The 72,089-nt window shown below is 38.4% G+C and overlaps 1 protein-coding gene and 2 pseudogenes across 1 annotated transcript; 2 read left to right on the forward strand and 1 right to left on the reverse strand.

The window, feature by feature from the left end:
- Positions 1 to 13,083: 13,083 nt before the first annotated feature.
- On the forward strand, positions 13,084 to 19,643 carry DPPA4 (developmental pluripotency associated 4). Its single transcript, XM_019711636.2, is given in 6 exon segments — positions 13,084 to 13,270; positions 14,942 to 15,102; positions 15,192 to 15,242; positions 15,484 to 15,745; positions 17,059 to 17,254; positions 19,099 to 19,643. Coding segments are annotated over 6 exon segments (888 nt in total). The 3' UTR covers positions 19,130 to 19,643.
- Positions 19,644 to 23,789: 4,146 nt separating this feature from the next.
- LOC109434569 (large ribosomal subunit protein eL21) lies at positions 23,790 to 24,256 on the reverse strand (annotated as a pseudogene).
- Positions 24,257 to 35,991: 11,735 nt separating this feature from the next.
- LOC109434572 (developmental pluripotency-associated protein 2) lies at positions 35,992 to 45,458 on the forward strand (annotated as a pseudogene).
- The last annotated feature ends 26,631 nt before the right edge of the window (positions 45,459 to 72,089 follow it).

Genomic DNA, 72,089 nt, shown 5'->3' on the forward strand with positions numbered 1-72,089 from the left:
CTGAGACCGAAACGTGTGAGTTTGAATCTTAAGCTCACTTTTCATTAACTGAATGGTGCTAAATAACCTTCTGATCATCAGTTTTTCTCACCTGTAAAGTGGGAATAATGACAATGATAACTAATGAGATAATATAAATATAATGATTGGCACACATGTGCTCAAGAAATGTTAATTGTTATAATTATCTGCATTTGCCTAGAGTTTTCCTATTACCTAATGTTCCTCTAGAACACAACTAGAGGAAATCAGTCAAAAAATGGGTAGGTTTTGCTGGATGAGTGGGAAGCAAGTATTAGCAATCACTGTAAGTATTCTCAGACTATTCTCTAAGGAAAGTGCCTTCATGTGGACTATTCTGGGCTGTTGGGGTAATGTCTATATCACTGAGTAAAGGTCGAAGGAGTCCAAGAACATCAGGGGAGGATGGAAACACTGAACACAAACTGTACAAGTCTCGTCACTTTATAAGGATGTCTCTACCTCTCACCCTTAATAAAATTTTGGATACTTGTTCCATTCAGAGACTTTGCCTGATAAGTTGGAAAGTTGTTTTCCTTTCTTCTCATTGGCCTGAATCCACACTCTGAACAAAAAGGAAAGCTCTTTTACCCTATTGTACCATCATTAATATTGTACATAAATTGAATCTCTTTTTAGTGTAGTTTGATTGTCAAGTGGTTAAAATACTCTTAGGTAAAGAAATACTTTATTTTAAAATACAGTCTCAACACAAAAGACAGTGGCTAATTCTTTTTAATATTTTTCTCCCTAATTATAAAAATAATGTATGCAAGTTGCAAGAATTTCAAATATTACAGAAATGTCTGCCATAGAAAATAACAATGCCCAATAATTCTTTCCCCCATTCTCAACATTATCACTGTACAAAAATGATGTCATTGCATATACATTGCTATGAAATTTGCTTTTTTACTTAAAAATACTTAAGTTTTCTTTCCTACGTGAGAGTATGTTGCTCTACCTCATGATTTTTAGCAGCTGGAAAGCATTGTGTTTTATGACTGCATCACAAATTCACCTAATCAGTTATCTATGGTTGGATATTTGGGCTATTTTAAGTTTTTCAGTATTTCATATTTTCTAAGAAATTTCGTATTTTGGAACATTTTTATATAGTCTAGGTTGTATTTTCTTTCAGTGAAACTTTGATTCACTTAAAATTTATTATATTTTACGTCTTAGTGATGCATTAAAAATGCACTAATATTCTTTAAAATATTGTGTACTTAAGACTCTTCATTCAATTGAACTAATCTTATTCAATAATTCTGAATGAATGCATGTGAAGAACACAGATGAGAGGAAGCAGAAGGACTGCAGGCCGCTGCCACAGGTGGACCTCTACTGTCACAGAATTCTAGGGCCTCATACTCCAGCTTACAAGCCTGGAAATCTAAGTTCTTCACCTTTAAATGAATAATCTTGGTACACAATCTCACAGGAAACAGGTGTTAAAAAGAATGATGCCAATTTACAAGGACAAATGTATTTGTCAAGAGAATCATATAACCGCTTTCATTCTCTCTCCAGTCAATGTTCATAGTTAGACAACTTCTAGTTGGAATGTCATTTGGTAAGGAAACAGCCTGAAGAGTTAGTTGAAGGTTCTCCATGGCTTCTGTCATCCGGCCCTAACAGTCAACAGCACCTATCTTTCCCTTGCTGCACAGACTGGACCATGTTAGACAGTTGGACAGCAAAACACTCAGGAATCAGGAAATTGCATAGTTGTAATATTCAACTAATTTTCAATGTGTTCATTATAAAAAGTCAAATAATATAGAAATACATAAAGTTAATATTGAACACTTAGTCCTTACCTTTCTCTTTTTCCCATGTGTTTCTCTCCTTTGTTCCCATGTTTATATTCCTTTCTGAAATTCTTTCACTTTGTGCTGCTTTTCTTTTCCTATTTTGTCTTTGTTTCTCTTGCTGTCCTCCCCGCGCCCCCTCCCCCTTTCACCAACAACCAATTCTTCTTCTAGCTGGGTGTCCTACAATTTAACTCAATTCTGACATTATCTTCTTAAAGATAGCATCATATCCCAGAGGCTAAGGGCTCAGTTCTACAAGACTGCCCATCCCCACCCCCACTTCAGACCAGTAGTAAATCCAAGTTGTCACTTGTTGCTTCTCACCCATCAGCTATCCATTGGAGGTTCCAACAATTTCCTCAGGTTCAGTTAATGTCCTACATTGGCTCCCAGAACTCAGAGAAACATTTTACTTACTAGATCACTGGTTTACTGTAAAATAATGTAACACAGGAACAGCAAGGTGGAGATGATGCACAGAGCAAGGTATGGGGAAAGGATATGGAGCTTCTATGCGCTCTCCAGGTATGCCAGTCACCCAACACCATCCATGTGTTCACCAACTGAAGTCTTCAAAACCCCATCCTTTTGGGTTTTTATGGAGACTTCATTACATAGGCATAATTGATTAAATCATTGTCCATTGGGGATTGATTCAACCTCCAGCCCCTCCCCCTCCCTAGGGGTGGGAAGGAACTGAAAGTTCCAAAGCTCTAATCACATGGCTGGTTCACAGGCAATCAGCCCCCATTCTTAAGTACTTTCCTAAAGTCATCTCATTAACATAACAAAAGACTCCTTTACTGCTCCCATCACTTAGAAAATTCCAAGGGTTCCAGGAGTTTTGTGCCAGAAATGAGGATGAAGACCAAACATATATTTATTATTATAAATCATAATATCACAATGTGGAAGGCCCAAGACACTTGCATTGTTTTGAGATTCCATGTATATTAAAAAATGAACAAATGACAGCATAAATTTACAGAAAATGTGTAATTGTAGACAATATTTGCTTCTAACAAATTTGCGTGATGGACATATTTTTCATTTAATCCTTGTAGTGATCACCGGCTACATGGATAACCTCATTTGGAGATCATTTGAGGTGTCTAAATGTGACGCTATTTGAGCCTGTGAAGCCCGGATCTGTTGGTTCCCTTTATAGTAGGACCTAGTCTTGATTATCATGAAAAATTTAATTACCTTGGGGAAAAAAATATTGTTTACCTTTTGCTTATATTAGTTTTTCTGTGAGTGATTAACTTTCAAAAAAATGTTATTTTTCTATCTATTTAGAGATTTAGAGGCTCACTGTTTAACTTCTATTATGTCAGGACCCATAAGTTCATGTGCCTATAGATAGGTATTATATGAACATTTAAAGCCACCAAAAAGAATACAAGAAAAAGTGTGTACAGAGGATTAGTAGCAACGTATTTCTGGGGCTTTCTAGATCTATCATTGATATACAGAATATTTACAGTAGTGTATTTCAAGACTCTAATTGGAATAATTCCTATACTCTTCAGCAAATTCTGTATATCTTTTGCTTCAGTGGAGTAGACAGGCCAGTTCTCTGACACATTCTTGAAATGGGGATTGAGTTGATTCTGGGGGAGCAGAAAATTCTGTCTCCATTTTCATCTCTGTATGTTTCCACCGCAACTTTAGAACAGCTTAGAAGATGTCCATCCATCCCTTATCATTACGTTTTTCTCCAACGATAGCAAATGCCTCAAAGCCACAAATCGGGAGGTCCATCGATGCCTTTGCAACTAGAGGTTGACGTTAGAAGGGTAGAAAAAAAGAAAGAGAAAAGTGTGTTCAAAATCAAAGCACATTGAATTCTAGAGACGCTTTCACTCAGTATTATATTTGAGAAAGAAAACACTCAAGGGAATTGCAGAGTTGTAATTTTCCACTATAACACACCATCACCTACATTTTGCCTTCCTTTGAGATACTCAGATAAAAGGTATGAATGCAAAAGTGTATGAATGCAAAGTGTTATTACCTATCTTCTCTTTGAGGCTGTGGTTATTTAGTAATTATTCTTTTACTGTTCTATGCATGGTTATGCTTCTAGCTCAGGAGGAACGCAATTCTTATTATAAAAGCCACCCTATTTTGGAGCCAGGTAAAACTTAAAGCCACAAGTAAGTGGATTATATTCAATAGGAGTTAAGGCTTCTGAGCAAAAATGCAGACATGCTGCAGAATTTAAGCCTGCTTTTATCAATTCTCACTGCTAAATTCCTTGGGATGGTCATCTGTGTTAAAGACCCTCATGGTTTCTATTTTGTCATTTCGACCACAGAGCTGAAAGGACTCCAGGGGGCGCCATTCAGACCATGCGCAGACCTAGAGGTGGACACACAGCCTCACATACTAGCAAGCCTAGTGTGCAAAATGGTAGGAAGAAGAAGCCTGAATGAAGATAAGAACCTCCTTAAGGAGGCTATTACAGTGGTGCAGGTGAGAGCACATGAAATCCTGAATGCATACAGTAGCTGTGCTGAGGAAGGTGAGGAATCAGTGCTGGGAAGCATTTAGGAGGTGGACTCAGTAGGACTTGTTGGCTAAGGAGAAGTGAGGACTCTGCACTCACACTGGGAACTGAGGAATGTTCTCAGTCAACACATCCTGTGTAAATCTTTGTGTTCTCTTTCCTTTACTTCAAAGTAGGTCATTGTACATAGGTGAGTTCTTATGATCCACAAAGACTACTACAGGGCTAGGTATTTCCCATTTTCAAATAAAATTCGTTCATTAAGGTCTGCAGATTCTCCCACGCCTCTCTCCCCCAGCAACATACCAGCAAACGATTTGGGAAATCAATACTAATTAATCTGCAAGCACTATCAGTTAGCTTGGCAAAGAACAAACTTTAGGAAACATCAATATCCTCTATGGCAGTGATGAATCTCCTGGAGTATTGATAGATATACTTTATCTTGGCTTCAAAAAGCATTTACATATGTCCTCAGTAACATATTTGAAATAAACTAGGGACACAGAGCTACCATGGTAATTGTGTAGGTTGTGGTCTCCACCTGCATGCTCCAGCAAAAGGAGATGTATGGAGACTGAAATAAAACCCCTGCACCACTTGCCAAGCCCTGTGGCCTTCCTCAAAGCTGCATCAGGGAGGAAGAAGAGGCCGCAACTTTTTTCTAATTGGTCCATTTAAGGGGATTTTTTTTGCCATTTGTCAGCCCCAATATATTTTGCTACGTATAGAATCTTTTGAAATCTTTTTTGAATGCATACTAAATTTTAAATGTGTGAAGGAGACCAAAAGTTTTGCCTTTGGGGATATTGATTTTAAGCTAGTAATTAAGAAACAAAAGACTCAAAAAGAAACTTTGACCCTCCCCCTTTCCTGCCCAAGAAATTCAGAAAGACAAACCTGCTTCAGGAAGGAAATCTTTGGATGTTGCCTTAGCCTACGTTGAATTAAGCAAGGTAAACAGAAGGGTTTCTGGCAGGGGCCTGCTAGCTAGATACGCCCTGTGTCCCAGTGTTTCTGAGTTGCCTAGCAAGAGTTTGCCTGCCCTGTATGTTCTACTCTTCCTCATCTATCTCTAACTCACCCATTCTCATTTTTGAAATCTAAGACCCTGTTCCCTTCCTTTTCTCCTTTGTCTAAAATGTCTTATATACCCACAGTTGTTGCTTTTGGAATTTTCATGCTTATGTGAATTCTCCACGTGCATGTATTAAACATTTGGTTTTCTCCTGTTAATCTGTCTCTGGTAATTTGATTATTAGGCTAGTTAGAAGAACTTAGAAGTTGGGAGGAAAAATATTATAATTGTTTTAGTCCCCACATGTGCCAGTGATGGCCCTAGGATCCACAATTACTTTGGCACTTTGCACATACAGGAGGATCAGAAGCTGGAAACTTAATAATCAAGTAATGATTCCTTGGTGCACAGTTAATGGGGAGTAGGGTGGGAGTAGTAGGGGGAAGCAAAAAGGACAGCATATTAAGTGAGATTTTCAAGGAATATTATTGTTTTATACAACCATTTCAGTACTTATATATCATCATCGGGTCAGATGCATGGGGCCTGAGGCTTATACAACTTTGGAGGTCCCACTTTAAGAAAAAGAATATAAAATTATGAATGCAAATTTTCTTGGGTCCTCACAGGAATGAATGAGTGCAAGCAAAGTACCTGAAGCCTTAAACTTCAATAGCTTCATGGTAACTCTGCCCCATTAGCATGTCCTGATCTTTACAATAGATGCCTAAGGAAACTAAATACGTAATTCAATGACATAATGTTTGCTCATATTTTGGAACCCTTCCTACTGTGACATAATTAAGGGCCAGAACCACCTTTTTAATCACTCTTGCCTGACACATCATGGAAGGAAGGAAGGAAGGAAGGAAGGAAGGAAGGAAGGAAGGAAGGAAGGAAGGAAGGAAGGAAGGAAGGAAGGAAGGAAGGAAGAGAAGGAAGGGAGGGAGGGAAGGTGGGAGATAGTTTATAAAGAAACAGTTTTGTTATTTTCCTTTCATGCTATCGTATCAGGTCTACCAACCTCGAACTTTTCTCTTTTTACACCAAACTTATTAACTAACCTGATGACCCACCATACATTCCAGATTTACTTCTAAATGACTAACCTGTTTCTTAAAATAACCTCATAAGAGCAATCATATCGCATTACAGGAGATACCTAAATGGTGTATTGTTGTAAATTAGGTGTGTTGAGTTCCAGTAGTTAAAATAGCAATATCTTGGATGTAGAGGAAGAGGTGATCTCATAAACTGTTATAAATTGGTAAAATCACTCTGGATATAAATTTAACTATATAAAAATTTTAAATAAGCCTAGCTTTTGACATAGCACTTGTAGGAATACACAGCACAGAAAGATTCAGAAAGTGCTGCATCCAGCCTCCACAGTCATGGCTCCTACCAAATCTCTACATTCTATCAAATATGAAATGGAGGTTATGTATGATACAATCCTTCTATAAATGAAGATTAATTCCTTTCAAAGATTCATTGCCTTTCAGGTAAACAACTAAAGGCCTCATTAACACAGCTCATTTTATCCAATCAAAAATTTTTTTGGAAGAGCAAATACACCCAAGAACAAAGAAAAAAGAAAACCAGGCAGGAATACTCTACATCTCTGAAATCTGACTTTCTCTCCAACACTGTAATAATAGAAACATCTAACCTTGATCCAACATGTACTGTGCCTCAGACACTTCATTTGGGACATGTGACAGCCCACTTCACTCACCCACAACCCTCTGAGTAAGAGCTAGTATTTTGTTTTTAATCTTTTTTTATTAGTTTCAGGTGTACCAAACAACATAATGATTAGACGTTTACACCCCTCGCAAAATGATAACCCCACCAAATCTACTACCCCTCTGACATCATATGTAACAATTACAATACCATTGACTCTATTCCCTGTGCTGTGCTTTCTATCCCGCGACTACATATATATATATATATATATATATATATATATATATATATATATATATGTATGTATATATATACATATATGTATATATGTGTGTGTATATATATATATATATATATATAATTGTAGTTGACATTCAATATTATTTTATATTATTTCAGGTGTCTCTGATAAGTCCAGTACCCATCTGGCACCCTACGTAGTCTTTACAACATTATTGATTATATTCCTCATACTGTAGTCCACATCCTTGGGACTATTTTGTGACTACCAATTTGTACTTCCTAATCCCTTCATCTTCTCCCCCGTATCCCCAAGCTCCCTCCCGTCTGGCAACCATCAGTTTGTTCTCTGTATCTGAGTCTATTTCTGTTTTGTTTGATCGTTTGTTCAGTTCTTTAGATTCCCATAAGGGCTAGTATTTTTATCAGTCCCATTTTACTGGTGAGGAAAGGGAGAGACCTAAAGATGTAAGATAACTTGCTCAAGTTGCCACAGCGAGGAAAGGGAATGTTGGGGTTTGAATACAGTCTGGCTTTGAGCCTGTCTTTTAAGGACAACTCTACATTACCACTCCAGTTGCCTGTACCTCAGGCCTGAAAGTGCTGCGGGAGCTCCTAACTCACCTTCCTCTGTCTACTCTGATCTATCTCAACTTTCTCCTTGTTGCAGTTGAGAGATCTTTACAAAATGCTCATCAGAGTCTGCCCAACCTCTCCCTCACCTTGAATTTTTCAATAGCTTCCCATTGCTCTTTAGCTAAATATCAAAAGGCCAACCTCTCCAGACTCAGTGTGGGGACAGAGCCAGGAGTGCAGTTTCCAGGCTCTCGCCCTCACGTGCAAAGGTGCTGGCTCAGGTAGTAAATGGCCATCAACTGTGATCAGATGGCCATCAGCTGTGGCTAGTTGGCCGTCAGCTGTAACCAGTGAGCCATTGGCCACTAATATAACTGCTGTAGCTACGCTGGTAGCAAATGGGGGCTAGCAAGAAGATGGTGGCTGAGCTAAAACCGCAGATTGCAGTTAGCACGGCAGATTGCAGCTAGCATGGCAGATTGCAGCTAGCAAGTGAGTTTGGTTGGCAGAGAGAAGTGGACGGCAGTTTGCAGATAGTGTGGCTCCTGCTTCCTATGTCTCCAACCCAGCCGCCAGCGAGAATATAATGGTATGACTCCCCCATCTATAGCTCCGTGGGTGTTCCTTTTTGGCCTCACCATGTCCTGCATTCTTATGTGGGGAGTGGGACCAAGACCCCACATGACACCCGGCATGACACTCAGTTTACATTTTCCTTCTCCCCCTTCAGAGCCACACAGCCCTTCTTTCAGTTCCTGAATTGAGCTAGACTGTTCAGGAGTGCTGCCTTTCTGGCCAGATCTTCCCCTTTCTCTGTTCAGTTAGGTCAGATCACCTGGTCCTTCAGATCTGATACTTTCCTGACTTTTTGATGAGATCAAAGCCCCTACTGCAGGACGCCATACTTAGGGAGCTTTCCTGTTTTTCAAGTGTCATAACTGAAGAGTTTATATTTGTTTTAATAATACATATAAATATAATCCATTAAAAATCACGTAAAAGAGCATTTGCTTATGTTATTGGTGATTAATATTATTTGTTTAATGTTTTTTCTAAGAGACGTGTAAGCCCGTGAGGTCAAGGTTCTTGCCTGCTTTTTGTCCACTCCTCTATTTTCGGCCCCGAGCAAATAGATGCCCAATACAATTTTGTTCCATAAATTAATGAGAATCAATTATGAGTATTTATTGAACTCAGGATAGATAGAACTTTCTTTAAGCATTGAAGACATTTTAAAAAGTATTAAACAGTTTTTCTTTCAACTATAAAACATTTGTAAGAAATTTTACACATAAATTTGTATTTAGAAATTTGTATTTCAAAAAACACAATGAAATGGAGACAGTGGAGATGTAATGGCTCTGTGCGATGTCGGAGGTATAGTGGATGGGGGGAGGGGGGTTCACACAGTGTGAGGGATATAAATGATAAACGTCTAAGTATTACTTTTTCTTGTGCACCTGAAACTAATGAAAACACACACACACACACACACACACACACACACACACAATGAACTTAGTTATTACTATTTTACATTTGAGAAACCAAAGTACAAATACATTATACTTTGCCCAAGATTGCTTATACATTACCACAATTCAACAAGTCGACAAAAAGATACTTGGCTTTTTGCTTTATTCAAAAACTCAGTACTATTATTTCCCATTATGCTCAGGGATTTTAAATTTAATTGTACTAATCTTTGTATATAGGACATTAGCTAATCCAATTTCTTTTAATGGTTGGTACAATCCTTTTAGAATTGTGTTTCCCAAAATGGTGGTGAGTCTAAGAATTCCTAAATCATAATCTTTACTGATTATACTAGGAAAAGAAAGATGACCCTATCAAACACTTCCTAGTATATATAAACCTTAAATGGTAAGTTTTCACAGGCTGTTGTCTATGAGTCAGAGTAAAAATCTGATCCATCAAAGCCCAATACAACCTCTCAGATGATCTAGAATCTAAATACATACTTGACTTCCTCTTTGGTGCTTTGGGGCTTGCTCAGTGCACACCTACACTTCCTGCTCTTCTCCAACATCCCATTTACTTATTGCTAGCCTGTGAGCAGATTATCCCCTCCATCTGGGTAAGGATCATCTTCATTGTTTTAGGGCAAGCAATGAGATGTAGGAAAACAAAACAAAACAAAGGAACAAAACAGGCTTTGTAACCTGACAAAGGAAAGTTTAAATTCCAGCTGTTACGGGCTTTTAACACAGGAGATTCCTTCACTTCATATCTCTAATACTTGACAGTTTGGCAATGGGGAGCAATCTAAGGAGGCATTTCTCAGACAATTTTTTTTTTTTTTTTTTAAAGATTTTATTGGGGAAGGGGAACAGGACTTTATTGGGGAACAATGGTCAAATTGTTGTCCTTTCAATCTTAGTTGTGGGGGATTCTGTTCAGCTTTCAAGTTGTTGTTCTTTCAGTCTTAGTTGTGGAGAGCGCAGCTCAGCTCCAGGTCCAGTTGCCGTTTTCTAGTTGCAGGGGGCACAGCCCACCATCCCTTGCGGGAGTCGAACCGGCAACCTTGTGGTTGAGAGGACAGGCTCCAACCGCCTGAGCCACCGGGCCAGCCCTCTCAGACAATTTTTAAGGAGAGAACCTTGACCTCCTTTGGGAGTCAGTAGGTTAGGGGCTTGAGCGGTATAATCAGGCCTACCTAGACTTGATTTCTTGTTCTCTCACTGTGCCATCGAACAAGATACCGATATACTTTTACATCATTTATAAAATGGAGAACAACAAAATAATGGCTGTGAATTTTTAAATCTGGAATTTGGTACATAACAAATACTCAGTGGACCTTAAAAATTATTATTAGCCAGTGGCAGGCAGGAAGGTTCTCGGTATTAGCATTAGTACAGATGGAAAGCTAGAGTTTTTATTGGTTGAGGAACTTGCCTAATTAATGAAATGTATGTGGTACATGAAAACGGTTTTGCTTTCTTCAAGCCACCAGTTCAGACCCAGAATTCTACTGTTTCCACAAGTTCCAGCATTAAATCCCTTCATACATCTTGTTTAGAAGTCTCTGGAAAGTTTTCTTTTTCCTTTGGAATTTTTCTGAAGTTTTTAACTTCTCGAGTTCTCCTGAGCCACACCTTAGATAATGATTAAAACGCTCACTAAATAATGGCCAGGAATGGTATTAATTCATTCATACAAGAACTTACTCATGAATAAGAAAAGTACACACATTTAGCATTCACAAAATTGTCAGGGAGGGAACAGAGAGGAGGAGAAAAAGAAAAGTGCCTCTGGGTGGCAGGAAGTGGGAGGAGACTTTTTAAAAAAAGCAATCTTGGGCCAGGAGCCATTTCAGAAGTAAGAAGATTTTCTTTTTATCAACCTCGACTTCTTTTTTGAGTATGGAGAATGCGAAAGGCAACAAAGTACGTACATTTTAGTGGGTTTGTTCTCTGTTTTTGAGTCTCGTTATGCTCTTCTCTCTCTCTCTCTGTCTCTTTCTCGCTACGAGCACTTTTCCTTTTGAGGAGAAAAGAATGTGCCTTAGAATTTCCTTCTTTTCACTTTAAGGAAAAAGTAAAGTCCTGTATATGATTGCAGCCTGGTATATTTGAGTAAGGAAATAATAAGAAATGGAGTTTCCTGTTTTGGTTTTGAAGAGATGATTTATCCTGTCAGAAGCATCTAGTATCAGCTAGAAGGAAATGGTAACAGGAGAAAAGGCGAGGTGAGGGAAAGACTTTAGGAAGAGGTAGATGAACTGAGGCTGAGAAAGAGTGAGATGCTTTAATTTCCCTTCAACAAATGCAGGTCCTAACCAAAGGTGCTGGGTTTGAGCTAGTCTTTTTCTCCCAGGGATGGGGAAATATTTTTTTTTTCCAAGTCCAAGAAATAATTAGAAGCCAGATAAACTGATGAGGACTCCAGACAGAAACTGGAGGTGAAGAGGCTTTGAGGCATGATACAGAAGAATTGGACTACTGTGCTAGGGAACCCTGGTGCTCTCCGGGTCTCTAGTAGAACCAGTTCATTTTTGCCCTCTCAATTTTAAGACTTTTGTGGGATCCCAAAGTGAGTATTTTGTGAAAGGATTATGCATATGTAAGATTTGAATATGAATGTTAAACTGCTATAGAGATGTAAAAATGCCATACAAGTGTTAATTTGTCTAGTACTCCCCCATTGATGGGTGCTGGAAAGGATTTAGATTTGGGAGCAAGTTGACCTTGGATTTAATTTTTATCTGAAGTGCCTATCTGTGCCTTTAGTTCTGTAGCCTCTCGGCCTCAACACCTGAAAAACAAAGTAATAAATTGTCCCAAGAGTGCTGTGAGGATTAAATGAAGGAAAATTAGGAAAGTGTCAAACAGTACCTGATACAAGATACAGGCTGAACAAATGTTAGTTTCTCTGTATCACGCAACTTTTATTCCCGCTGTCATTGTTCCTTTGAATTCAATAAACCAATAAGTATTGAGTGCCTGCAATGAAAGGGAAAGAAATTCTACCCTGTTAGAGCTTACAGTCAAATGGAGTAACAGGCATTGATCAAATCACACAAGCAAATAGGAAGTTGCAACTGACAAATGGTAGAAATGAGGAAATTGGCAGTAGATTTGATTTGGCCTATAAAGACTAGAAAGGATTGTCAGATGAACCAACACTTGAAGTGAGATTCTAGAAGAGAAATAAGATTTTAAAATGTAAATAGAAGTGGGTGGGGGTGGAGCTGAGGGAAATCCCTTCAGGCCAAAGTAACTCGGTTGGAAAGGAATGCTGTGACTAGAACTTGGGGCTATGGAGAGCAAGCAGCTTGAGAAGAAGCTGGTAGGTTATGTTAAAAAAGACATTTGATTATTTTCATATTTTACTGCTAAGAACAATAAACCATTGAATTAATGTATAGCATCCCTCTGGGAAACATTTATTTGAAAGAGGTCAAAAATAAAGGAATGAAAACAAAAATCTTCCTGGTGAGAGATAAAGATATAGATAGTGGGTGATATAAGGCCTTCCTCCATATTTTCTGTCTTTTCTCATACATTCAAGTTGGCCTTCTCCCATTTCCCCACCACTGCTTCGCTCTCTTATAAATACCTGGGCATTAAAGTGATACCTGGAGAATACACACTGCCAGTGGAATTTAGTGGCTGCCTTGATGTCTTGGGTGTGGGTTATCTTAAGGCAGGCAGTATTAATGTGGTAGGTCAGACACCAGAGGAATGACTGACTGCCTCCTCTGTTCCTAGCAGAACTCCTCAAAGAAGTCAAAGGAGAAAAAAAAGACTTGCAAATTCCAACCTCTCTCAGTAGAAGCTGAAGAGAAACAGCAGGCTGTTGGTGAACCAAGTACAAAAAAAAACTCAGGGAAGGAAACAGAACGAAAAAGGTCCATGAAAGAGGACGAAGGTAAGAGGTCCACAATTCCTCAAATCCATTTCCTTGGGTTGAAGAATCCTGAGGAATTTTTCTGGAGTAGAAAAGGTAGAAAAGAAATTTTTGTTCTCTGTTCTACAAATCCTATACTTTCAAGACCTTGCTTAAATTTCACCTCTCTAATGCCTTCTTTTGGTCACCTATGTTAAATCTTACCACTTCCTGTCTCCAAACTCTCCCAATATATTTGGTTCTGATTTTCATTTTTCTTTCACTCTGACAAGGAGAAAATTCAGAGATATTCTAAATTAAAATTACAGCAGCCCAAGAGTGAGTGAAAGGGAACTGTTAGTCTGTTAATGGCCCTGGACCAACTAAGAAAAGATGCCTCACATCCCTTTATTGTCTGTTGGACCTTCAGATTAATTTCCACAGGTTATTTTAGCCAGGTACCATCAAACTCCAGAAGCGTTGGCTGCTTCTTTACACGTTGGGTTTGTGGACTCTGCACATATCCCAGGGCCAGCCCCACCTCACTCTCTCCCACCCTTTTGCCTATAGCTAAGGTAAATTCTTTCAGATGGCTTACTTCTTTCTTTCCCCTCCCTGCTGCTTGATGTATAAAAACACTTGAAAACTCCGAGACCATGGAAATGTATGTATTTTCCACCTAGCCAATCTGTTTGGTGGTTTGGACTATATGCCCCAAGACCCGTCTTTTTGGCTAGCATTTTTGGCTCTATAAAACCTCTCTTTTAAAATAGACTTTCAGCTGTAGAAATTAAAATTTTTAACAACTCACTGCTTGGAGTTAAGTATCTTGATGTGCCATGATTTGAGGACAGACTGATGTAAGATTGAAGTCCCACTCTTGAAACTCCACTCCCTATTCTAAAAAGTGAGGAGAACACCTACTGTGTTGAGTCATGGTGGGTTGGAGGGTCAGTTGTAATGAACAATAATTAGGTAACATGCCTATACGATACCTGACTAGTAATGTGGACTCAGTAAACCCTAGTGATTATTAGTGTTAACATACCTGTGTCTATTCTGGAGCTGTGTTCTGTAAGTCTTTTCCTGAATGGTGCTGTGGGTGAGGTGCAGCAGGAGACCAGACCTGTGTGCGATGGGAGTGGGATGCTGTTTTGATGGGGTGGGCTGGCAGAATTGTGGGTAATAATGGTTGTGCTTATGGCTGGGTGCTTATTGCTGAGTGGTTTGTTTGTTTCATAGTGAGAAGGAGGAAAAGGCACCATTGAGTATTTATGATCTCCCATTAAAACTTCTATCATGCCCCTGGATTGGGAATGATAGGAGGTTGCAGTCTCGAGTGCAACCTCCTTGGAGTCTGGGGGTTAAGGAGTTCACAAGTGTGTGTGAGTAGTGGGGAGTTTTAAGAAGTAAAAACTGGGATTGGAAGTATTAAGCCCTAGGTTTCAGGTTCTGTGCCCTGGAGGTTTTGTGGTCTTTGGTAAGTCATTTAACTGTACAATGGGAACTAGACTCTGAGAACTAAAAAAACTGATGATACTTTTGTTATTTTTATTTTATATTTTCATTTTTCTGAGAGTGCATTTGAGCCAAACTGATGACTTCTTGGGGTGGGGGGACCAAGATCTCAAATGCTCCCGTACTTTTGACGTTTTAAAAGGTTACACAAAAGTTGAAGTTAATTATTACTGATTGTATCCCATTCTCCTTCAGCTTCCTATCCACAAAATATGGCACAAGACAATAAAAGAATAAGACTTCGGAAAAAGATACCAGTTCCTCCATTGCCCTCTAAACTGCCACCCGTAAACCTGATTCACCGAGACATCGTGAGGGCCTGGTGCCAGCAATTAAATCTGGGCACCAAAGGCTTGGTAAGGGGCTCAGAGTGTTAGACAGTGTTACTGGGAGGAATGGTGAGAACTATAACTGTCATTATTAACTCATTTTTCTCTTGTCTTAGAAATTGGAAGCATATAGGCGACTCTGCGAACATGCTTACCCTCATCAAAAGGTGAGTAATTTGTAAGAAGTTTGGCAGAATATAAAGCTGAGTTCTCATCCTAATTACCTATATTAGTATCAGAAAGTGAGTAAAGGAATTAAATTATCCAAGCCACTCTTTCCCCTCTCCACTCCTTCTTCTAAAGAGAAAAAATATCCCCCTGTCCTCACTCTTCACCAGCTCTGCAAAGAGTAATAGAAATGAGGTTGCTCTTCTGACAGCACTTTAATCTTTTCAACCCTATTTATAGGTTATTCCCGTCACATCAGCAGAGGCCAAGATCTTGACCACAACACAAAGAAAATTAAAGATGGAAAAGTGGGAAATGACTATGGAAAGTTCTGATCCTTCTAAAGTGACTGCTCCCCCTGAGGAAGGGATGCCTGCTCTTGAAGGATTGGACAAGGTTGTCATGACAACTTCCTCCCCAGATGCTGTGTTTTCTTCCTGGACCAGAATTGCAGCCAAAGCTGGGAAGATGGAGGCAGAGGAATCACCACAAGAGGCTTCTAGTAAGCCCAAAATCAAGAGCTGGTTCTGGTTCAGATGAGGAAATGTTTGGTCAATATTAACCTCTGATCAATCACCACCTGAAAGGCTGGTGATTCCTGGGGCCCCCCCACCCACAACGTTTCTGATTCAGGTCTGAGGTAGAGCCTGGGAATTTGCATTTCTAACAATTTCCCAGGCACTGCTGATGATGCTATTTGGGGCACCACTCTTAAAGGACCACTGTTCTAAATTACTGATGTCATCAGAAGGGGATAGCAATCTGTTTGGCTTCATTTCTTTCCTCTTTAAGGAATTAGAAGTGAAGGCAGGTTCTAAAATCAACTGCCTGAGCTTAAACCCGGGATCTTCTAAGCATCTATCGAGTGACATTAACAGATTGCTTAAACTAGTTCCCAGCTCTCTTATTGTAAAATAGGTTAATAATACCTATAATACCTACCTCATATTGTAAGAATTACAGAGGATACAATTAAGGGAGACCATAAACTGGTTAGCACAATACAATGCCTGTCAAGTTTTGACAGCTCTGAACGTATTTCATGAAGGCCACCCCAGACCACTTTGGGTTAGTTTTTCTATTGAAGGAAACCAGACTAAGTCATCCACAAATATGCCTCTTTGACATAAACAATTAGTTTGATCTGCAGGCAATTAAAAAGAAAACACCTCCCAAAACTGCCCCTTTTCTGCTTAAAGACAAGATATAAATTCTCCTTTTGCTGGAGATACTCTCTCAAGTGAGAGATGGCACCAGAGGAATCTGCTTACAAACAAACATTACTCCATTATTTTCCTCTCATATATTTACCTTCCCACAGTTTGGCACCCTTGGGGGCCCAAAACTGGCATCCTTTGTCCTGTCATTTATGTACAAATTTATTCTCTGTAGAAGATGTTATAAGATGGAATTCTAAGCTGCCATTTTTAGTTAGTTTTTGTTGTGTTCTCTCCTGCATTATGTACACTTCACCCATTAATAAATGTTTTCTCTTGTTAATCTTTGTTAGAATCCCAGCTGAAAGCCTGAAGACGGGTAGAGGTAAAGTTTTACCTCCCCTACACTATCATCTACCCATTTGCAGCTATACCACTTCCCATTATATTTTTTGTTTCTTTCTAAAGTTGTGAAAAGAACTGTTTTGCATTATTTTCTACAGGGGAACAGAATAGAGTAGGTTAAGTTAGGATTCCAGAGTTCATATATCAAAGGTTCACACTTGCGAAAGACTGTAGAATCAAAGGCCGTGATGCAATCTCAAACATGAGAATTTGGTCTTGCTCTGTTCACATTTACCCCTCTTTCCTTCCCCAGGTGTCAGGTGGTGTGTGGTCCATGGGCGAAGTCTTCCTGCACATAAAGAGGGTTGGGTCCAGCTACAGTTTTACGCTGGGCAAACCTGGGTTCCTGAAAAACACGGGAGAGTCTGTGCGCTCTTCTTGCTACCTGCTAGCAAATTTCCACCCCCGTTCCTGGAGGACAATATGTTGTGCCCCAAATGTGTTCAGAGGTAATTACCTAGTGCTTTTCTACATACTAAAAGTGGGCACCTGGCTTTTAGTTGAGGAAGAGAGAAGAATACATGTTAATCTTAATTAGCCCTGTATTTCAAGCATAAGTTATCAGTAAAGAGTTTCAAGCAAAGTATTACCTATAGATATAATCCTAGGGAAAAGAGCATCTGTCTGTTGGGGCTGAATGCTTCTACCTGGAGACCCATAATTCTGGAGAAACAAACATAATTACTGTATTCCAGGTATATGCACCACACAAAAATAATGACTAGAAGAAAAAAAAACCTTTTAAGTAAAGTAGCCTACAGTCTACTGGGGATGATTTGTTTGTAAATAATTGTTATACCTTGTGGTAACTGATAAAACTTAAGGGAATAAGTGATTAGATGGAAAGGTCATTTTTCAATATAGGGACCAGAGCCAATGCTGTGAAAGAATTTAGGACAACATAGCAACTGCGAGTCGTCGTTCACTGTGACAGAATATGGTGATATATAGTGGAAAATAAGCTTCACTTTTGTCACTTACCAAATGGGCTTAAAAATGCCTATCTGAAGATACTGTGAAAATTAAATGAGCAAACCTGAAAAAATGCACACCTACAGAATTTTGTGAACAATTTCTAGGTGTCAGGGATGCACAAGGAATCTGGAATCTGGCAGCCCACCCCTGGGTGATGGGCCCCTGAAGGATTTTAAGCAAGTAAATGGACTGAGATTTACACTGCCAAAGAGGGAATGGTATAAAATCTATTAGAAAAATCTTGTGGGAAAATTCAGGTTTTCATTGTTTAAAGGGCCTGGCACCTTATATGGGTGCCCCAAAAAGAAATCTGGTGTCTAGGTAATTATTTGGTAGTTACTGAAATATTGATAAGGGTAATAGTTGCACTGGGGCTGAGGACAGCTTCAAGAAATGGCAGTATTTGGAGTCATGTTAAAGAAAGCAGGAAAGAGAAAAGCTAGAATATGAAGTTAATGGGGAGAGTTTGCAAGGGGAAATTGTCTTAAGTAGTATCAAACAAAGCTAAAGAAGGTACAAATAAAATACTTGTCCTTGATGATATATTTGAAGCAGTAAGGGATACAAAAGATTCCATGTTGGTTGAATAGGGGGGAAGTAGTTATATTAACAACGGGGAGACGCTAAGGATGCTTCTGGGCTTAGCTTGGGAGAGGGGCCTACAGAGCGGAAGGATAAAAAGAAGATAACCCCTCTGAATAGAGGGAATTGGTACAGCCCAGTGTTGGCTCCCAAGGATCTGTTCCCCTACCCCTCAGTTGTCCATGAACCATTCTGGCTCCATCATGAACTGGGTTCTTTTGCTGGGGCGAGTGCATTGGTGTCAGATTACTGAACACCAGAGATGTAGGACAGTTGTCAGAGGATAGATGTCTGAAGTGGGAGGCCCCTCAGGCTAGACGTCCCCCTCCATCAGCCAGGAGTGGCAGCCCCCAGCTCCCACAGGAGGAGGTAAGTAAGTGTGGCTTGTCTTTTCCCCTTTTTGCTGCCCTCTTTTCTGCCACAATTAGTTGAATACAACTTTGGATAGCCCTTCAATGACATAGTTGGGTCTCTGGGCTAAAGGTAAAAGATCCATTCTGGGGCTCCTGCCCATGGGCTGTATAGGACAGGAACATATTAGAGACACAAAGTGGCTGATAATGTCATTCCTGGAGGACATGGCCAAATACTTCCTACCCACTATCTTAAAGTTTAAGGGCAGTTTTATTGGCATTCCAGCAATGGGTTTCTTGGCTATTTTCAAGGATGCAACTTGATATTTATTTCTTCGAGAGTCTCAACTTCTTTAAAACTACACATTTCGTTTGCTTTATAGGAATAAAGTATTGATGAAAAGCCTTCAATGAGACTACAATGCCAGAAAAAAAGATACAGCTATGATTCTAATTAATCATAGAAAGGAGATTACTATCAACTCCATGATGCCGCTGACCACTGAACTCCAGGCTGCTCCACACCCCCCATGCTTTCTGCTTAGAAGAGGAGGCACAGGCTGGTGGGGTGCAAATGTTACCCTCAGACTCCCAACAGTGCCTGCTGCTTCATCTGTCGGGATACAGAGTCTTAGTCTTTAAAGTGGAAAAGTATTTCACAAATTGTCATTCATTGTGATTAATAAGACTAAGAAGTCAATACTATCAAATGATTATCCTTCTGAAACAGGAGTGACCTCAGCAGCTCTTTAAAGTGGGAACTTGGGCATTGTAAAGGGGTTGAGTAAAACAATACTGCACTCACATGCTGGATTCCCCTCTTCAGAATTCTCTTTCTGGGGTCTGCTGCTGCCTTTGTTCAAACTCAACTGCTTTAAGACAAAGGGAATGCTGTTATTCTCTCCACTCCCCAAAACATGTTATTAATATACAGCGTAACATTTTTCTAAATTTTCTTAACTTGAATTTCTATGATGTGTCTCTGGGATAAAAACACAGGGTACTTTGTCATTGTTGTTTCCATTTGTAATTGTTTTGTACATTTTTACTGATTAAAAATGTTCAAGTCTACTTCTAAATCATAAATACATATGTTTAAAATGTATATATAAAATCATCTATTTAGGAAACGTGTATGCAAATAAATGTTAATAGGATTAAGCCAAAAAGGCATTATTAGTGGTCAGAATTTTTCAGTGTAATACTACACATTTTATTCCTTATATCTTATTGTATGTATACTTAGTTTTAAACATTTTCTTCTCTATTTTCATTGGATTGCTCAAGTTTCTATCCTATTTCCTTCTTTTCTGCCTTTACTAATTTGGGAATTTTGCTTTCTGATTTTGCTTCTAGGTTCCTAACACCTTAAAATAAACTTAAAATTCTCTCTTTAAAATCATTCTACTACTAAAATGGCTTATTTACCCCATCTTACTGCCACTGGCAACATGAAATCTCTAAAGTCGTATATATTCCCCAACTCTTCCTAAAATGCACGTCTCCCCAAATTTCTCTCTAGTTTTAACTACCTTACTCTATCCTCCCTCATGGTCTCTGTCCCGTGCTCTCAGTATTTCAAGGATGAGAGGTATATACTCTGCCTCAGATGAGTTCCGTGGCAAAGGGATCCTGTGTGATCTTGATTGGGGGGAATAAGAGTAGAGCCATTTTCCCATGTTTTCCAAAGAGACATTTAAGTCCAAGAGTTGGACATTTAAGGCTCCAATAACTGGAGTCCAGTCGTGGACAAGACATTGGTGACTGAGGCAAGTCAATGGAAAAAATCCTGTGAACTCACTGAGGGTAAGCAACAGTGAAAGTGGGCATATCTCCAAGGATCCTCAACCCTAAGGAGCAGAGATGAAAAATGTTTAAAATACCAATTCACTGAGTTGGAATTAATTTACCTGATAATGCCTCAAGTAAATTTTTACATTTGGCAAGACAGGGTTTATACACAAAAATTGGTTATGTCCATCTTAACAGTATTCAAACTTATCACCTGGAATACTACAAACAAATGTGTTTTCTGATGGGGTACAATATATGACAATATTTTTGCCAAAGGATCTAACAGGAATCTACTCAAAAGGATGCCATCAGTCCCGATTATACTCATCTCAGCATAATTAAATGAGCTTACTTAGTTTTGTGTGGCAGTTACTTAGGCACATATATATCCATATGTGAAAATACAGAGCTGTGTGCTTAAGATGTGTGTATTTTACTACATATAGGTTATATATTACTTTTTAAAAGGGTGATTTGAATGATAAAACAGTTCTACTTAAAAGGATGTTTTTTGGAATAATTGGGGAAATTTGAATATAAAGTGGATATTAGATGTAGATGAGTGGATATTAGATGCAGTAATAGCCATGTTAAATATCTTGGTTGTAATAACCATATTGTGGTTATATATATATATAAAATCTCCAATATTTTAAAAATTATTATAAAGGTGTATGTATATACACTGCTGGTGCCAAAAAAATGTATAAAAGTTGATACTTTGGTCAACGTTGCTCAAGCAGTAGTCCGCTGTAATCGGAAGTGTCTGGACACTGATGGTAACCACTTTGAGCACCTCTTGTAATTGCAGAAGTCGAAGGTGACTTGTATTCATCTTTTGTTATTGGTATATATTGAGTATTACAATTTTAATAAAGTTTTCCTTTCTTAAAATGTGCATACATTTTTTTGGCACCCTCTATGTATATACCCATAACATAAAAAAATAATATTGCATCTGCAATTGGTTAATGAGGTACAGAATATATGGGTGTTGTCCCAACTTTTATGTTTGAAAATTTTTAAATAAAAACTTTAATTTTAAAATAAAATACTCAATTGCCAATATGAAAAGATCCTTTCAAAATACAAATCAGATTATGACACTCCTCTGCTCAGATCCCTCCCATGGATCCCACTTTATTCAGAGGAAAATCCAAAATTCTTGTAATGATGTCCAAGACCTTACCTCTAGTGTTTCCTACCTGTATGCCTTCACCTCTGACCTCATCTCCAGCACCCTGCGTTCATTGTTCCTTGACCATGGCTAACATTACTCCCATCTTAGGGCCTTGTCACTAGTTGGAGTGCTCTTTCCCTAAGTATCAATATGGTAAACTTCCTTTTAAGTCTTTCTTCAAATGTCACTTTGTCAAAAAGGTATAATATAACCTCCTATTTAAAATCACAAACCATTTCTCAACTCCAATCAGCACCATTTATGGCCCCTCACCCTGCTCTAGCTTTCCAAGTGAATGATAAATTGAAAGGTCTGACCTGAATTATAAAAGGAAATGGATCACAAGTTACTTAGGAATCAATATAAGAAAATTGATCTTTGTCCTCTATCTAATGTATTGCTATGTGGTTAATACAACACAGCTACAATCGGATGCAATGACCTGACCTGTGAGTGGGGGTTACAAAACAAAAAAAGATGGCAGGCATGTATGTTGGGTGAAGTGTTAATGACCTGCAGAGGTGAAGGAGTAAGAAGTCTGAGACCTAGGTTTGAGGACCATCTTTGCTATTTTAATTGTTGGTTGATTTTGAGTATCTTACCTATAAATGGCAATGACATTAATTATTTCACAGGATTATAAGAATTAATGAGAATATATATAATATACTTCACAAATTGAATGTCTATGCAAATGTTATTTATGACTATTCTATTAAATTCTGTCTTAGCTTCTGTTCTTCACAGCTAAATTTCCCAAAACTGAGTGCTTCCCTGTCTCACCACTCTGCCCCTCATGGATGGCCCACCCTGAGACACTTTATGCAGCTGGTGCCAACAACAAAATTTTACTGCTAGCAGGCTTAGTAAATTGGGAATTTGCACTGCTCAGAACAAAGATGGGAATGTGAGTCCTTTTACTAAGTTTTATTTCCCCCCTATTCTCTGTAAAAAAAAGTAACTTGAGAGACTTTTTTTAAAAAGTCACTTGTTGGGAAGGCAATGATGGTATAAAGTCTTAATTCTTATACTGAATAATTTCGTCCAAGTTTGGTATGAAGCAAGGTCAGAGAAAGCAGAGGGATAGAGACGGGGAGGACATTATTCTTGGTCTTTACTCCATACATTACTTTTGCCATATGCTGTTATACCCTGTTCAGCTTCCATCTGTTTTGAACTATTGGGATAAGTAACATTCATTTTTAAAACATGATCATAGTACCTTACCTTTGGACACTGATCATCAGACATGTTTGCAGAATATGCTCACCTCAGCAGGAGTGGTCCAGAAATTGTCATACTCAAGAAGAGCTTTGGCACTGATTAGTTCAGCAATGCCACAGCACAGACCTAAATGAGGGAAGAAGCCTGAAGTTGCCACTACCCTTGATGTAGCTAAAAGATTTACGATAAATAACTCAGACCATAATCAAGAAAAGGATCAAGCTATGATAACCCTATGTAGTAGCCTCATTTGTCGTTACAACCACTTCTGAGTCCAGGACCCAAAAAGTCTCTGGTAAGACCGATAGTAGTACTGGTCGGGAAGAAGAAACAGCTCAATTTTAATTAACTTCAAATGGAAAAGAAGTGATGCTGTGAACAAGCCTCTTATCATTTAACAGTCCATGGGTTGGAAAATGGTAACTCATAAGTCATCTCCTCATTTATTGGATCTCACTTTCTACTGGCATCTGTCAACGTTCTTCCTAAATTGATTTCTAAGCCAAGTGATTTGGCCCCGTTCTTTTCCAATCATTGATTGTGATGATAATTTCAGAGGGAAGTATAAAGTGTTAATGTGCTCAGAAGAGGAGTGCCACAAACTGAGTATACTTTATTTCTCTTCCCTTTCTTCCAGGCATTCAGACAAAGTATGGCATTATGGCGTGGTGATCGTGCATATGTGCCTATCAGCTCTGTCCTGCAGGGATAGTAGTTGGTCAGCAGCCTCACCTTTAACTTCACCACTATGTTCTTGCCTATACTCTTAACTCCTACTGCTACTCCCAGCCACAAAGTGTAGCATGGCTTCTAAGGTAGAGCTAGTCTTTTTTTTTTTTTTTTTTTTTTTTACAGAGGTCTTTTATTTTTTCACACCTATGCCATGAATTTATAGGGAATGCATTCCAGCAGCTCAGGCTCCTTTCCATTGGTTCTCGCAAAGTGTGCTTCTCTGGGTGGGGCAGGCTGGTGTTTCAATTGAACCCAAGTACCTTTCTCTTTGGCTTCCTTCTTTTTCTGATCATTTTCCTTCACCTGTTTCAGGAAGCTATCTCGGCTCTTAGAGTACTTAATATGCTCAATACAAGCATTAATTCTGTTGGCAAGAATCTTGCCCTTATCTTGTTTGTTTACAACAATGCCAATCGCATGCTGAGTAACATTGTAGACAGTTTTGCCGTGGTAACATTTGTGGGGCATTCCTTTTTGAACAGTGCCCATTCCCTTGACGTCTACAGTATCACCTTTCTTGTAGATTCGCATGTATGTGGCCAAAGGAACAATTCCATGTTTTCTAAAAGGCCTAGAGAACATATAGCGGTGCCTCTCCTCTTTCCCTTTGTGTTGGTCCTTTTGACGAATTACTGGAAGATGGCAGTCCCGGCCAAAAAGTGGTAGGGCTGTTCTTATGGTTAAGACTCAAGGACTCCTCATCCACTTTGCTTACACTTTCTTAGAACTGCACTGCAGTTTGAGACTCTTCCTACCCAGATTCTTTATCGTCTCCTTCACCAGGGGCCAGACATACATTATGGTAGATAATCCTCCCAGCCTCCTGGCTCCCTTCTTATTTGCCTTCACAGTTGCTTTCTACAATAAATCTCTTGTGCAAGTAACTCCATTTTGGCATCTGCTTCTTGGAGGACATGAAGAATTCCATATGGTGCCAGGAGCAGTCAGAGAAAACAGGTGATAACATGGAATTCTGGAACTGGCTTATTGACCTGCTGGTGAATACAAAAGGACACCATGCTGAGTGCTGTGTGAGGGGTGGGTCATCCCTGATACACCTGGCAGTCCAATTGCTGAAGATTTCACTGGAGGTAACCTGAATAAAAATGTCCTGTTAGAGGGGACTGCCCTTGCAAATGCAATAATTCAGGCATTTGGAAAACACAGGTGTAAAAGGCTCTAAAAGATAATGGAGCTGTTTGGTTATTGGTAAGTTTTATTAATGCCCATCAATGGGATAATGAGAAACTGAGGGTCATTAACAAGCATTGAAAGAGTATAAGATGCAAGAGCCAGAAACCTTCTAGTAGTTGACAGAGGTCCATATTTCCTGTTTCTAGAATAATGGACATAGCTGAGCAACAAACAAAAGCTCTAATAACTGAGCTGCAGAGCTACAGAGACTTACAATTTTAGCAAAGGCAGGTCTGCCATGCTAAAGTCAGCAACCTGCTTGGGAAAATCTTGGACCATGAGACATTGGTGGGGACATTGAAATAGATGTCCCTGAGAGTGTCTGTTCTGCAGACCCCTATGGATTCTCAGAACTTGCAGAGGTGGTTGATGGTTCCCTAGTAAGAGCTAGCGCTACCTCTATGCTGGAAGATGCTGCACAGGCCCCTCCCTCTCAAAGGTAACAGATAATAGTGCACCCCTCAAAAACTCCTCTGAGTTGCTCTCCCAGCTATTAGGCAAATAACTGAGAGTTAAATTCCAGAATAACTCAGCTGGGGAAGTGAGGGGCCTGGCAAGGAATGAAAGAGAATATGCACCAAATGATCAGCAAACATTAACCAGTATGCATTGGCAGGAGTTAAGGGAGTAATTCTCAAATTAGATTTTGAGCGCAATTGATCAAAAGAGCTGGATTACAACAAAGAATTAATTGTCTTGGGGGATTTAAAATCCTTGCAAGGATCCTGGGAGATGGGACAAATTCACTACTAGGATGATTCTTAGAGGCCCAGAAAAAGTGACTGCCAGCACTGGGGAAAGCATGACTGCCCAAATTTCCCTGGCTAAGGGTAAAGGAGGGAATAAAGAGGCTGAGGAATGTGGGCCTGCAGGGATGGATATGTTCTATGTGAGGCCATACACTCAACAGAGTTGTTCCTCAGGTGGGCCCAGAGGACACAGCACTCCCCTAGCCCATCAGGAACGTGCTGACGAGGAGGCATGGCACTGCTGAGAAGCTCAGCAGTCCTCCGTCGACAGGGCTGTTGATAGGTGAGGCAGTCACAGAGCTGAGCTTGTTAACGGCATTCTGGGGATGATGGGGCCTGAAGTAAATGAGCCAGATGGTGGCACTTTACCAGCAGAAACCAGGAGGCTGCAATTACTAGGCAAGTTGGAGGGCAGCCAAAGGGGCTTAATTCACAAGGTCTGTGTAGATGGTTAATAAAATACAACGTCCCTAGGAGCAAAGTAGATAGGCAGCCAATAATGATGTGTGTGTGTGTATATATATATATTTGGCACTATATATATATATATATATATATGAAAACTGTATTAAAATTGTAATACTCAATATACACCGATAACAAAAGATGAATACAAGTCACATTTGACTTCTGCAATTACAAGAGGTGCTCAAAGTGGTTACCATCAGTGTCCATATACTTCTGATTATGGTGAACTACTGTTTGAGTGCTTGAGCAACGTTGACCAAAGTGTCCACTTGTATACATTTTTTTGGCACTATATATTTATAGAAATTTGGAAGTAAATAATTACTTTTATTTTGAATTTTTCCAGTTTTATTGAGATATAATTGACATTACATTGTACAAATTTAAGGTATAGTATAACATAATGATTTGATGCTTCCTAACATGTACAATCAAATGTCAAGAATAGAAAAGCAGGAGGCTGGGGGCAATCATCCTAGTTAAGAGTCATCATCTCTAAAAGGGAACCCTCATGCACTGTTGGTGGGATTGCAGATTGGTGCAGCCACTATGGAAAAAGTATGCAGGTACCAAAACATTGAAAATGAACTACCTTATGACCCAACAATTCCACTCTTGGGTATATATCAAAAGAAATCTAAAACATTAATTTGGAAAACTACATGCACCCCTATGTCTATTGCAGCACTGTTCATCATAGCCAAGATATGGAAACAACCGAAATGCCCATTGATAGACGATTGGATAAAGAAACTGTGGTACATTTATACAATGGAGTATTACTCGGCCATAAAAAAGAATGAACTCTTACCATTTGCAACAACATGGATGGACCTAGAGAATATTATGCTAAGTGAAACAAGTCAAACTTAGAAAGACAAATGCCATATGATCTCCCTTATATGTGGAATCTAAAGAACAAAACAAATGAGCAAACAAAACAGGAATAGACTCAGAGATATAGGGAAGAAAAAAAAACTATTGGTTACTAGATGGGAGGAGGGTGGGAATGGAGGAGAAGGTGAAGGATTAGAAAGTACAAATTAGTGATCACAATATAATCACAGGGATATGAAATCCAGTATGGGGAATATAATTAATAATGTTGTAAAGATTATGTAGGGTGCCAGATGGGCACTGGATTTATCAGGGGGATCACATCATTGACTGTGCTATACACCTAAAGCTGAAGTAGAATAATATTGAATGTTAACTATAATATCTATATCTATATCTATATCTATATCTATATCTATATCATCTATATCATCTATAGTCACAGGATATGGAGTACAGCGTAGGGAAGATAGTCAATGGTATTGTAACAGCTATATATGATGTCAGAGGGGTAGTAGATTTGGGGAGGTTATCACTTTGTGAGGAGTGTAAATGTCTAATTATTACATTGCCCTGTACACCTGAAACTAGTAAAAAAAAAAAAAAAAAAAAAAAGTCACCATCTCTGGCTCAGCTCCCAGACTTGAGCTGATTTTCAGATCCAAAACCCACTAGGTGATGAGATGGCTGGCTTCCTAGGAGGAAGAACCCTGTACCAACATGACAAGTATTTTTTAGAGTGATTCCCCCATACCTTGCCCAAAGAGATCTATAGTCCTTTAACCATGTATACTGGAAAAGAGAAAAGACATTTTGAAGACTTGGACACAGGATCTGAATTAATATTGATACTCAAATTAGCACCATGACCGCTTCTTCCCCGCTTTGTTAGATTAGGGGTTAAAGGATCCAGGTAATAACCGGAGTCCGGGCTAACATCTAGCTCACTCAAGGAGGCCAACTGGTTTTATAAACACAACCTTGGGATCATTTTCCCAGTCTCTGAATGTTTACAATTAGAACTGTTATACTTGATAGTTGAAGTAGCCCCCACATTGGGTCCTTGGCCTATGGGGTAAGAACTGTCATAGTGGGAAGGCCAATTCAAAACCTCTGAATCTGCTTCCTAGCTCACCCTGGTAAACAGAGATCCTAATTTCTCTAGTTCTGAAATTCAGCTTGAGGTAGCATATAATCAGTATTTTTTTTTTTTTTTAAAGATTTTATTGGGGAAGGGGAACAGGACTTTATTGGGGAACAATGGTCAAATTGTTGTCCTTTCAATCTTAGTTGTGGAGGGTTCTGTTCAGCTTCAAGTTGTTGTTCTTTCAGTCTTAGTTGTGGAGGGTGCAGCTCAGCTCCAGGTCCAGTTGCCGTTGCTAGTTGCAGGGGGCACAGCCCACCATCCCTTGCGGGAGTCGAACCAGCAACCTTGTGGTTGAGAGGACACGCTCCAACCAACTGAGCCATCCGGGAGCTCAGTGGCAGCTCAGCTCAAGGTGCCGTGTTCAATTTTAGTTGCAGGGGGCGCTGCCCACCATTCCTTGCGGGACTCAAAGAATTGAACTGGCAATCTTGTGGTTGAGAGCCCATGCTCCAACCAACAATTGAGCCATCCGGGAGGCAGTTCAGCTCAAGGTGCCGTGTTCAATCTTAGTTGCAGGGGGCAGAGCCCACCATCCCTTGCGGGACTCGAGGAATTGAACTGGTAACCTTGTGGTTGAGAGCCCACTAGCCCATGTGGGAATCGAACCGGCAGCCTTCGGAGTTAGGAGCACGGAGCTCTAACCGCCTGAGCCACCGGGCCGGCCCATAATCAGTATTTTGTAGCATCAAGAATGAGTTGACTGGGAGGTAATATGACCAGTTAGAAATTTCAAGTACTGCTTAGAGATGCTTTAGACAAGAAATAAGGCAATGGTATTAGAATTACAGGAGAGACAAAATCAAGCAAGATGTGTACTCGTCTTATTCCATAGGACTTTGACCCATTAGAGTTTAAGAAGAAGGGGTGTTTCAAGGTATTTGTTATGTTTCTGCCTTCAGATGACTGGGTGGATGACACCACACCTCAAAAAAGAAGAAATACAAGAGATTGAAAGTTGTTGGGGAAGACAGTGAATTTATTTTTTAATATGTTTAAAGTGCAAAATAGGATACGCCAAAACTTGGGTCAGTAATGCAATTGAAAAGATTGGGCTAGGGCCAGCCTGGTGGCTCAGGTGGTTGGAGCACTGTGCTCCTAACCCTGAGGTTGCAGGTTCTATTCCCACATGAGCCAGTGAGTTGCGCCCTCTGCAACTAAAATGAAGTCAATGAGCTGCTGCTCAGCTCCCTGGTGGCCAAATGGCTCAGTTTGTTGGAGCGCAGGCTCTCAACCACAAGGTAGCTGGATCGACTCCCGCAAGGGATGGTGGTCTGCACCCCCTGCAACTAACAACAGGAACTGGACCTGGAGCTGAGCTGTGCCCTCCACAACTAAGATTGAAAGGACAACAACTTGACTTGGAAAAGTCTTGGAAGAACACACTGTTCCCCAAAAAAATCCTGTTCCCCTTCCCCAATAAAAAATAAATAAATTAAATTAAATTAAATAGTTTCTGATACACTCCCTACCCCAATCCACAGTTAACAACCACACACACACACACACACAAATTGGGCTAGAAATACATAGGGAGTAGTCAGCATGTAGTTAGTAGTTGAAATGGAGAAATGAATGAAGCTGCTCTAGGAAAGCATGAGTCATGACCAAGAACAGAGAAATAAACCCTGTGAAACATCAATGTTTTAGGAATTAGGTAGGAAAAAGAGAAGGAAAAACCATTAAACTACAATGGAGAGAAACTAGATAGAGTAAGAAGATGATGTTCAGAATGTTGAATTTTGAAAGGGTAGAGAATAGTAATTTAAATAGAAAGATAATGTCAAAGGAGACACATGTGTATTTTGTTTTAAGTGAGAGAGGCTTGAAAATGTTTGTGTGCTGGTAGGGAAGAACCTGTAGAGACGGAGAGGTGGAAAACTCAAGAAGGAACAAGTGACTGATGTGGAAATAGGAGGGAGTAGCCTGGGCTTACTTTGCTTGTCCTGAGTTCCCATCCTTCTTCATCCACAATCCTCAGATAGTGGGGCAGTTGCTCAGGGGTCCAAAACTTCTTAACACCAGTTATCAGCCACGTCAAGAGGCCAACATAAATTGAGTTTTCAAATTCCAACATTTTGAACACATATTCCACTTGTCCTATAGGAAAAAGATCTTGATGGAGTGTAATGTGCATTCAATATGCAAAGAGGAAGACAAAACAGGACTTGGTTTGACCAGCCAAAGACACTTGCTGGTGGGGCTATACCTAAATTCGAAACTGTCATCGAACAACCTACAGCCAAATCAACTCCTTGTCCAGTCACCAAAAATTACCCTTAGCATCTCCTTCCCCATGACTGCCACCTGTCCAAATCCTGCCCTCTGAGTCATACAGAACCGAGGAGGACAGACCTCACTGGTCTGGATTCTAAATTTAAGATTCTCCTAGTACTGACTGTTGTGTATAGATTTTTTTTTTTTAACTGATTTCTTTATTTTCTTTTTTTAAATTTTTATTGGGGAATATTGGGGATCAGTGTGTTTTATCCAGGACCCATCAACTCCAAGTCAAATCATTGTTCTTCAATCTAGTTGTGGAGGGTACAGCTCAGCTCCAAGTCCAGTCACCATTTTCAATCTAGTTGCAGGGGAATAGCCCACCATCCCATGCGGGAATTGAACCAGCAGTTGTTAAGAGGCCACATTCTAACCAACTGAGCCATCCGGCCCACCCCTGTATAGGTTTAATATGATTTCAAATCTACCTGTTTATGACTTAAGTGAAGTTGTTTCAATCTACTTCTTAATGACAGTTGTAAAGACAAAAAAAGTTATTTTTCTTTAGAAGTTGTTCGGACATAAAACATCATTGTACATCTGTCATCATTGATAAGCAGTCAGCAGCCCAGCAACTGAGGGGCCCCACTGGGGGCTTATAGATAAGAACAAATGGAGAAGCAACTATGGCAAGGGGACATTTAGACTAAATAGAGAGTTTGTGAAGACTATTAAGAGTTTCTATTTGGGCGAGGTGACTGCTAATCTAAAAACTCCCCAAAGACCCTAGGGGCATTCTCTCCTGTCATGGCAATGCATTCCTCTTAGACAGTGTTGATAAACCCAGTAGCCGCCAGGTCAAAGACATCAGCCAAATTACCAACAGTGGTGTCTCCGTTCCCTAGCAACATGCTCTAGCAACAGGACACTTTTACTTTGCACTGGTGGCTGGAAATCAGCTCTAGGTTGGATGCCATCTCTCCAGGGTGTCTACTTGTATAAAAAGATACATCTCATATTAAATTTAGACTTTATTTCTTTACCTCCCCTTGCCTGGAACAATAGCGTGATTAACTTGTCATTTGTTTGGAGTATTTCTTTATTTTGCTTATTAAAAGATATTATCCTGTATGCTATTGGCTTGCGAAATTGTAATTCCCACAGCGAACCTGTGCTAAGACAACTCAGTCTCTGAGCATAACTTTTGCTGCCCCTCAAAACAAAAGACAAAACAAAACATTGTGGCTCCATGATTCAAAAGACTTTATTTTCAAAATAAAAATAAAAATGCCCATTTAGTCTGTCAGAAGGTTAAGATTTATAACTATTGCTCTAAAGTAAATATTAGTTCAATAGTCCTTTTAAATGGGAATTTCTTGAAATGGAGGATGTGGAAAAGTTGGGAAGATTTTCTAGTGCAATTTTTATTTTCCTCCTCAGAAAACTGGAATCAGTAGCTGTCCCTTCCACCTGGAAGTGGTACTGAACCATAGTTTCCAAACTGTTTCTCAGAGCCTTAAGGTTCTAAGGGATGTCTTATGGGTTTTATTTCTTAACCAGAGTTGCTCCACTTTTACATGTTATATGTTAGTGGTTCATAAGTATTTATCTTTAGAGCATGTTCTTTTAATTTTTTTTTAAGAAAAAAAGGATTTTGAAAAGCATTTATTTAAATAAGAACTACAATGCATTTATAAATATTTAACTTATAACCTAGTAAACATGATATATTTGAAACAGGCAATGTGTTTTTTATTTCAGAACTATAGTCTGTTATTGGAATAAATATTAGAATGCAAGCGTTCATAAACAATTTTCATCTTTCTTTTAATAATCTATACCCTATAGCCTACGCTATTTATTATAGCTTTACAGCCTTTCAGTGGCTGCTTTTTAGCTTTGAGATATATACCGTCCTGAGCCCCAAAATTAAGTTGGTAACATGAGATAGAGTAATTTGTTGCACCTATTTAATTAAGCATCTTCTCTGAATCAGACACTGTGCTGAGCGCAAGGAGAATAAAGATGACCTTGAGAATTTAAGAATGTCATAGTCTGGTAGGAGAGAGTCACCCTAGTCTGTGATCAACGTTTACATCATATTCTTTAGCAACAGCACAGACAGGGCCATCTACTCTAAAGGGGGTTGTGTGGGATGAGGAAGGCAGGTGGAAAGCTGATGCAATCTGGGTAACTAGCATTGATTGAGCCTCTGTTCTGAGCTAGACACAGTGCAAGGCTCTGGGTAGACCAAAGAAAACCCCAACATATCTAGCCATTGCCCTCTGGAGGCTGCTGTCTAATTTGGGAGATGAAGTTAAATAATTAAAATCCCAAATGCATACAAAATTACACATTCAAATAAATTTTATGAAGCAAAAGAGTGAGAGAATAACAGGACCAAACTCTTTTAGGGACATTCAAAGAAATTGGCATTTAGGCTTAAAGAACATGCTAATTACCACTACAATGGCAATACTGTTGATGTAGATGATGTTGGATCTGCTGGTAGCTCTGGGTGTGGGCCGGGATCCTGTCGTGAAGCCAAAGAATGGACACATGGACCAGGGAGAGGCAAAAAATTTTAAAAAGAGGATAGTTTATTAGAGGCAGGAGAAGAGGTTACAGCTCCCCAGCGGGAGGGGATCCCAAATGGGGGTGCCCGTGACTGAGACAAAAGATCTTCCTTTTATACCTTTCCTTGCCTGCTTGGGTAGGGGGCTGGAGCCTTCTAATAGAATTAATCTATCAGATTTGTCCTGTTTGTCCATCCTGAAGGGATTAACGAACCAACCCATTCCTATCTATTTGATCTGCTCCTTTGTCCGGTCAGAAGGGAGTTGAGATTATTTATTAATCTCAAGGCGTAATCGCATGTCTCTGTCCTGGAGTGAAGGAGACATTCCAGAACCTGGAGTTTCAGGATGTCTGCTTTTTTGTTTATTCCACCAGGGACCCCCCTGTCTACCTAGCAACCATACTAACTAACCTGTCTCAGTATTACAATACATAAATGTATAAAATTAACATGTTGTACACCTTAAATTTACATAATGTTTATGTCAAACACACGTCCATTTAAAAAATATATATGTTTATAGAATGAGGAATCATATGTGTGAAGAGGGAGGGAAAGAGTGTTCTTGCTAAAAAAAAAAAAAGGAGAAAAACGTCATCTCTGAATCTAATCAAACCGATTTACAATAAATGTAGAGGATAGAAGGATAGAAAAATAGAGGAACAAATGAAATTAGCAAAATCAAGTTAGAAAACTACAGAAAATTCACACAACTGTTTAAACAAAAAGAACAACAAAAAATTATAAGAAAAATAAATGAAAGAATTTACAGATTAAAGAAAATTAAGACATATCAAGAAATCACAACGTGTAGAATTTATCTAGATCCTGATTCAGATTGTTAAGACAGAAAATGAGAGAAATATGAGACAATTGGATATTTAAATACTGCTGGATATTTGAACAGACTGAATAATTTAATAATATTAAATAATTATTTAAAATTATTTTTAAATATAAAAAAAGATATTGTAATTATACTTAGCAAAAGTATTCTCCTGTCCAACCCCAAATATATAAATGAAATGAAATGAGTTCTGGTAGTTCCTTCAAAATAACCCAGGGAGGGGGAATAGGTGGTGGTTTAGATGAAATCAGATTGGCTGGAAGTCAATAGTTATTGAAGCTGGATTATGGATACATCAGGGTTTGTGATATTATTGTCTGCTTTACACATTTTTTAACTTTCCCATAATATAACATTTTCAAAAAGCAAGGAAGAAACCCAAGAAAACAAATAAGATGATTATATTGTAATAAATGCTAAGAAGAAAAAAAATGATAATGAAATTGTTTTCCTACTTGAATTCCTGTCCTAGCCTAAAGGCACTGGGATCAGTCCAGTCTACTAGGTCAGTTCCTCCCTAAATTACTCATAAAAAAGCCCACCAGGTGGGACCACACCCAAGTGAGTAGCTAGAGTGCTTTCACCACTGAATTTCCATGGGCCTATTCTGTTTCTATCCTGGAAGGGAGGAGCCAACATTCCAACCATTATCTGCCTAACCCAAAAACCATTTGGTCACACCCTGATCTAGCCTACACTGCTAGAATTTAGATGCACAAGAATTACCCTGAAGGCTTGTTGAAGCGCAGATTCCTGGGTCCCTGTCAGTCCCAAGGATCTGATTCTGAGGTCTGGGGTGGAGTCTCATAATTTATTTTTCCAATCGGTTCTTCAGTAAACTGAAGCTGAACCCTTGCAGACCACACTTTGATTATAGTACATATATCACTAAATTAAACTGATCTGGGATCCCTGGGTGCTGAGACAAATGGATCAAACCGTTTTACTAGGGCAGAGAAAGTCCCATGTGAGACCTCTGGATGCCAGTGCCACCATATTGTTCGTTAATATTTCCTTTGGTAGCTATGGCTCCTTAGAGATACATGAAAACAGCTGTGACTTCTCCAGCCTCTTCTCTTGTCACACAGATCCTGCCTCCAACATTATGCTCCAGCAGTTCCCAAGTGTTTGCATTCCTTCTCCTGCATTTCTTAGTCCATCATTTGCCTTAGTGGGTTTTTTTTAAATTTAATTAGTTTCAGGTGCACAAGACAAAGTTATACTTAGACGTTTATGATTTATATCCCTCACACTGTGTGAACCCCCCTCCCCCATCCACTATCCCTCTGACATCGCACAGAGCCATTACATTTCCACTGTCTCTATTCCTAATGCTTTACTCCACTTCCTGTAACCATATACATACATACATACATACATACATATATATATATATATATAATTATAGTTGGCATTCATTATTGTTCAGCTTCAGGTGTACAGTGCAGAGATCCGGCACCTACATCACCCCTGAGGTGGTCTCCCAAATGGGACACATGTCCATCGGATACCCTACAAAATCTTCACATTGTTGATTACGTTCCCCAAATTAATTTTCAAAACCCCTTGGCCATCTTGTGGTTACCGACTATTTTCTAAACCTCTCACCTTCCCCCTTATCCCACCCCGCCACCCATCTAGCAACCCTGTTTTTCCTCTATGTCTTAGTGTTTTGGTTCTTGCTGCTCCTATTCTGAACGGCCAAACCTTTTCCTTCTACCCAGCTGACCAGTATTCAGGCTTAGTATTTGTGTTTAGAACTAAATCCTGGAGGAATAATGTTATTCAACACCTACAATTTAAATCTAATCTCCCAGTGAATGTCACACCCGTGGGCATAAATCAGTTATAAAATACCTCTGTATCTCTTTTCTATTTCTTCTATAAAAATATCATTCAATCCATCACCACCATTGTCCTGGAAATTATTTAAAATATTCTGTTTATTCAATTGTAACTTGTCTGAAAGAGTTTTTCACTTCTAGTTTTCTCCCAAGTCTCACCTTAAAGGAATAAAGACAAAAATCTCTCTCTCTAATTAGGAATCTACTAATTACCCAATAATTCAAAGCTCACCTAATAGACAAGATAAAGTATAAAACTGATGAAATTATCAGTCAGATAATGGTGGGGGTGGGGGGTGGGAAGAAGAAGAGAGAAGAAGAGAGCTCTTTTGAGTAACAGGAAGTAGAAAGAGACATTTGCTTATAAAAGGAGAAGTCTGGTGAGAAACTCGCAGGTTAAAAGGAGTAAACTGCAGGTATCCTTAACTGTGCTGGCTGTGCTGTTCTCTCTGAGTGTTCCTGGGAATGGCAAATTCAAATTTTAATAGCAGCGAAAAGGTAAGTTTAATTAGAAAAGAATTATTTTTCCCATAGGCTCACCTTACAAAGCCTTTCTGAAACTCACTTATGTTGCCCTCTTGCTACGAAGCTTGATTTCTCAATGTAAGAAATCTCCATCTTAGAACCTCCTCCTCTTTCCGGCGGATTATTAGTAGTTTTCTTTCACGTGATTGTGGTTCTGCATATTTGGGTGAGAGTACAAATGAGAAGTAAAGATTCCTTTTCTTAGTGTAAAGTAAGAGATTGATTTTGTAGAAAGACATGTTGTAGCCGAGCAAGATAAAAATAGTAAAGAAATGGACAGCTATGGTAAAAAGAAAGTGAAAAAGGGTAATGTGGATAAGGTCAGAAAGTGAAGTGACCAATTAGTTTCTTTTCTCAAGAGTAAAAAGTAACCTACTGCCAGTGGCTTTGGAATCAAATGTGTTTCCAGACTGGGTTTGGGTAGTCTTGGACTGGAGGAGAGAGTAGACTGAGAAAGTTTCACAGGTATTTACTGGGACTGCTGTACCAGGCTAGAGGACTGAATTAATTGTCCAATAAAAACTATGATTATGGGCACATCATCTAGCTGCCTTGAGCCGCCCCCCATCTCTAGAGTGGTGTAATAGTTCCCCAGTAATGTCAATTTTTTTGAAGCTGACCAGTGAATGTGTGTGAGAGTATTTTGAAAAAGTGGTATACAAATGCAAAGTTCCTATATGCACCTAAGAATTTGAGAGCAATAGGAAGCCATTGAGATGATTTAAATAGTGAAAGGGAGTGACTGCATCAGATCCTGCCTGGCTGCTGTGGGTTTTTTTTTTTTTTTTTTTTTTTTAAAGTGTTGTAATAAGGCTGGAATGGAGTTTATTCACTCTTGGGTTTGAGAGGAAAACCTAAGTTCAGAAATTGACTCACACATGTGGTACTCTGTGGCATCGGTCATTTAATTTCTGAGACTCAGTGGCCTAATTTGCAAAATAGGAAAACTAATAAATTACTACAAACATGCTATGATGATTAAATGAGAGAAATACAGAAAGCACCTAGCACAGTGCATGTATACTGTACAAAACCAGTAAATGTTAGTTCCTTCCTGTCTACTTTACCTTTCAGTTATTAGATTATTAAAAGAATATTGAGTGCCCAATCTGTGCTGGGTACTGTGTCAGTTACTGTAATGGCATGGGAGTAAAGTAGATATATATTCACTTTACTTGAATCATGGGGCCGAAGTAAGGCCAGTGTGGCTGGAGCTCAGAAAGCTCTTGAGCTGCAGTGGTAGGCATGGGGCAGACAACTCAGGAGGGAATTTTGTCTTTAACCTGAATAGCAATGATAAGCCATTGAAGTATTTTAAATAAGTAGGACAGCAGTCTGAAGAAAGAGTGGAGTCAAAATGGATTTTGGAGTAACAGGAGATTTTTGCATCTGCCAGTGAGAGTTAATGATAGTTTGAATTGTGTATCATGTGATAGAAAATGGGGAGGTGGAAACACATTTCATACATATTTAGGAGATAAAATGAAAGTATTTAATGTTTTAGCTGATAAAAAGAAATGTCATGAGGAAATGGTTTTCACAAATTCAAGACCTACCCTTCCATTTCCTCTATCACCCACTTGTAAATCTATTTTTGCTCATTTCCTCATTGCTTCTCTTATCTAATAGAGAGGGTCTACTAATCAACATCACATTTAAGGAAATCTCAGTAAGTTTTCAATCCATCCATCTTCCCAGTTTCTTATTCATTAGTTGTGATTTGAAAAGAAGTTTAATTGTGAGTTTCAATTAGGAATCAGTGATTGATGCTTCCCTTTCCAGGATTACTTTAAGGTTGAATTAGAGGACGAAAGTGTGATTCTCACATTGGTTCCAGTTAGTGAGGAACCTAATGAAGAACATCAAATGGAACCAAGCATTTCTTCAATCTCAGAAGACAACCGGAAGATTCCTAGGACAGATGATGAAGGTATGAGGACAAGAATTGCTCAGTTTGCTGCTCCTCTAGCTCTGGGAAACCCAGGAAGAGTAAGATTTTTCCTTTTCTGTCCTCTGACTGACTATACAATGCCCATCTTAAATCTCACGTCAATTACCTGTGGTAAGAGATTTCTCAAACTCCTCCATAATTCTCATTTGCTAACAGCATGTACAGTCATGCTTTTAAGCTGAAAAACAGGCATGTGGAATGCTTTGGACAGAGCATAATCTTATGGGGTAGATAGACATGAGTTGAAATTTCCAACCCATGAAGCTTAGTCTTCATTTTGATTAGTGCATACTTTACATACCTCTTATGAAGACTAATTTCCCTCCCAGGTTTATTGAGATACAATTGACACATAATAACACTGTGTAATTTTAAGTTATACTGTGTGATGATTGGGACATGTACATACTGTGAAATGATTACCATAATAAGGTTAATTAACACATTCATTACCTTACACAATTACCTTCCCCCGCCACTCCGTGGTAAGAACGTTTTAGATTTACTCTCTTAGCAACTTTCAAGCATATCATATAGTATTCTTAACTATAGTAAACATGCTGTGCATTACATCCCCAGAACTTAATTCATCTTATAACAGATATTTGCACCTTTTGATCAACATCACCCCATTTCCCCTGTCCCCCAATCCCTGGCAACCACCAGTCTACTGTTTCTTTGAGTTCTGCTTTTTTCAGATTCCACATACTCATAAGTGAGATCATACAGTATTTGGAAGACAAAATAATTTAAAAATTCACCTAGTATTTTGCTTGGTGAGTAATTACAGATTAAATATGTAGCAACTCTTAATATCATGCCACTTTGTGTCCTCAGTGCTTTTTTATAAAGGCATTGAGTAAGTAGTTTCAGAATGATTTCATCTTCTGGGCCAATAACAAGGACTTCAAGATGAAGATAATAACAGGTTAAGGCTAAGCAGAGTGAGTTGAGAAAAGTTGCTATTGAGAAAAATGAGGCAGGCTGACAGAATAGTGGACCATTTTTGGTTGGGGTGCTTTCTTTGATTTCTAGAGGTCCAAAATCTATACATTTTGGAGGAGCAATCCAATACGGTGTTCTATCCAGGTGTTGATGGCCACAAAATCAAAAGGTTGCTCTATGTAGTGTAGAAAATAGGGAATTTAGAATTTCAAAATGTAGGTTTGAGTCCCAGGTCTCTCATTTTAATGGAGATGTGATTTTGGGTAAGTCCTTTAATTCTTGAATCGATTACCTTATTTGCAATATGAGAAGAAATATTTGAAAGGTATATGTGCAAATTAGGTTATGAGAAATAAATGAGAACTTTGTAAAATTATAAAGAATCTTACAAATTTTAAATTATTACTTCTTTGGTTTCCTTCTTTTCTCAGTTTATCTTCCTCAAACGAGTGAACAGTTCAAAGCTTGTCCAAAACCAATGCTCCCCTTGCCGACCATTTTGCCTTCAATTAATAAAGTGCGTTGGGATACTTTGCAGAACTGGTGTCAACAATTTAATTTGAGTACTGATGGCAAGGTAAGTACACTGGTGGGCATCTCTGCTGCTCAGAGCAAATATGGGAAGTTTAGTCAACTTTTAATTTTCTCCCCTCTTCATGTCCTTAGAAAATAGATGTTTATCTGAGGCTCAAGGAACATGCGTACTCTGAAGAAAAACAAGTGAGTGAGGAGTATGGAGACAGTGTAAAGATAAGTTCTGATTGTGAATTATTCTACCTCTCCCTGTATCTCTATATATGTTGTACCTCCAAAGCAAGGTTTCTCAACCAAGACTATGGACATTTGGGGCCAAATAATTTATTTTTGTTTTGGAGGCTCTCCTGTGTATTTTAAGATGTTTAGACTAAACATCCCTGGTCTCTACCCATTAAATGTCAGTAGCATTCCCATAACCCCCTTCTTAGTCCCCTCCCCAGTTTTAACGATCAACAATTTTTCCCAGTTGAGCACTGCTGTAAGGGAACTAAACTTCCTAAATCCTTCCCACACTGACCTACCTGAGTCAATGTATGAAGAACGATAATATTGACACAGAAATTATTACTGTGTCAGTAGCACTTCACTGAATAATCATCATGAATCCCATTTGCAGAATATTCCTGAAACACTACAGGAGTCAAGTTCAAAGAAATGCAAGATGGTGACCAAGAAAGCAAGGAGTAAGAAAAGTTGTAAGATGAGTGAGAGAGAGCAAATGACCAATAGCGTTGAGGTGATAACTTCAGCTCAGGAAGCCATGTTGGCAGCATGGGCAAGACTTGCTGCAAGAGCCGTTCAACCTAAGGCTATGAATTTATGTCCCATTCCTTCTTCTGCTGAGAACTTTCTGCTGCAAACCTCTGGTAAGATCAACTTTAGAGTGAATACCACTCCAGAGAAAGAAAGTTAACTTTTATTAGTCCAATACTAAAAGGTAGTAAAAGGCAAAGCGTTAGTTAAAATATCTGCAGATTGGATATTAGGTTCATAGAGGGCTTATCTTTTGATTGACAGCCAAGTTTTGCCTGGATGGGATCTCTAAGCTAGGTAATGGAGTGGTGACCCTTTCTTATCACTAAGCAGAAGTCCAAGGTGGGAAGAAAGCATAATCTGATAATGTGATCAACCACAGCCTGAGATCTTTGCCTTTCTCTCCCCCTTCTGCAAGGCCTTCATAGCATACTGAGTAAGAATGCAGGTGTTAGAATTGAACAACCTTCATTCAAATCCTTGTCTTACGATTTCCTAGGTATGTGACTTTGGCAAGTTACTTAGTGTAAGCCCTGGTATCCTGATTTATAAAACAAATATTACAACTATTCTGCTTCTTAGAATGATTGTGAGACTTATGAGATAGAACTTGGCACATTAAAAGTAGGCAATAATAACATGTTTGGGGCCCCTGTCCCCTTAAGAAATCTTGAGAATAACTTAGCCTACCTTTCTCCAACTCCCCTTCTCTCCTTGGTATTTTTGTTTACCCAACCCTATCTCTGGTCAGTACAGTCACCCTCCTTTTTTTTAAAAAAAAATTTTAATGGGGAAGGGGAACAGGACTCTACTGGGGAACAGTGTGTACTTCCAGGACTTTTCCAAATCAAGTTTTTGTCGTTGGAATCTTAGTTGTGGAAGGCACAGCTCAGTTCCAGGTGCACTTGCCGTTGCTAGTTGCAGGGGTCACAGCCCACCATCCCTTACGGGAGTCAAACTGGCAACCTTGTGATTGAGAGCCCGCGCTCCAACCAACTGAGCCATCCGGGAGGCAGCTCAGCTCAAGGTGCCGTGTTCAATCTTAGTTGCAGGTGGTGGAGCCCACCATCCCTTGTGGGACTCGAGTTGAACCGGCAGCCTTGTGGTTGAGAGCCCACTGGCCCATGTGGGAAGAGCATGGAGCTCCAACCACCTGAACCACCGGGACGGCCCTCACCCTTCTTTTTTGCTTGAGTTCTTTTCTTCTCTCCACCCCGTTCCCCAAAGTGGAAGATCCTCTTTTATTCAGGGCTGATTTGTATGGTAAGACACCTTGTTCATTGCACAAGGAACCCACCCAAAAGGAAGATGGAAGCTGAAATTGGCCTACTGTCTGCTCCCCGAGCTGCACTCCCTTTTGTGAAAAGGAATGGGCACCTTTTTGCTAATTTCCAAAAGCACTGTCCTGCCACAAAGCTGTCTCTAGAGAACTGCTTCACCAAAGATAGCATCTCTTTCTAATTTTCATTAATGTGCCATATGGGTTAGTAGCATCCCACACTTAATCATTCTTTTAGTTCCTCTTCATTTAGTAGTCATTAAACACCTGTGATTCAGGAGTATGCCTAGCCAACAGGTATATAGTGGTGCTAAACACATACACTTTCCACTGTTTTACAGTCTGAATGGGGAGATTTTTTATGGATTTTTAAGCCCGCAGTGACTGCTCCTTTCTCTGAGTTTCAGGTACTTGATATCTTTATAACTTCTCTTGTTTTCTCTCAGATATACCATCTCCTCACTTAGATTGTTCCTTAGGCTTCTAAACAAAGATGATTTTTTTTCTGTTTTCCATATTTGTGGCAGTACAATGTAGTAGTTAGGCAAATGGGCTGTGAATCAGAATATCTGGATCCATGTCTTAGATCTGGGAAAATTATATTTAACACCATAAGCTTCAGTTACCTCACCTATAAATAAGAAAAGTAAATAGAAGGTAAATATTAGTAATGTCCTTAGTAAATCTATGAATATATGTAAACCACTTAGCAATATCCTGGACACAAAGCAAGCACTCTAAGACGTTAATTGTTATTAATCTTCATACTATATAATTTGTGAAGTTAGTTTATTGTGTCCTTTGGTTTACAATTCAGTTGATTCATCAACAGAATATAGGAGCAAAGTCAAGAGTGACTTGCTGAGAGGTTGGATTGGAGTGTGGTTACTTAATCTTCGCTGTTTATATTTGTTTCTCCTTCTCTCTCCAGGTGTCAGGTGGTGTGTGGTCCATGGCAGACCTCTCTTGGCAGACAGAGAGGGTTGGGTTCGCCTGCAGTTCTATGCAGGTCAGGCATGGGTGCCTGACCCTCCTAAGAAGATGATCTCTCTCTTCCTGTTACCAGCCTGCACTTTCCCATACCCAGACCTAGAAGATAATATGCTCTGCCCCGATTGTGTTAAGAGGTAGGTAACTCTTAACTATTTGTATGGAACACAGAAAAGTAGGTACCTAGATGGATTTCTGAATAATTTAGTAGGAGAAAGCAGAAGGCAAACATGCTGTTTTCTTAATTTGCCATATAGCTCAGGCAAGAATAGGAAGGAAAAAGAACTTGGCAGTGGGTTAGAATTCAGATAAATGTGGCTTTTCAGCAACCCTAACAAAGTATGTGACAAGTTAGAATATTGGTCTCAATTTTAGAGACCTGTTTTAAGGAAAAAAACCCTAAACATTAGAGTTTTACCACAATTTGGATACTTTGCTGGGGATATAAAAATTAGTAAGACAAAATCCACGTAGTATGCTACAATGGAAATGAATAAGAGATGCTGTGAAAATATATGGGTAGTATCTATATTGGAGTAAGTTAGGGAAACTTCAGAAAGGATTGCTTGTACTGAGGAAGAGCTTACCATTTGGAAAGTAAATAATTGGGGAATTTTGGTAGTGGAAACGGCACATACAAATACATGGAAATGAAAAAATATGACATACTTAGAAATTGCAAATAGGTCAATGTGACTGAAGCTTGTGTTAACTAAGTCTGGGAAGGGGAGGAGTTGGCCACTAACGTTTTTATATGTGCATTAAAGGTTTCAAATATTATCCTGTGGGTCATAATTTCTCAGTCACTTTTGGGACATAGACTCCTTTGAGAATATAACTAAATACTTCCATCCAGGAAAATATACACTGGACATACACATAAACACTGCGTTAGCTTTTATATGGACTATAGAACTAATGTTCATTCATGCGTGTAAAATTCAGCTTTTGATGATGGAATTGGGTGGAGGTGATGTGAGATGGGTGTGGAGGGAAACTAAGGCTTCTTAGGAAGTGGATTGATAATCTTGCAAAAGAAACTAGATTAGAGGGTAAGACATTACTATAATTCTGGAAAGGTAGAATTTATGACCTTGGCAAAGAATTTAAAAGGGAATGGGGCAAATTTAAGAGATATAGGAATAAGAGAAATAGGATGCTATCTAAACAGTAATGGTAGAAGTCCAGTTCAGTGGTGAAGAACATGATACATGGGACATGCTGGACATGGGTGTAGAGTTCTGAGGGTGTAGAGTTCTGAGAGCAGCATGGGCTAGAGAAACATCTGGGAGTCATTAGCTTTTATTTTTTTATTTTTTATTTTTAAGATTTTTATTGGGGAAGGGGAACAGGACTTTATTGGGGAACAGTGTGTACATCCAGGACTTTTTCCCAAGTCAAGTTTTTGTCCTTTCAATCTTAGTTGTGGAGGGTGCCGTTCAGCTACAAGTTGTTGTCCTTTCAGTCTTAGTTGTGGAGGGCGCAGCTCAGCTCCAGGTTCAGTTGCCATTTCTAGTTGCAGGGGACACAGCCCATCATCCCTTGCGGGAGTCGAACTGGCAACCTTGTGGTTGAGAGGACACATTCCAACCAACTGAGCCATCTGGTAGCTCAGCAGCAGCTCAGCTCAAGGTGCAGTGTTCAATCTTAGTTGCAGGGGGCGCTGCCCACCATCCCTTGCGGGACTCCAGGCGTTGAACAGGCAACTTTGTGGTTAAGAGCCCACTGGTCCATGTGGGCATTGAACCGGGCAGCCTTCCGAGTTGAGAGCATGGAGCTCTAACCGCCTGAGCCACCGGGCTGGCCCCTGGGAGTCATTAGCTTTTAAATTGTACATAAGAGTATGTAGGAATTAGAAAGGACATAGGAAGGAACCCTAAAGGAAATCAGCATATTGATGGCAGGTGAGAAATGGAGACTGAGAAACTGCAGTTAAAAAGTTGGGATGTAGGGCCGGCCCAGTGGCTCAGGTGGTTAGAGCTCCATGCTCCTAACTCCAAAGGCTGCCGGTTTCAGAAGTGGTTGGTAGTGAGATGGCCATGTAAGATTATGATTAATACAGTGCTGTTGGGAGTGTCAATTTTGGACATGATTGGTGACCCTTTCGAGAGTAGGTTGAAAGGGTTAGTGGAAGCAGAAATGTGATGTGGCAAGTTGGACTAGAACACATGAAGAACTAAGATGGGACATATTGATATATCTTGAGAGAGAAGGAGATAGCAGTTAGTTGAAGTAGTAATATCAAGGGAGCTTGTTTCCTTCCTTCCTTCCTTCCTTCTTTCTTTCCTTCCTTCCTTCCTTCCTTCCTTCCTTCCTTCCTTCCTTCCTTCCTTCCCTCCTTTTTATTTCCATTTTTTCATGGGAAAACCATGACCATGTATAAACAGAAGGGGATATGGGGAGAAGCTGTGGGAAAGGAAAGGGAAGGAGAGTATAAAGATAAAGAAAGTAGAACCAATTTATTATATACAATATGAGGTCTGATATTAACTGGATAATCTTCCTTTGTTTGCTACATAAAATCCTTTTACCGACCATTCTTACTCAGGTGATGGGCAGACTACTAAGGTACTTCAGAAGTGGATTTCTTATCTTATTGGTCATTTTCAAGGGGGTGGTAGGGAATGGTAGATCTTATTCTAACAGTTTTTCAAAATTCTTTTCTAACTTGTTTATAGGAATAAGAGGATGATGGAAAAATTAACTACAACGAAGAAGTAGAAGCAACCTGGTTTGAACACAACCACATCATTCCTTTTGGATTGGCCATGTCTTAATAAAGAATAAACGGTGGATAGATAGCTCACAGATAGATTGATTTGTATCCCAATGATTGCTGTGCTCTGTCCTGGCCATCCTCAGTGTTGCCTGATGCCTTCAGTACAGATGGGAATGTCTGGATTCTGTACTTGAGGTCTGCCAAGAAGTGACTGCCACTGCTCCTTCAGGTATTTAGCTATAACATATAGAATATAAGTTGGTTTTCTTTTAATTAATAGATTTTTTTAAGCAGTTTTAGATTTTCAGAAAAAAATTAGCAGGATCTAGAGTTCCCAAATTCTGTTCCCTGCACTCCCCCATTTTCCCTGGGGTGTCAACATCCTGCACCTGAGGGGTACATTTATTGAACCTACATTGACACATCATTATCACCGAAAGCCCATAGTTTACATTAGGGTCCACTCTTTGTTTTACATTCTATGGGTTCTGAGAAATGTATAATGACATATCCACCATTATGGTGTCAAAATAGCTTCACTGCCCTAAAAATTATGTGCTCCACCTATTTAACCCCTGACACATTTTCTGTATCCATAGCTTTGCCTTTTCCAGAATGTCATACAGTTGGAATCATACAGTGCCTTTTCAGATTGACTTCTTTCAGAGCAATGTTAATTTAGGATTCCTTCATATCTTTTCATGGCTCAATAGCCCACTTCTTTTTTTGTTTTTGTTTTAAATTAAAGTTTATTGTGGTGACAATTGTTGGTAAAGTTACATAGGCTTCAGGTGTACAATTCTGTAATACATAGTCTATATATCATATTGTGTCACATTGTGTGTTCACCACCCAGAGTCAGTTCTCTTTCCATCACCATATATTTGATCTCTTAGCCCACTTTTTTTTTAGCAGTGAATACTCCATTGTCTGGATGTATCATAATTTGTATATCTATTCACATATTGAAGGCCATCTTGGTTGCTTCCAAGTTTTGACAATTATGAATAAAGCTGCTATAAACATTTGTGTTCAGGTCTTTGTGGACATAGATTATGAACTTATTTGAGTAAATACCAAGGAGAATCTTAAGAGTGTTTAGTTTTATAAGGAACTGCCAAACTCTTTCAGAGTAGTTGTACCATTTTGCATTCCCAGCAGCAATGATCGAGAGTTAATGCAGGTCCATATCCTCATCAGCATATGGTGTTCTCAGTGCTTTGGATTTTGTCCATTCCAATAGGTGTGTAGTGGTATCTCATTGTTTTAATTTGCAATTTCATAATTACATATGTGGATGATCTTTTAATATCTTATCTACATCTTAGGTGAGGTGTCTATTCAGGTCTTTTGCCTTTTTTTTTTTTTTTAAACGTGGCTGTTCATTTTGTTAATAAGTTTTAAGAGTTATTTTTATATTTTGGATAGTAGTCCTTTATCAGATGAGTCTTTTGCAAACATTTTTCCCAGTCTGTGTCTTGTCTTCTCCTTCTCTTGATTAATTAGTATGATTAGATCATTGATGTTTAAAGCAATTGATAGAAATGAATTGAGATATTTTTCATTACTCTCATGTTTTATTTGCACTTTTTTTTTTGTCTTCCTCTCTTTCCCTTCTCTGGGTTTAACTGAGCATTTTACGTGATGCCCATTAACAGAATGAATACTCATTAATAGACTAAAAGAACATGTCTTGATGCAGAAAAAGCATTGAACAAAATCCAGCACCCCCATAATGAAAATATCAATAAGCAAAGAGTAAACAGGAACAACTTCAACATGATAAAGGTTACATGTTCCTGACTATAAAGAAAAATCTTTCAGCCTTTCGTCTCTTAGTATGAGGTTAACTGTAGGCTTTTCACATGTGACCTTTCTTCAGAGAAGTTAGGCAAGAAAAAGAAATAAAGGTCATCTAAATTGTAAAGGCAGAAGTGAAACTACATAGATAATATGCTATTACATACAGAAAACGAAATCATCCTTCAAAAAACTTAGAGCTAACTAACAAATACAGCAAATTTGCAGAATACAAAAATTGCAAATCAGTTGTATTTCTATATACTAGCAATAATTTGACCAAAAAAAAAAAAATTAAGAAAATGACTACAATACCATCGAAAAAAGCACATAATACTAAGAAATAAACTACGAAGAAAAGACATGTCCACTGAGGACTACAAAGCATCGCTGAAAGAAATTACTTTTACCCCTTAGTTCATAAGCAGTTAAAAAAAAAAAAAAAGCACACACAAACACTGATCAATTTCAAATACAGAAACAGGCTTGTATTTTTTATACTGCTAGCTTATGCATTTTATACATTTTATTTGAAAAAGTTTGCACCAAACTTGAAAGAATAGAAACAACTCATTAACATTTTTGCCACATCTGATAAACCTTCCATTTGTTTTTGATATGTTATCTTGCCAAATAAAGTAAGCAGACACATTCTTTACTCCTAAATACTTCAGCATGCATGCTCTGAAAATAAGGACATTCTTCTATAAAAATCACAGTATCATCAAACCTAAGAAATAGTCATTTTATAATAGCATCTAATAGTTCATATTCAAATAGGCTTAATCGTCTGAAAAATATTTTGTACTTTTTGAAAAATCCAGGTTCAATAGCGTTTCAGGCATTCTATTTGATTGTAACATGTTTCTAGTCTCCTTTAATCAAAACGATTTTTTTTTTTAATGACATTGACTTTGAAGAGAAAAGGTTTTGTACAACATACCACATTCTGGATTGTTTCTTCATGGTGTTTGACTAATTCTCTTTATTTCCTATAATCTCAAAATTAAGACTGGAGGCTTGATTAGATTGAGAGAAAACATTTGGAAGAATACTCCATGCATGAGTTTGAGGACTTACTATTTCATCGCTGAGAAGGTACAGATTGTCTCATCATTATATTAAAAATGTTACACTTTATTAAAGTGATGCCCACTTCTGTCTCCAAGGTCTAGGTGCAATTTTCACTTTGGAATTTATAACTCTTCTGTAGGATGGTACTTTGACACTATGTCATTATCTCGCCCCTTCCTAACAAATCTTCATCCAATGAATTTTAGCATCCAATAGTCACTCTTCTCTGAATTATTACATTGAGGGTTGCAAAATCTGGTCAGTCTTTATTTTTTAGCTGGCATTCTGGTGTGAAGAACTTTTCCTCTCACCTTTTTGAGCACCGTTATGGCTTCATGAACTTAAAATATATTTTAAATTAATTTTTTAACTTAAACGTTGATTTTAAATTTAACTTTGAATTATGTGCTATGACCAATTAATATTATGATGCATTAAAATATTGGATTCAATAAAATAAACTCATTTTATTTAAAATTGTATTACATGAGTGATTACCTTTATCATTTTTTACATACCAGTTTACCTAGTTTTATAATATAGATTATACTGGTTTCATTATCAGAGTTGGGAAATGTTATCACCTTTCTATTTCTGGAATAAGGAGTATAATGGAGTTATTCTTGAAAGTTTGTGGTATTCAAATGTAAAAATATCTAGGGAAGGATGTGTACTGAGGGAAGGAATGATGTGATTATTTCAGTTTCTTTAATCACTATTAGTTTATTCAAGTTTTCTATTTAATTTTATGCTACTTGTCTCATCTCATATTTTTCCAGAACTTTGTTTCTTCCAAGTGTTCAAAGTTATCACTACATTTTGTTTGGCTTCTGTGTCAGCAGTCACTTCTCTTTTAGATTCTATGTTTTGTTTCTTTAACTTTCCTCTTGTTTTTTTATTCAGTCTTGTTAAGCGATTTATTCACCTTATTAATCTCTCCAAAGAACAATGCCTAGGTAGGGTTCTTCAAGAAGCAGACTCTGAGTGTGGGCATACAGGATTTGGGGGAGCAACATTGGGATCAACACACATAGAAGGGAAGGGAAGAAAGCAGGATTGGTGAGAGGGACGAATCAGACTGTGGTGGAAGCTGGAACAGAATCAAAGCCTTGACCAACCTCTGGAGGAAATTTTGGAGCTAAAATGTCAGGGTTATCCCACTTGGGCCCTTAGTTAACAAAGTTAGTGACTGGTGTGGGCTGCTTGGAGAGGCTTGGCTTGAAACAAGGCCATTTGTCCTCAACTGAGGGTGCAGCTCCCACAGGGGAGGCTGTCTCCTGATGACATTCTCTTTCATGGAAAGGGAATCTAGGCAACTCCTGTCCAAGTCCACTACAGTTGATTTCTGTTTTTGCTCACTCTTTGCCTTGCTGTTTTGTTTTGTATTTCCTTAACTTCTGTTTTTGTTTTTTTTTTCTCCCCTTCCTCCATGGTTCTTTGAATTTATTCACTCATTCTTTTTCTAGCTTGAATTGTAATTTTCCTTGAGTTAAATTTTTGTATATAAATATTTCCTGGACTATGAATTCATTTATATTCTATCTTTTTGTTTTCTGATCAATACTTTTTAAAGCTAGAAATGTTCTTTTAGAGAACTGCCTTCTCTAGTTCTGGGAAGTCCTCAATCATTATTTCTTCAATACATTTTCTCCCTTGTATTCTTTTGTCCTCCAGGGTTCTTACTAAATATTTTTAACTCTCTTCCTTCATAGCTTTTACTTTTATTTCATAATTTTATCTTGAGTTTGTGTCTGGAAGACCAGGACTGATAAGGCATTTGCTAGATGGAAGAAGTCCTGAACAAGGAACTTCTAGATTCTTCCCTCTCTTTTGTCAGATAGCCATGTAAATGCCCAGAATAAGTATGTACTACAATAAAAGTCAATAGGCTCTGCTTATGGGCAAGCCAGAAGGATTCCCACCACCTCCAGGAATACCCTCAGGGGGAGAGAAGTCAGTGCATGTCAATGCTACTTCTGTCTCAGCTGCAGTCTCCAAACTACTTTGCTCTTCTTTTCTATTAATAGTTATATCTAACCTTCCAACAGAACAAATGGTTTCAAGTTATTGTACTTTCTCCAAATGTTTCTATTTCATACCTTTGTTTTTAAACCTAGCTGCCTTTAATTTCTCATATTTGTCTTCAGCTCTGTGGGGGAAGAGGAAAAGGACAGGGAAGGGAGATACAGTCACAAGTAAGCAGTTAACCTCAGCCTTTCCACTTTTATTGCTTACATTTAGAACTCTACAAGCTTGAGAATATGAGTGTTTGTGGCCTGCAATATATTTTGTAGAATTAAAGTGAGGCTATCTTGAATTTGGGCTATTGATGGCTAATGGTACACTTGTCCAATCATTAGTCGGTTTTAGAGGGAGCCCAAACTGGCAGGGAGACTAGAACAGAAAAATCAAATGTGATTTGAATGCCTCCCAGTAGAGTGCTTAGTTGGGTTCTCAAGGTAAAATAGATCTAAGGCCAAGTGCTATGAGGTCTGTGTTTTAAAAGAGTCACAAATGAATTAACATGTAATTGAAAATGAGTGGTTTCACAGTTTGATATTATTAATTTATAATACTAAGCATGTACTAGTTAGGGAAGGAGATAACAACTTGATGTAAACACACTTCTCTTTTTTTTTAAGTTTATTGGGGTGACAATTGTTAGCAAAATTACGTAGATTTCAGGTGTACAATTCTGTATTACATCATCTATAAATCCCATTGTGTGTTCACCACCCAGAGTCAGTTCTCCTTCCATCACCATATATTTGAGAAAACACACTTCTATTTATTATCTTTTGTATGAAAAGAAACTAGGGGCTACATGGCCATAATTGTAAACTGTCCAACATTACTTGAAAGTGATTTTAGATTTTAAAAACGGGGCTTTCTAAAAAGCCTGCAGATACTTTGCTGTTAGCAAAATGTGCTTTCTGAAATTCTAAATACAAGCAGTAAATGTTCCGTAGGGTTAAGGTTTATACCTATTTTGTGTGTGTGTGCTTTAGTAGATATATGATTTTATTTCATTTTTTATACCTATTTTTAAAAATTGAACTTGCCCTTCAAATTGGACAATGGTGTACAAGGTAATGAAATGTACAATTGTTTACTCAGTGTATATAAATGAGTCATTGGGACATCTCAAGAAACTTTCTATCTTCACTATTGAAGATTAGGATCTCCCATGCCTGTCTTCTTCAGCCTCCCTGAATTTTAAAGGCACAGTGAAGAGAATAATTATAATGGAATTAAACATCAGTGGCCAAATTCTGGTTTCACCATTTAACAGCTATCAGAAAGTACAGTACTCCTTACCCTTCATTAGTAAAAGAACAGTGATGTTTCTTACCAGAGTGGTGGATGCTTTGTAAGAGAATGTTTGTAAAACTCCTTGCAGAAAACAGATCTTTAATAAATGATAGCTATTACTGTTAGCAGACAGGAGAAAAGTGTGGAAAGGGAAGGAGAACCTATACTATTATCAGGAAGGAACCCTGGGAAATTATGAAGAGCTTATAGCAGGAACTGAGCACTTTGTCTAGTACCTCCTGTAGCAATTTCCTCCTGTGGGGACAGAGCCCCAGAGAGCAGTTTCCAGGCTCTCAGCCTCACGTGGACAGGTGCTGGCTCGGATAGTAAATGGCCATCAACTGTGATTGGATGGCCATCAGCTGTGGCTAGTTGGCCGTCAGCTGTAACCAGTGAGCCATTGGCCACTAATATAACTGCCATGGTGATGCTAGCAGAAAATGGGGGCTAGCAAGAAGATGGTGGCTGAGCTGGCAAGTGTGGATTGCAGTTAGGATGGCGGGTTGCCGACAATGTGGATCCAGCCTCCAGTGAGACTATAGTGCCGCCAGCGAGAATATAGTGGTATGACTCCCCTATCTATGGCTCCTTGGGTGTTCCTTTTTATCCTCACCATGTCCTGCGTTCTTATGTGAGGAGTGGGACAGGAGACCTCCCATGACACCCCGCATGACAAATGGCGCAGTGAGCGGGGTCCCCCGCACGACACCTCCAAAATGTCCCGACTGTCAAATAAATAATCTTTAGCTTTTTTCTTCATTTAACTCTCCTGCTTGAAATCTCTGTCTCCCTCTGCCAATGTCTTAATAGGAAGTTCATGTCTGTTCCTAAACTGTTATTTTATTTTCAAATTTCCCATTGCAAAATCTCTACTGCTGACTGATGCTAGAGAAGGTCTTTTTCTTGTCCATTTCTGGGCGTGAGTTGCAGCTGTCCTCCTACCTTGCCCTGTCATCTTCACTCACCTTTCCCTGTCCCCATCCCCTCCAATAAAAAGACCATGCTGCAAAGCCCTCCTCACATAAAAGTTGAGAGCTGCCTTTCTTGTTTTCTGAATGTTTTATTGTATATACTGCCTCTTATTGTAATTTAACTTTAAGAGTATCACTTGTCTTTTCAATAAGAGTGTTTCCTCCAGGCAGTGATTGTACTGTTATATTTCTTGGTGTCCAATCAAGATGCTAATACCTGTAATTTATGTTCCTTAGAGAATTCTACAAAAGGAGCCTGTAGGTTCAATTACCCCTTCACTAATTTTGATAATGCACCTAAGGTATTAGGACTTTCTTATCCAAAAACCACATGGGTCTTCAGTTTCCTTAGCTCTGTATGCCTCAAATACTATTTTCTCCAAGTGATTATTCCACTGTAAATCATTCTATTTCAGGAGCGCCCCCTATTGGTCAAGTGGCTGTTTGGTAACGCATGCTACCTGAAATTTAGAGATACTAATAATTTCTCAACACCAAAGTTTCAGTCTACAAACAAATACAGGATACTTAAAGCAATGATGCAAGCCCAATATAAACTAGTAGTGCTTTTTTCCCCCTCCTAATACTACTATGCCCCAATGACTCTTGATGACTTTTTAAATAGAACTGTTCAAATCATGTCTTTGAAACACATGGATTCCTATCCTTGTTTAATTTTCTTGGCTTCAAAATTTGACTCAAGTAAAGCCAGGATTCCGTTCTTGCACTGCACTTTTAATCCCCTAGGACTGTGTAGTCAATTAAGCTATCCTTCCACGAATGCAAAATACTCATTAACATTATTAATCATTTTAAACGTACCAGTTATCTGGTTTCCTCTGGGAAATGCCAGGTACCGATTTTGAGCATTTCTCCTATCAGGTCTACTATAAAAATCTTTCCTGGGGCCATACCCTTCAGCTCCGTTTTCAAATGTGCCAAAGATAAAACTTTCCTGTTGATGGAATAATGACTTTGGGTTTTAGGTACGGTTTTATGGCTTCATAAATCATTTGAGACCCAACATCTGGGTATGGTTCCCTTTTAAAAGAAGTTATTCAAACAGGATAAAAGTGTTCAGTGACTAGATCTAAATTAAATCAGAAAATAAGATACACCATTGCTAATGGCAAACACTCGTACAGTATTCATATCATCTCTATTTTACTAATAAGGAAACTGAAGCTCAGAGAAGTTAAGTAGTTGACCCTAAGTCACCCAACTATAAAAGACAGAGCCAAAATTCAAACCCCAAGGCACCGTGGACTCAAATTATTTCTCCTAAAAGCTATGCGGGAAGAGAGCATATCTGTTTGGGGGTAAGTTACTGAAAATAAGGTATGTCTAATTTGGTATGGACTATACAAAGGTAGTATTGAGGGTATTGGCACTGCTCATATTTTGAGCAGAGACTAAGCATTTAGTTTGTTGGGACGGTTTTTCCTGCAGGCCCCCGCTAAGAGCTCTATCCCCCCCTTATCGGAGCTCCGTTCCCCTCCTCCTCCCCTACCTTATCGGAGATGTCTCCCTCGGACACCATAGTTAGAGGCCTCCCTGTCAAAACAAAGTTGAGTGATCACAGCTGCTAGGATGGATCTTCCTGGCACCCTGGCCAGATTACCCCCCCAACCCAGAGACCTAAACATATAAAACAAAGTGCCTGACCCCAGTTAGTGCTCAGTTCTTTGGGAACAATCCCACTGAGCCAGCTGGCATAATAAAGCTGTGTTCTCCCTGATCTCTGCGAGCTGCTTGAGTCTCTCGGTCCTCGTCATTCTTCCTCAACAAGTTATCCCTCTAATGGAACTAATTTAATGAAAGAGAAGTCTTGGTTATGGCCCTGCCTATGAAATCTGCAATAAACAGATTTGGATATGCCAGTTGACTGCTAGATGCTAAGTTTGTAGTACTTACACTTAGCTAGAGGTGATGTTGAGTAATTCTATGACTCCTCCAGACTCAGCATGAAATTAACACAAGTCTTCCTACTCACTCTAATGCTCTAATTCAGACCTGAGGCTATGCAGAGTTTTATAGATAGTTTGTTTTTTGACATCTAATTTCTGTATTTGTTTATTATATTAGTTTAAAAGATTATGGTAATTATAGTAACTTTGTTATTCATTGTCCCTTCTGTAAGGGGAATGTTTAAAATACATTAGTTATAAAACCTTCCAGCCACTAAGAAAGATTGAGGTGGATAAATGCACACCCAACCACCACCACTACTCAGTGCTACCACTTCCACTTCCACTACTATTATTGTTACTAATGGCAAACATTTATATGGCATTTGGTTTGAGTTAGTAAATGTTTTAAGCACTTCACATATGTTAATTTATTTAATCTATAGGCTATCTCTGGAAGGATATGCAAGATACTGGTCATTGTTCCTCTGGAAAGAGAGTCTGGGGCAACTAGAGTCTGTTCTAGAGACTTAGTTTTCACTGTATCCCTTTACTATGGGTTTGAAATTAACATTAACATAACAATTGTACTGAATTAAAAAATAATTTTAATGTAATCACTTCATTAATATTAAAATAATATGGAAATAAACAGAACATAGGTAAGGAGAAAAAACAGCATCCAGTGCATGTGCATTATGGCTGCAATTTTCAAAAAAAGAAATATATTATGGCCAACACTGAAAAGTACAGCTCACATCTTCCTGCAAGAAGAGACTGACTGCCCAGCTCCAAAGAGAGGTTACGTAGCTGACAGCCTCCGATTAGGTAATCCAGCTGAGGTCATGCTCTTTTTCCTTGCTCTCTGTTAATACTGAAGTAGGGGAACAGGGACTAGGTCCCTTACCTTCAATGTTGGACTCTTCTAATCTTTGCTCTAGAATTCCCCATTGGGCTTGAGGGAGAACTTGGTCAGGTCTGCGTGGCAATCTGAGCTCCCTTGGCCTAATCCTGTGTTTTACTATCTTTTTTCACAAGTTTTTCCTCCCCAATAATCATTTGCATTCCTAATTCAATCTCTTTACATGCTTCCCAAGGAACTGAGCCAGGGTATATATCCATAATGATGGAGAGGAATAACAATTCTCCTTAGGATGTCTGACTGGGCCTAAGAATTAAACTCATGTAAGACAGGTTCACAGGAGAAAAGCAAACAAGTTTTGCTAAATTTTTATATGTACATGGGGCTCCTCACAAGAGAATGAAGACCTGAAGAAGTGACCAGAGCACAAAGCAGAAAGATTTTATAACTTTCAGACAAAAAAAATCCGACAAAACAAAACAACTACATTTGTGAAGTAAAGACAAGACAGGAGTTGGGGACACAGGCAGTAAATTGTGGAGAGTTGATGAGGAGACATATTGGGGGATGAATAGACAGAACTAGGTTGGAAGATGAGGGTTGTTTTAGTAACTGCAGATGCATTTCAGCATCTATTCCTAGTCTCTGGTGATAAGGACATTCTCTTTCAGGTATAGGGAGGACACCTGTACCATCATGGGAAATTTTATGGCCTGTGTTTAGGTAGAAAAACGTAAGTCAGAGAGCCCTTCCTGCATTTGTTGTTTCTCAAGTGTCTTCAGTTCAAAATAATATGCCAAATGGCATATTGAGGGGTGGCATGTCCTGAACTTCACGGACAAGAATAGGAGTGGAAGAAAATGTAGGTGTTTCCGCCCATTCCTTAAAATGTGTTACTTCATCTTTTTCTCTTTTGCAATTTTTATTTTATTCGTGCATCTATATAGTTTTAATGCATGCATATAGTTTAACTGCTTATACATAAAGAATCAATGAGTTCCAAAGATTTGCTCGGATCAGCAAAAGTCTCTAGGCCTTCTACTTTATTTTTCTCTTCCCACAGGCCAACACTTGCAATGCTTTAAGTTGACTCTTGATTTTAGCCTCCAAATTGCTAATTAGTATGCCTGTATTGCTGCTTCTTGATTTTTCTGTTAGACTATTGGCTTTCTACTATGAAAGATAAGGATTTAGTTCCCCTCTTCTTTTCCTAGCTTCACTGTGCATGAGAACCCTCCAAAATCTCCTAGTATTTTAAATACCACTGTGTGATACTATTGGTTAGATCAGTATATAATATTCATATTATTATATTCATATTATGACTATGAAAATGCCATTCACAGCACAAATATAATTTATTTTCCCTTTTTTAAGTGTCATTTTCTGTTTTCCTGAAGTTGATTTTTCTTGTGTGTGAGTGTGTGTGTGTGTTTGTGTGTTTTAATTGGTGGCATTTCTGTATTCTTGGGGACTCAGTATGGAATAATGAGAATAACAAGAAAGTCTCTGGAACCAGATTGCCTGGGTTTCAGCCCCAGTGCTCCTTCTTACTAGCTGTGTGATCTTGAGCTAACTGGTTAATCGGTTTTGCCTTCTTTTTCTGTAAAATAGAGACAATACATATACCCATTGCATTGCATACCCATTGCATTCCAAGTGTTGAAAGACAACTGCCTACACAGTAAGCATACTATAAATGTTATATATTATTAATTACTAATTCAACCTCAAACACTGTCAATTTGCCTGAGTCTCTTGCTCGTGTCACAGAGTCTGTCAGTCATCTTTGGGGAAGTGTTTCCCAGATTCTTCCAACCTGACCCACACAGCAGTGTTCGCCCTTTCCACCTAGGATAGACAGGGCCAACTCTTATTTAGAATTTCCTTTTATGGGGTTGCTGGTTAGCTCAGTTGGTTAGAATGCGGTGCTGGCAGCACCAAGGTTGCCAGTTTGATACTCACATGGGCCACTGAGAGCTGCGCCCTCCTTGAAAACAACAAAACAAAACAAAGCAAAAAAAACCCATAGAATTTCCTTTTATCTTCATCTTCCCTTATTTTGATCTGTTTTCCAGACTCCATGTTACCGTTTTTATTGGTTTATGCTTTTATTTTAATGCAGCATATTTATAGCTTCCAGAGAAGGAGTTTTTTGGAAAACTTTTGAAAAATAAATTGCATGCCTAAAAATGTCTGTATTTTATCCTTATACTAATTAATAGTTTGGTTGGCTATCGAATTCAAAAATAAAGTAATTTGTCTTCAGAATTAGGAAAGCATTCTTTCATTGTCTTGTTTCCAGAATTGTAGTTGAGAGGTCTAAAGCAATTCTAAGCTGTGACCCTTAAATATGACCTGTTTTGTTCCTGTCCTGTAGAATATTATAGGTGCTTCTTTTTGACTCTGATGTTTGTTTTTATTTTCTCAGTTTATTTTATTATTTTATTTTATTTTTTTCCTTCCCTGCTGTTCCCCCAACTCTGAGTCAAGCCATTGTTCTCAGTCTATAGTTGTGGAGGATGCTCACTGGCCCATGTTGGTATTATGAGCCTTGCACTCTACCCAGCTGAGCCAGTTGGTCACTGGCTACATACGTGGCAGCTCACGCTGGCTGCTAGCCACACACGGCAGCTCACAGTGGCTCACGCCGGCCGCAGGCCACTCTTGGCAGCCCAGCTCCAGGTCAAGCCGTTGTTCACAATCTAACTGTAGAGGGTGCAGTTCACTGGCCCATGTGGGAATTGAACGACCAATCTTGGTGTTAGGCGCACAGTGCTCCAACCACCTGAGTCACCCGGTTGCCCTTATTTTATTTTTTAAAGATTTTTATTAAAATATAGCTAACATATAACATTATATTAGTTTCAGGTGTACACCATAGTTATTCAACATTTATATACCTAAAGAAGTGATCATGATGATAAGTCCAGAAACCATTTGGTACCCTACCACACTATGATAATATTATCGACTATATTCCCTATGCTGTACTTTACATCACCATGACTTGTTTTATATCTGGAGATTTAAACCTCTTATTTCCCTTCACCTTTCTCCCTCTTTTTTAAGTTTTCAATTACAGTTGACATTCAATACTATTTTATTAATATAATAAAATATTATTAATATAATGATAATATTTCAGGTGTACAGTATAGTGGTTAGACATTTGTATAATTTAAGAAATGGTTCCCCTGACTAGTCTAGTACTCACCTGGCACAGTACATAGTTATTGGCTATATTCCCTATTCTTTATATCCCCATGACTGTTTTGCAAATATCAGTTTGTACTTCTAACTCCCTTCATTTTTATACCCTGCCTCCCAACCCCTCTCCCATCTACCACCCCAACAAATCTAGTACCCACCTGACACTGTACATAGTTATTACAATATTATTGACTATATGCCTTATGCTATACCCTACATTCCCCTGACTACTGTGTAACAACCAATTTATACTTCTTAATCCCTCCCTCTTTTTCACTTATACCCAATCCCCCTCCCATCTGGCAACCATCAAAATGTTCTCTGATACTATGAGTTTGTTTCTGCTTTGTTTTTGTTCTTTAGATTCCACATATAAGTGAAATCTCATTGCATCTGTCTTTCTCTGTCTGACACTCCATTAGCACAATCCTTGTAGGTCCATCCATGCTGCAGATAGCAAGAACCCATTACCTTCTGTGGCCGAGCAATATTCCATTGTATACATGTACCACCTCCTCTTTATCCATTCTTCCATTGACAGACACCCAGGCTGCCTCCACACCTTGGCCATTGTGAACAATGTTGCAATGAACACATGGATGTACACATCCCCTCGAAGTAGCATTTGAGTTTTTCAAATAAATACCCTAAAGTGGGATTATTGGGTCCTTCTTTGTCTCTTGTTATAGCCTTTGTTTTAGTCTATTTTGTCTGGTATAACTATTGCTACACCAACTCCCCCCCATTTCTATTTTCATGCAATATCTTTTTCCATCCCTTTACACTCCATCTGAGTGTGTCTTTCAATCTGAAGTGAGTCTCTTGTAGGCAGCATATGTAAAAGTCTTGTTTTCTTAGCCATTCTGCCATCCTATGTCTTTTGAGTGGAACATTTAATCCATTTACATTGAAAGTAATTGTTGATAGATATGTAGCTATTGCCATTTTATTATTCATAATTTTGATTTTTTTTATATTAAAGAAATCTCTAACATTCCTTGTAATACTGGTTTGGTGATGATGAACCCCTTAGCTTTTACTTGTCTGGGAAGCTCTTTATCTGTCCTTCAATTTTAAATCAGAACCTTGTTGGGTAGAGTAGTCTTGGTACTTGCTTTTCATCACTTTGAAAATTTTGTGCCAATCCCTTCTGGTGGGCAAAGTTTCTGTTGAAAATCAGCTGACAATCTTATGGGAGCTCCCTTATAAGTTATTAGTTGTCTGTCTCTTGCTGCTTTTTGGATTGTGTCTTTGTTTTTAACCTTTGCCATTTTAATTATGATGTGTCTTGGTGAGGACCTGTGTGGGTTCATCTTGTTTGGGACTTTGCTTCCTGGACATGTATGTCTATGTCTTTCACCAGGTTAGGAAGGTTTTCAGTTATTATTTTTTCAAGTAGGTTCTCAGTTCCTTGCTTTCTCTCTTATCCTTCTGGTACCCCTATGATGTGAATGTTGTTAGGCTTGATGTTGTCCCAGAGGTCTCTTAAACTATCCCCATGTTTTTTTTATTCTTTTTTCTTTTTGCTGTTCTGATTGGGTGTTTTCTGCTAGCTTGTCTTCCAAATTGCTCACTCGATCCTCTGCTCCATCTAGTCTGCTGGAGATTCCTTCTAGTGCATTCTTCATTTCAGTTATTGTATCCTTCACTTCTGACTGGTTCTTTTTTATGGATTCTACATCCTTTTTTATGCTCACTATCTCCTTGTTGAAGTTCTCGTTAAGTTCCTTGAGCATCCTTATAACCATTGTTTTGAATTCTGTATCTTGTATCTTGCTTGCCTCCATTATGTTTAGTTCTTTTTCTGGAATATTTTTTCCTGTTCTTTCATTTGGGATATATTTCTTTGTTTCCTCATTTTGGCTGCCTCTCTGTTTCTATGTATTAGGTAGATCTGCTATATCCACCTGTCATGGCCAGGTGGCCTTATGTAGTAGATGCCCTGTGGAGCCTAGTGTCACAGTCTCCCTGGTCACCTGCACTGGGTGTTCCAATAGTTCCTTGTGTGGGTTGTGTGTGCCCTCCTGTTATAATTCAGCATTTGGTTGATATTGGTATGTCATTAGGTGGGACTGACCCTCAGGCTGATTGGCTATGGGGTTTTGCCACATCCATAGCTTACAGGCTGCTGTGCTGGGTGCTTACCCCACTGAGTGGGATTCACCCCAGCAATCTCTGGTGCCTGTTGAGACTGCCCTTTGGGTGTGCCACTTATGGGGATAATTGGATGGTACTCTGCTGTGGTCTGAAGCCAACCTCCAAGTATGTGCTTGTGGTGCCTCTTAAAAGGGGCTCCTGTTACGGCCCAGGTCACCCACTGCTTGTGACTGACCAGGGACTACCTGGTAAGAACTACAACATGATCCATGATTGTTCACTGCCTGTGCTAAATCTGGAGGCACCTGAGAGAGCCCATGCTACAAATGAAGCATGTCTGCCAACAGCACCTGGCCTGGAATAACTCTACAAAATGCCAGGACACCCTAAGGCCTGCTGCCACCCACCAGAACCCTTAAGGTTCAGCCACTGATAAAGCCTTATGTGGTATGCAAGTTGCATGTAGCAGGCTCTCAGGGAGTCACTAGAATGGGAAGAGTTGTGATCACCAGCTTAATGTCAATTCTGGTTTGGTGGCAGTGCTGAGTCTAAAGCTACTCAGCAAAAGTCTCAGAGAACACTGAGGCCCGTTGCAACACAGCTGGGGTCTGTCAGACTTTGGTAGTTTTCCAAGAAAGAGTGCAATGTGGGTAGGGCTGGCTGTTCTTAGAGAAAGTGCTTCTGGCATTGGGTAGGGTGGGTTCCCAGTGAGTCAGCAGAGCAGAGCTGCAGAGCTCATCAGGCCAATCAGATTCAGATTCAGCCATAAGTGTAGGGGGAGGGCTCAACACATTAAAGATGGCAGCCACCTGCCGGCTGCACGGGAGAAGGACTCCTCACAGGGGTAATACTTATTATCCTCCAGCTCTTGTCCTAAATCCACACAACTCAGTCTGCCCCCCTGTATGTCTCCAACACCTCCCAAGTTGTCATCCCTCTGCTGGAGGAAAAGGTAAGAGTCTGGGGGTGAGAGAGTCTGTGCGCAGGTCGTTTAAGAGGATGTCTGGTTTCCTGCAGTCTTCCACCCCACCTAGGTGGTTGGAATCCCCACTATTTTTCACAGCCAGATATCATGAGGCTCCTCTTCCCAGCACCAGTACTCTGGGCTGGGAAAGCCTGTGTGGGGGTGGGGTTCCTCCCTCCTTTGGGGAGAATCTCCGTGGCTGAGATATCCCTCCCGGTACTATCTGTGGTTTCAGGCATCCACTGGGGTTCTTGGAAGTATCCCCCTCGAATAAGGGGAGATTATACTATATCTTTAATCTTCATTTTCATGGAAATGAATGGTTTGAAATCATTTGTGCATTTAGTTACATTTGCTTAACAAGGCATACACAGACTGCAGAAAATTTCAATAAATTGAGAGTACTGCTACTAATTTGATAGACTATCTAGCATAATAAGGTAGGTAACACTATCAACCTGAATATTAAATATTAATATAACTCCTTTTAAAAAATAAAAATGTAAATAAAATTTTAATATTTTCTCCCTATACTTTATTGGATGGTTTTACACACATTCAGGGCCAAATACCTCACTTGGAAAATAGGTACGCTAGAATATCCCATTCTTTTAGCATATAATTATTGTGGATTCCCCCAAAAGTACAATATTCCTGATATGTGCATGTTATTATGGTGCTTCTTATCTTTCTCAAGCTATTTTGTCCCAGACCTATACACCTGATATATTTATAATTTATGAAACCTTAATCTTAAGGGTAATTAACACATGCATTGATTCTTATACGGTGCATAGGCACTATGCTAGTGTGGTGGAGCAGTGTTTTTTTAAACTTTAATGTATATTAAAGTCACTTGGAGATTTTTAAAAATTCAGATTCTGATTCAGTATGCCTGCGATAGGGCCTGTGATTCTGTATTTCTAATAAGCTCCCAAGCGATGATGATGATGTCAATCTATGAAATACATTTTGAGTTCTATGGCTGGGATGCAAAGATGTATATAGTCTGGTCTCACCCTTTATACTATAGGATTTATACTATAGTCAGTGATGAGCATAGGTCTGAACAATCAAACACCCCATATTTATGTAAGTGTGATATAGCTCTTCTTTTTTAGTCTGTGTTGTCCCATTCTTCTCAAGAATTTTCTCACTCTCTTGGACAGTAATAATGTATGCTATGTGTTTTAAAAGTCACCTGTACTCCATGAGTATTGAGGCTATTGCTCTTGGAGAATTCATATATCACTCTATTGCTTTAAAATGCTTACATCTATTAATGTTTAATCCCTTTCAGATATTATACTGAAGCTTGTACGAGGTGAGTAAAAGTTGGTTAATTGCTCATAGTGAATTTTTCAAACGGTTATGCATTATCAGATGACACAAGCCAAAGTGTTTCTCCAGTGTGAGAAATTCTAAGCACTGGAAAACTGCTGGAAAATAGATTATGAAATAGTTCTAGGAGCTGGGGCAAATCTGCCATGCAGTTCCATGATTAAATACTCAGGAGCTATATGCATAGCACAGCTCTAGAAAGTACACATTTCCTGAATGAGCAGGACTATGGGCCTGATACACAAAGAATGCAAGAAAAGAGCTCTGTTAACCTCGAAATGGACTCATGAAAGGATTAATCATCAGTGATAAATGTTCATGGTCCCCAAAGAGCTGAATGTGTTGTGCTATTTTGAGCAAATGCCATCCATCACTGTTGACTCATAATAGCTATCCATCCATTATGCTGACTGGTAAGGAGCTGCCCCCAGTGAGGTCAGCTTTATGACTTACTTGGCTCCAAATTGCCACAATGGCTGTCACATCATTGCTATCACCAAGCATCTTTCCCTTCACCATGACTGCTAACACACAAACGTGCACACTCACCTCTTCTTCACCCAAAAGCAGAGAAAGAAATACAGAGGCATGGTTCTTTCTCTTCAGGTCTGACTGCCAAACTTAACAGTGATTAAAATGTAGGCTTTCAAGTCTAATCAATTATTGAACATTGATTGAGTACTGATTTTATAAACGCACTCTTTAGGTGCCTTGGTGAATATAAAGATGCATAATAGTTCCTATCTCCGCAGAGCTTTCATTCCAGTTGTTCTGATAATACATAGCCTTTTGAAAAATTCACTATGAGTGATTGACCAAGTTTTCTTCACCTTTGTGTTTTCCTACCTAGGAAAAGTGAGTGGCAAATAGTAGGTGACCAAAATATGTGCTGAAGAATGGTAATTAAACAATGATATTAAGCAATAGTTCTAGGCAATAATGAAGAACAGGACATGGTACAACTAATTTCAAAATGAACTATTCAGACAATGATACAGGAACAATGTTTTTCAAACTGGGTTCACAAGTTTTCTTCAAGAATATTATTTTATAGATATATGACAGCTATACACTTGAGGAATTTATATCTGGTTTCATCTTTGTATGTATTTAACCAACAGTATAATTTAAATGATTTAAAGTAATATTAGGGATCCTAAGAAATATCATCCTTTCAATAGAAAATTATTTAATGCCATGTATGACTCTCATTTGAATTCTCTTTAAAACTGCAAAATATTTTTAAAATTATAAGAGAAATCTAAATAATTAGTAGAAGTTGATGATCTTAAGAAATTGTTATTTTTTTTAGGTGTGATGGATTTTTAAAGAATTCTTTTAAAAGTAATACTGAAATAGCTAAGAAATGAGAAGATGAGATGTCTGAGATTTGCTCTGAAATAATCCAGGGAGTGTGTTGCTAGTATGTGGACACATACATTGTGTTAGGCAAAATATGGCTCCCTGAAGATGTCCACATCTTTATTCCTAGAAATTAAGGTAGTGGATGGAATTAAGGTTGCTAATTGGTTGGCCTTAAAATAAGGAGATTATTCTGCATTAACTGTGTGGGCCCAATGTTGCCACAAGGGTTCTTATATGAAGAAGAGGGAGGCAGAGTCAGAGTCAGAGTGATACAGTGTGAGAAAGAGTTGACTGGTCATTGCTATGTAGCTTAAAGATAAAAGAGAGCCACATATCAAAGAATGCAAGCAGCCTCTAGAACCTGGAAAAAGCAAATAAATAGATTCTCCTCTAGAGCCTCAAGGAAGGAACAATTTATGTAAGATTTGTATATATCTTACTATATAATTAGTATATATCTTACTATATAATTGTTCAAATTGATGTTTCTGGGAGGGGACAAATGCTAGAAATCCCTATAACACCATCTTGCTGACATCACCCTCTTCTCTATTGGCTTTCAAAATACTTATTTCTATTTCATATTTCAGTAGTTGTGTAGTGTTTACATTATGCATCTCTAACTTGTCACAGTTTACCTGGAATGAATATGTAACTTATACTAAGTTATGTGTAATGAAGGAACCATATAACACTATATTTCCACTTACCCTATCCATCCTTTGTAGTATTATTGTCATGTATTTTAAATATAGATATGTTATAATCCCCAAAACACAGTATTAGAATGTTTGCATTAAATAATCTGTTGTCTTTTTAAAAAGAGCATTTCTAGTGCTCTTCACTTTTTTCTATAGAAATAATTTTCGATCCGGTGTCATTGCCCTTCAATCTGAAATATTTTCTTTAGCATTTCTTGTAGGATAGATCTGTTTGTAATGAACTCTCCCAGTTTTGTTCTGTTTTGTTTTGGTTTTTGCTATTTTTAATTCTCCAAATATATACTGAGGTCAAAATACGAGCAAGGCACTAAATAATTGTCTAATGTATTCTTCATAAGGGAAGTGGTTATTTTGAAACTCTATTTTAAAGTAAACTTGCTTTTAGTATAGACTGAACAATAGGTATCAACAGTAAGTCAGGATCAGCGAAAACTATTTAAAAGCCACTTAAGAAATGGAAATTCAAGTAATTTCATGGAAAAGAAATGTAAGTAATGAAAAAATGCACTAAGTTATTAGCATTATCACTAGCTTTGTATTTAGACTGTGATTTAGAATTATAACAATTTTTTAACAAGGTTATTTTCAAAAGGAAGCAGTAAGTAGCTACTGGTTTAAAGCAAAAATGGCAGGTGATTGGTTCAATATTTTTACAATTTAAAAATTCCTCAAAAGGTTCATGTAAATAAGAGATAAGCAAAAATTTCAAATTATATGTGTGTAAGAGAGAGACAGCGACAAGGAGAGATTGCTCCTTAAATATGAGTGGGTCAAAAAAATTCCTGTAGCACCTATTTCCAAGTTTAGAAAGTTATGTTTTTCTTTTGTTTTGTTCTATTTGTTTTAATAAATAAATTTTAACAAATGTTTGGCTTTTATCCTCTCCTAGTCACTGTAGAAAATGACCAAGCATATGAGTCATAGCAATAACTATCTTGTTCTTTTTTTTTGTTGGTCTAATTAGTTCTTTATTAAGTCGTAAAGCCAAACCTGACACTATTTGCTGTTTTATATTACCAGATATATTCCAGTTTGAGGTGAAATGCAAAAGGTTTATAATGCAAATGTTTTATGATACATCATCTGAAGAATGCTGGCTGCTTGCCACTATAGACAGTTTTAGGGATGAGAAGTGACTGGCCTAAAATTATGGCTAATAAAATTGTAACCTACACTTATCAGTATCCAATAATCATAGACACATGTTTATTATTTATTTACAACAAAGTCTGTGGTTTAGAAGTACCTGAAATGCCTTTCCTCCTCATTTTTATGAATATCCTATTATCCATTCCATTATTCTTTTTGTAGCAAATATGTTGAAATTCTGGTTTAATTTATGTATAAAGACTGATCCAAAGTATTCAAATGGATGTACCCTTTGACATGGGGATAAATTATGCCACATAGTGACTGAAAATAGAACTAACCCAGAGAGTGATATTGACATAAGGCCTCATTTTTTTCCCCAGAGGTTATTTCAGTCCTAGGCTTTGGGGATAAATTAAATAGCCCAGAGTGGTTGGGGGAGGAGGGCAGGGGCTGCAGGGCAAGTTCATACTGAATAAAATCTGCAGTATCCAGGTAAATCAAATGTTAGCATGAACATCTGAAAAATTAGATCATACTTGTCAATCAACAGACACTTAATAAGCATCTCCTTTTTGCCTGGCACTGTTGCAAATACTGTGGGAAATATAAAAATATCTGTAAGACAAATCGAGGACCTACAGTCATGCTGGAGAAACACTGTAATTGTTAGGAAAAATTAGATGCTAAATTTTGTAGTAATGTACTAATCATGGTTCAATAAAGAGAGAATCTTCATGGATTGGAATAATTAATAAGGTTTTACCAAAAGAAATGGAGTATCAACTGAAGGCTTATTAACTTTAGGTCTATTCTGGGTGGGTTGACTATAAAGCAAAAACAGACAAACTACCAAACAAACAGATTTTTTTGGTGAAAATGACTTATAATGATCTACCTAACGTCAGCTTAAGCCTTCTAGGGATAGATCAATAAATTTATAGGATAAATTTCTCTATTTCATTGAGATAGAAGAGATATTCAACAGATTAAATTCTGGTCTGTGCTGAGGTATTGCAGTAGTTTTCTATTGCTGCATAACAAATAACCACAAACTTAGCAGCTTAAAACAGCACATATTTATTAACTCATAGTTTCTCTGGGTCAAGAGTCTGGGCACAGGCTAACTCCGTCCTCTGCTCAAGGTTTCAAAAGCCTACAATCCAGATGTTGACCAGGCTTCATTCTTACCTGGATGTTCAAGTAGGGAAAAATCTGCTTCCAAACTCATTTAGGTTGTTGGCAGAATTCTGATCTTTATAGCTATATGACTGAGTACTCCAGTTTTTTTTATTGGCTGTTGGTTAGAGGCTGTCTTTGGTCTTAGAAGACATTCATAATTTCCTACTATGTACACGAACCTTTCCATGAGCACTTATAATACAGAAGTTTGTATCTTCAAGACCAGCAGGTATTGGCTTGGTCTGCTAAGTCATATATACATATATATATGGTGCCCCAAAAAATGTGTACACATTTTAACAAAGGAAAAAAACTGTTAAAATTGTAATACAATGAATGATGCTAGGATTCATTTGATTAACACCATCTTATGAGTGAACGTCATGCTACACATGGCTACGTAATTCAATTTTTCTTCGAAAAGTAATACATAGATAATCTCTCTTAAAATCTGTATACATTTGTTTTGGCACCACCGGTATATAATCTTAGGTTATCTATCTATCTATCTATCTATCTATCTATCTATCTATCTATCTATCTTCTATCTTTATTATACATATATGATATATCATATTATATTACGTTTTATATATATTATAAAGATAGATACATGCCACAGGGCTGCTAAAAGTAGATATAGAGAGATAGATAGATATAGATAGATTAGAGTAACCTAAACATGGGAATGATATTCTATCACCTTTGGCATATGCTTTTGGATAAAATCAAGTCACAGGTTGCAACAACATGGATGTACCTAGAGGGTATTACACTAAGTGAAATAAGTTGGACAGAGAAATACAAATATAATCTTTGTCTTTCAATGTGATTTCTCATTTACATGTAGAATCTAAAGAACAAAATAAATGAACAACAACAACAACAAAAACAAGTCACAGATTCTTCCTGCATTTAAGGAGAAAAGATTTACTCATTAGGTGTCACCTTAGGATGTGTCCAACTAATCATCAAATATTAAATACTACATTTGCACCATATTTTATTGTACTTACTAAGAACTTAGCACTACAGTTGGTGATTTTAAATAATTTCTTCTGACTAAATCTCAGTGTTGAGAGATAATTCTTTATGTCTCTCACATTTCCGTACATCTTCTGAAAAGGAGGCATTGACATCTTTGTTCTGTTTGCGCAAATGTTTGTATAGGTAATGTCTCCCTCCAAAGCAGATTTGTTTCCTGACCAGTGTGATAATTTTCCCTCTCAGTACACATTAGGCAGGTTTGCTAGCATCCTTCCTATAAAATTGAGTGTTTCCTATATCCAAAATTCCTCAGCTGTGACATAAATCCACTGTATGCCCAGCATACACCTGGGCTCACAGCTTCACCCCCAGATAGGACTTGGGAAGCTTGTGTTGCCTGCTATGCCCTGTATACCAAAGTCCTCTGTCTGTGACCTAGGAGTCTCACATCTTCTGCCAGCAGATATGATAATGTGGGCAAGCTAATGTATTAGCTTGAAAGCAGGGCAAAATCTCAAACCCTTCACAATTCTTGACACTCAATTTTCCTCTATGTAATTTAAGAGATTAGACTGAGATTATTTCTAAAATTCCTTTCATGTATAATCTTTGGTATTCTAATACTCTAATTGGCTCTGTCATTTTCATCACTGTCATAGAAGAATTCAATCATTTTTGTACTTGACCTCCTTAAAGGGTGTTTAACTAAACACTCCACAAGTCTAGAGATAGAAAAGATTATCTAAAATAAGTCAATGGAATTCATTTTAATTTGCTACTGTAGTACTGCCAATGTGATGCATTGGCCATTTGGGAAGCACATCTATAGGACACTGGTTTCACTGGGAGTCAGGTGCTCTTCCCTTAGCTCACATATTTGTTGTAGTCTTTTTGTTTATGGCAACATTATAGAATTTCATTTTTTGCATTTCTTTAAGTCATGTTTAAATATGTCCCTGAAAAATCCCACATCCTGTATTTTGTTGAAATTTTGCCCCTCTCACATTTTCAAACATTAAATTGTCTGCTGTTGTTAGTTAGCATTTCTTAATTGATCTTTTTTGTTTATTAGGAAAAATGAAGTACATTGGCAGGAGCTAGAATTGCAGTGAACCGTAGAACAGGGTTGAGAACCTAAGAGGGCATCCTGAAGCAGACTCTCAAAGGCAGGCAAAGTGCAGCGATGTGACAAGTAGGTTTTCCACAAAGCGAAGGACCACAACTGCAGGAAACCATCCTGGTTTTGCAATTTTCTTCAGCTGTAGTTGAAAGTAATAAACTCAAAAGTTAACTTTTATTGCATATGCAAAATTTATAAAAATTTTAGAAATAGCTAATAAATATTTTTCATAGAATATTATATTTGGTCTAATACTTTAAAATGAAAACCCATACATAAAAAGCCTAACATTCGAATATCAGAGTTTGTGCCACACATAAGCATCCTATAAGTGCATGTGTGGATGGGTGTGTGTTTGTGTAACAGGTCAAACTAAAGTGACAGTGCACCCCTCCCTCCACCTAAGGGGCCAAGTTTTAGGCAAAATAACATTTTATTGGAGCCATCCTTTCTTCTCCCCTCTTAGCCTCAGCTGATGATAACGATAAAGATGATGACAACAGTAGCTACAACAGCTAGCATTGTTTTGAGTCTTTAATTTTTATCAGGAACTATTCTGTGTTTACCAGTGTTTCATTTAATCCTGAAAAGTTTGTGGCTGGGGTATTCCTATTAAACCCATTTTCATGAAGCTGTAGCAAAAAAGCAGCTATGTAACTTGCTCAAGGTCAAATAATTTTTAAGTAGTGTCAGAATTTTATCCTCAGTATAAATAACTTCTCAGCAGACTGGGAATTTTTTTTTTCCAGTTAAGATCCACACAAGAGACCCTCCCTCCCTCCCCAAAAAGCCCCAAAAAATCAATAACTAAGGGTAAAATTAGTGAAAATGAACCTAATTTAGAATTTGAGAAATCTTTTAAATGTTCCACTCATCATTATTTTGGAACAACGAGCAAAACAAGAAAAAAAAAATCATCAAAGAAAGATAAGGTTGAACAGAGAGTGACAGAGACCAAGAGCTAGAAGATTCTTTGGGCCGACCCCCTCTTTCCTACACACCAACCTCTCTGGCTCTGTCAGATTGGCTCCAGGAGCATTCAGCGTACCACAGTTCCTTTCATGGTTTAAAGCTGCACTTTCCTCTTCAGATAGCACCCCATTTCACTGCTCCCCTTGCCAGAAAAAATTCTCTCAAGCTGCCTATGCTCACTATCTCTACTTCCTTGACTCCTCCTTTCACCTCACTTGTCAGGTTTCTTGCCCGCTAGTCCACAGAAACTGCCTTTGCCAAAGTCACCAAAGATGTCCTTGTTGTCATCTTCAATATATATTTCTGTTTTTTATTTTACTATATTTCTCAACATCGTCTAACAAAGTTGAGTATCTTTTTCTTCATGAAACACTCTTCCCTTTCTTTGTAACTTCATCCTGGACTGATTGGCCTCCTTTCTCACTGGTCTCTCTTTTCCAGTCTCTCTTCCTGGCCTCGACTGAATGAACAAAAGCAAATCAAGTTTATTTTCTTTATCTTTTTGCTTATCCCAGTGCCTAGCCCATGAGAGTACTCAATAAATATTTGCTGGATACATGAATAAATGAGTGAATGGATGAATGAATGAATAAACTAATAAATAAAGTGTTACAGAAGCGCATAGGTGGGAAAGTTTAATTTTGCCTGTAGCAATTGGAAAAATGTTTCTGGAGGAGGTAAAAACTGTACGGCCTTGAGAAATGAGTGGAGATTTGTCTAGTGAACAAATAAGGCATCCATTTCCAGAAATGAGTACTTTGACAAAATTATAGTATACCACTTCTCAGGAAGCAATGAGAGAAATGTACTATGCCAAAAGGAGAAAATAAATTGATAAAAAGAAAAATGTGAGATTCAGGAGATCCAATAAGTGAGAGGGAAAGGAAATCTTCTGGGGATGGGTAAGGGAGATTCTGTGACGATGGCTGGGCAGCAGGCCCAGAGATGGAGTGGTCTACACTGGATCAGGAGGGCAGAGTGCTGCAAGAAGATGAATCTGATAAAATGTACTTCTGCCAGGGAAATTGAGTCTAATAGGTACATAGAAATCCAGGTTAATGAAAAAGGGATGGTTATTAAATATAGATAAAATTAAGTTATGCAAAAAGAAAAAGCATCATGGTCCAGGTGTGGATAATGTTTACATAATCATACTAATGTGAATATTGAATATTTAAAATTATGTTTTCCCTCTATTGGAAGGATAAAACAGGAAAGTCTGCGCTTTGGGGAGGAATTAGTATGAAAAGGAGTTAAGTTCTCATGTCCTACAAAGAAAATTTAATAAATAATTACTAAAACTGAAAAAATTATTAACTAGCATTATAAATATATTATTTAGATAGGAGTTAAACGCTAAAAGAAAAAGCCCACAATAATTTAGTGGTTACTAGAAGGTAAGGGGGGAGGGGAGTGGTAGATGAGGGTAAAGGGGATCAAATATATGGTGATAGAAGGAGAACTGACTCTGGGTGGTGAACACACAATGGGATTTATAGATGGTGTAATACAGAATTGTACACCTGAAATCTATGTAACTTTACTAACAATTTTCACCCCAATAAACTTAAAAAAAAAAAAAAAAGCCCAAAAAGTTGGAAATGGTTGCCTCTATGGAAGAGGGTGGAGGGGGAGGGGAGAGAGGTCAAATGATTACTGCTTTTCATAATAAACCACATAGGAGTATTTGGCGTTAAAATTTAGACACATTAAAAATAGTGAAATTAGGCAGAGAGAGGTTAAAGAATGTTATTAAAATAAACAATTCAGCTGTCAACACTGGTTTCTCAGTGTTGATGCCAAAACCCTTGTTCAATGTAAGAAAGTTTTAAAAAGAATTGGTGGAAAGGTTGAGAATTTTGTGTTCAATTAATCTTTATAAAAAT

The sequence above is a fragment of the Rhinolophus sinicus genome, linkage group LG01 (assembly GCF_036562045.2).
Source record: "Rhinolophus sinicus isolate RSC01 linkage group LG01, ASM3656204v1, whole genome shotgun sequence".
NCBI lineage: Eukaryota > Metazoa > Chordata > Mammalia > Chiroptera > Rhinolophidae > Rhinolophus > Rhinolophus sinicus.